General features: G+C 50.2%; 2 long non-coding RNA genes across 3 annotated transcripts; both read left to right on the top strand.

The window, feature by feature from the left end:
- Positions 1–4,236: 4,236 nt before the first annotated feature.
- LOC147649301 (uncharacterized) lies at positions 4,237–18,783 on the top strand. 2 transcript variants are annotated; one of them, XR_015279184.1, is made up of 8 exons: positions 4,237–5,267; positions 5,379–5,612; positions 5,905–7,203; positions 10,363–11,589; positions 11,701–11,934; positions 12,227–14,748; positions 14,843–15,076; positions 18,510–18,783. It is a non-coding gene; the product is annotated as an uncharacterized LOC147649301 (long non-coding RNA). The 2 variants fall into 2 exon arrangements; XR_015279185.1 differs by lacking the exons at positions 4,237–5,267; positions 5,379–5,612; positions 5,905–7,203; positions 10,363–11,589; positions 11,701–11,934 and adding exons at positions 15,369–17,890; positions 17,985–18,218 and having other exon boundaries at positions 14,576–14,748.
- A 10,662-nt stretch (positions 18,784–29,445) lies between these two features.
- On the top strand, positions 29,446–34,533 carry LOC147649300 (uncharacterized). Its single transcript, XR_015279186.1, has 5 exons — positions 29,446–30,484; positions 30,579–30,812; positions 31,104–33,638; positions 33,733–33,966; positions 34,258–34,533. It is a non-coding gene; the product is annotated as an uncharacterized LOC147649300 (long non-coding RNA).
- The last annotated feature ends 35,725 nt before the right edge of the window (positions 34,534–70,258 follow it).

Genomic DNA, 70,258 nt, shown 5'->3' with positions numbered 1-70,258 from the left:
TGTCTTTGCTCACACAATCACAGTTGTGGTGGCATTTCTACCACACCACAGGACAGCGATGTTTTCCCTCTTCTCCTGGAAATACCTACAGCACTTGTGGGTAGCAAGGCAAACATGAGCCTCTTTTAGTGGCCCTTGAAACTGGACATGTGAAATGAGGTACACAAAGCCACAGGCCAGCTGAACCTGGCATCTCTGAATGGGTCTTTACATTCTTCCCAGGAAGATGAATGGCAATCACTATTTTGGCAGGGAGGAAAGTGCATCAGCTAGCAATTTGCTGTAGAAAATGTGCTTTCTGCTCCTCTCACAGCCAAAACTCCTAGCCATTTCTTGGAAGTCCTTCTTAGATAAGGACCGTGTTCAACTGAGTGACAGTGAAGCCAAATGGCAATGCCGCAATCAATTGTCTTGTACACAATCTCCTTCATCCACGTGGAAGGTTACTCACGGGCACACAAGAGGACGGAAGAAGCCCAAATGCATCGTTGGACATAATAAAGTCAGACGTGTTGAGGGATGAAGAAATCTTGCAGAGATATGGAAAGCTGCCCTGAAAACCCAGTTCGGGGAGAGCCTGAGCTCTTTTGTGCTTCTAGGCCTGAAGATGCTCAGCAGCTTTCCCAGATGCTCAGCAGGCAGTAGGATTGTGCCTGAATCTGGCTCTGGAAATGCCAGTGCCTCAACTGAGAGCTGTGGCAATGATTTCCATTGCATGGAGAGGGGCCACAGTCCTGCAAGAGTCTTTCAGCAGAGCAAACAGCAGCCTGGAGGGTGGGCAATGCTGCATCTGGACCACTGCATGCTCATCCTTCACCACAATGCAGAGCTGCCATGGATCACTTTTTCCATTTCTGCTGTTGGATATGTTTTGGAGAAGTTGTTCTAGGTGGCTTTGGATGGTGATCCAAGTAGGAAGCAGCCATTCGCCTGCTGTGATATCCTTACAACTAGTCCTAACTTCTCATTGCCTTTGGTTTGATTGGGGGTGTTTTATCTGTTTGTTTGATTGGTTTCTTTGGGTTGGTTTCTTTGTGTTTTTCTCTCTTTTGCTTGGAGTTTCTTTTCCTTTTTTAGAAATGACTGGTGAAGTTGGCACAAGCAAACTCCAGAAAACGTAAAGCAGGCTTGACTTTCCAGAAATTGCTTTTGGCTGGCTTTAGCTGCATTCCCCAGGATCACGATCAGCAGTAGATATTTGCAGGTTTTGCTCTGCATCCTCAGCCTGCCCAGATGTTGTTCAGTGTTTCAGCAGTGGAGAAGACGATGGATATTTTGCTAAACCTCCTTTCAAACAAGAAAACTTGGGTTAGCACGACAGAAAAGAAGAGAAGAAAATCTTCGCCAGTTAGAACAGAGCCAGAGTCCCACCATTTCCCCCTCCACTTTGCTTTCTTTTCTACATTTAGAGGTAAAGCTTCCATCTTCAAAAGCTTCCATCTCTCACTTCCTGATGTAGCCATTTGCTACCCTTTAGCCTTGACTGCCACGCATCGGACTGCTGTCCGTGTGGGGCTGGGGATGCTCAGCCTGGAAAGAGAAGGGGGCTGGCGAGGCCTCCCTGCAGCTCTAGGAAAGATGGGCACAGAGAGGAGAAGCCTTTCAACTGCAGGAGTGAGCTTGAAGTTGGATCTAATGAAGCTGCTCTTTTCCACTCCGGCTGCTGGGGCACTGGCCCAGGCTGTGCACAGAGGCTGGGGATGCTCCATCCTTGGCAACATCCAAGGCCAGCTGGGAGCGGGGCTCTGAGCAACCTATTCTGGGCGAAGATTGCTCCGCTTGGAACAAGATGGTCTTTAGGGTCCCTTCCAAGCCCAAGCACCCAGGGATTCCGTCATTCATACTACGGTCTCCGTTTTCCTCTTCAGCCTGGGCCTGAACTCCTGGCGGTGATGTCACAGTGCACGCTCCAGCTAGAACTTCCAGCATCCAGCAACGGCCACAACACAACCCTTGGCTCTTTGTGCCAGCACGCTCTTCATTCACCCTGCTCCAAGCCTACCCCTGTCACCTTGTTGCCACCTGCTCCCTGATTCCCCCAGCAGTCCCCAAAGCTCCCCATCGCTTGGATTTTGCTCTCCATCCCTGCAGGATGTGTGCATTTGTTCCAAAAGAGGTATGGTACTATTCCATGGAGGTGGACACCCCGCAGCTGCCTGGCTGGGCTGGAGCTCTGTGGGACAGGGTGGGAAAGGGACCCCACGCTGAAATTTTGCTACCTCTGCAGGCTGGCACAGACGGAGAGGAGGAGACGGACGTCGATACACAGACTGATAGAGAAGAAGCCATGGAAGTAGACGGAGAGGATACTGGAGAGGAAGAGATGGATGTGGATATGTACGAGACAGAGGAAGAGATGGAGGTGGAAACGAAAGATTCTATTGAAGAGATGGATATTGATCTAAAAGACAAGGAGGAAGACATGGTCTTGGGATGAAGACCGATGCCAGCAGCAGAACAGGCAGGTGCTCCCCACAGGCAGAGTGGGTCCCCTGCTGCCAGCCTGGGGCCGGGCTGGGCACTCCCTTCTCAGGGACACGCTAGCCCATGCACTGGATTCTGCTGGCCATCCCTGGCCTGGCCTGGGCTTGCTGTGGGCCACACAAGCCCTGTTCCAGTGCCTGGGCCACAGCCCCCAGCCAGGCTCCCTTCTGGCAGCAGAGTCCCACTGGGCCAGTGTCCCAGCCCGGCAGCACATGGAACACCCTTCCGTGCCTGACTGCACTGACCGTGCTACTTGTTTTTCCTTCCAGGACTTAGGGACATCACAGACACAGATGCCACCCTGCTGTACATACGTTTTACAGTTGTTGTGTTCAGGATAGAGGTTTTAGAGTTTGTTTAAGTTGTCTGTAAATACGTTTCATAGAGTTTTGTTAGATCTGTTCTCAGGTAAATAGGTTCTATAGTTTGTTGTAGTTGTTACCAATATTCTTACAGTGTAAATATGTGGTGTAGTTCATTCTTGTTCCTTTTCTTCTACAGATAAACAGTCTTTGATTTTCACACCCCAGTTCTCTTTGCATTTTCTTCGGGCACATTTGCAAAGCTGTGGGTTGTTTCGGGAACAATGCTTGCAGGACTCTAAAAAGAGTATCAAAACCGCTCTGCCACACTCTCAGCTGCTGCTGCTGCCCCAAAAAGCGCTGGCTGTCTTTGCTCACACAATCACAGTTGTGGTGGCATTTCTACCACACCACAGGACAGCGATGTTTTCCCTCTTCTCCTGGAAATACCTACAGCACTTGTGGGTAGCAAGGCAAACATGAGCCTCTTTTAGTGGCCCTTGAAACTGGACATGTGAAATGAGGTACACAAAGCCACAGGCCAGCTGAACCTGGCATCTCTGAATGGGTCTTTACATTCTTCCCAGGAAGATGAATGGCAATCACTATTTTGGCAGGGAGGAAAGTGCATCAGCTAGCAATTTGCTGTAGAAAATGTGCTTTCTGCTCCTCTCACAGCCAAAACTCCTAGCCATTTCTTGGAAGTCCTTCTTAGATAAGGACCGTGTTCAACTGAGTGACAGTGAAGCCAAATGGCAATGCCGCAATCAATTGTCTTGTACACAATCTCCTTCATCCACGTGGAAGGTTACTCACGGGCACACAAGAGGACGGAAGAAACCCAAATGCATCGTTGGACATCATAAAGTCAGACGTGTTGAGGGATGAAGAAATCTTGCAGAGATATGGAAAGCTGCCCTGAAAACCCAGTTCGGGGAGAGCCTGAGCTCTTTTGTGCTTCTAGGCCTGAAGATGCTCAGCAGCTTTCCCAGATGCTCAGCAGGCAGTAGGATTGTGCCTGAATCTGGCTCTGGAAATGCCAGTGCCTCAAGTGAGAGCTGTGGCAATGATTTCCATTGCATGGAGAGGGGCCACAGTCCTGCAAGAGTCTTTCAGCAGAGCAAACAGCAGCCTGGAGGGTGGGCAATGCTGCATCTGGACCACTGCATGCTCATCCTTCACCACAATGCAGAGCTGCCATGGATCACTTTTTCCATTTCTCCTGTTGGATATGTTTTGGAGAAGTTGTTCTAGGTGGCTTTGGATGGTGATCCAAGTAGGAAGCAGCCATTCGCCTGCTGTGATATCCTTACAACTAGTCCTAACTTCTCATTGCCTTTGGTTTGATTGGGGGTGTTTTATCTGTTTGTTTGATTGGTTTGTTTGGGTTGGTTTCTTTGTGTTTTTCTCTCTTTTGCTTGGAGTTTCTTTTCCTTTTTTAGAAATGACTGGTGAAGTTGGCACAAGCAAACTCCAGAAAACGTAAAGCAGGCTTGACTTTCCAGAAATTGCTTTTGGCTGGCTTTAGCTGCATTCCCCAGGATCACGATCAGCAGTAGATATTTGCAGGTTTTGCTCTGCATCCTCAGCCTGCCCAGATGTTGTTCAGTGTTTCAGCAGTGGAGAAGACGATGGATATTTTGCTAAACCTCCTTTCAAACAACAAAACTTGGGTTAGCACGACAGAAAAGAAGAGAAGAAAATCTTCGCCAGTTAGAACAGAGCCAGAGTCCCACCATTTCCCCCTCCACTTTGCTTTCTTTGCTACATTTAGAGGTAAAGCTTCCATCTGCAAAAGCTTCCATCTCTCACTTCCTGATGTAGCCATTTGCTACCCTTTAGCCTTGACTGCCACGCATCGGACTGCTGTCCGTGTGGGGCTGGGGATGCTCAGCCTGGAAAGAGAAGGGGGCTGGCGAGGCCTCCCTGCAGCTCTAGGAAAGATGGGCACAGAGAGGAGAAGCCTTTCAACTGCAGGAGTGAGCTTGAAGTTGGATCTAATGAAGCTGCTCTTTTCCACTCCGGCTGCTGGGGCACTGGCCCAGGCTGTGCACAGAGGCTGGGGATGCTCCATCCTTGGCAACATCCAAGGCCAGCTGGGAGCGGGGCTCTGAGCAACCTATTCTGGGCGAAGATTGCTCCGCTTGGAACAAGATGGTCTTTAGGGTCCCTTCCAAGCCCAAGCACCCAGGGATTCCGTCATTCATACTACGGTCTCCGTTGTCCTCTTCAGCCTGGGCCTGAACTCCTGGCGGTGATGTCACAGTGCACGCTCCAGCTAGAACTTCCAGCATCCAGCAACGGCCACAACACAACCCTTGGCTCTTTGTGCCAGCACGCTCTTCATTCACCCTGCTCCAAGCCTACCCCTGTCACCTTGTTGCCACCTGCTCCCTGATTCCCCCAGCAGTCCCCAAAGCTCCCCATCGCTTGGATTTTGCTCTCCATCCCTGCAGGATGTGTGCATTTGTTCCAAAAGAGGTATGGTACTATTCCATGGAGGTGGACACCCCGCAGCTGCCTGGCTGGGCTGGAGCTCTGTGGGACAGGGTGGGAAAGGGACCCCACGCTGAAATTTTGCTACCTCTGCAGGCTGGCACAGACGGAGAGGAGGAGACGGACGTCGATACACAGACTGATAGAGAAGAAGCCATGGAAGTAGACGGAGAGGATACTGGAGAGGAAGAGATGGATGTGGATATGTACGAGACAGAGGAAGAGATGGAGGTGGAAACGAAAGATTCTATTGAAGAGATGGATATTGATCTAAAAGACAAGGAGGAAGACATGGTCTTGGGATGAAGACCGATGCCAGCAGCAGAACAGGCAGGTGCTCCCCACAGGCAGAGTGGGTCCCCTGCTGCCAGCCTGGGGCCGGGCTGGGCACTCCCTGCTCAGGGACACGCTAGCCCATGCACTGGATTCTGCTGGCCATCCCTGGCCTGGCCTGGGCTTGCTGTGGGCCACACAAGCCCTGTTCCAGTGCCTGGGCCACAGCCCCCAGCCAGGTTCCCTTCTGGCAGCAGAGTCCCACTGGGCCAGTGTCCCAGCCCGGCAGCACATGGAACACCCTTCCGTGCCTGACTGCACTGACCGTGCTACTTGTTTTTCCTTCCAGGACTTAGGGACATCACAGACACAGATGCCACCCTGCTGTACATACGTTTTACAGTTGTTGTGTTCAGGATAGAGGTTTTAGAGTTTGTTTAAGTTGTCTGTAAATACGTTTCATAGAGTTTTGTTAGATCTGTTCTCAGGTAAATAGGTTCTATAGTTTGTTGTTGTTGTTGTTGTTGTTGTTACCAATATTCTTACAGTGTAAATATGTGGTGTAGTTCATTCTTGTTCCTTTTCTTCTACAGATAAACAGTCTTTGATTTTCACACCCCAGTTCTCTTTGCATTTTCTTCGGGCACATTTGCAAAGCTGTGGGTTGTTTCGGGAACAATGCTTGCAGGACTCTAAAAAGAGTATCAAAACCGCTCTGCCACACTCTCAGCTGCTGCTGCTGCCCCAAAAAGCGCTGGCTGTCTTTGCTCACACAATCACAGTTGTGGTGGCATTTCTACCACACCACAGGACAGCGATGTTTTCCCTCTTCTCCTGGAAATACCTACAGCACTTGTGGGTAGCAAGGCAAACATGAGCCTCTTTTAGTGGCCCTTGAAACTGGACATGTGAAATGAGGTACACAAAGCCACAGGCCAGCTGAACCTGGCATCTCTGAATGGGTCTTTACATTCTTCCCAGGAAGATGAATGGCAATCACTATTTTGGCAGGGAGGAAAGTGCATCAGCTAGCAATTTGCTGTAGAAAATGTGCTTTCTGCTCCTCTCACAGCCAAAACTCCTAGCCATTTCTTGGAAGTCCTTCTTAGATAAGGACCGTGTTCAACTGAGTGACAGTGAAGCCAAATGGCAATGCCGCAATCAATTGTCTTGTACACAATCTCCTTCATCCACGTGGAAGGTTACTCACGGGCACACAAGAGGACGGAAGAAGCCCAAATGCATCGTTGGACATAATAAAGTCAGACGTGTTGAGGGATGAAGAAATCTTGCAGAGATATGGAAAGCTGCCCTGAAAACCCAGTTCGGGGAGAGCCTGAGCTCTTTTGTGCTTCTAGGCCTGAAGATGCTCAGCAGCTTTCCCAGATGCTCAGCAGGCAGTAGGATTGTGCCTGAATCTGGCTCTGGAAATGCCAGTGCCTCAACTGAGAGCTGTGGCAATGATTTCCATTGCATGGAGAGGGGCCACAGTCCTGCAAGAGTCTTTCAGCAGAGCAAACAGCAGCCTGGAGGGTGGGCAATGCTGCATCTGTACCACTGCATGCTCATCCTTCACCACAATGCAGAGCTGCCATGGATCACTTTTTCCATTTCTGCTGTTGGATATGTTTTGGAGAAGTTGTTCTAGGTGGCTTTGGATGGTGATCCAAGTAGGAAGCAGCCATTCGCCTGCTGTGATATCCTTACAACTAGTCCTAACTTCTCATTGCCTTTGGTTTGATTGGGGGTGTTTTATCTGTTTGTTTGATTGGTTTCTTTGGGTTGGTTTCTTTGTGTTTTTCTCTCTTTTGCTTGGAGTTTCTTTTCCTTTTTTAGAAATGACTGGTGAAGTTGGCACAAGCAAACTCCAGAAAACGTAAAGCAGGCTTGACTTTCCAGAAATTGCTTTTGGCTGGCTTTAGCTGCATTCCCCAGGATCACGATCAGCAGTAGATATTTGCAGGTTTTGCTCTGCATCCTCAGCCTGCCCAGATGTTGTTCAGTGTTTCAGCAGTGGAGAAGACGATGGATATTTTGCTAAACCTCCTTTCAAACAAGAAAACTTGGGTTAGCACGACAGAAAAGAAGAGAAGAAAATCTTCGCCAGTTAGAACAGAGCCAGAGTCCCACCATTTCCCCCTCCACTTTGCTTTCTTTTCTACATTTAGAGGTAAAGCTTCCATCTTCAAAAGCTTCCATCTCTCACTTCCTGATGTAGCCATTTGCTACCCTTTAGCCTTGAGTGCCACGCATCGGACTGCTGTCCGTGTGGGGCTGGGGATGCTCAGCCTGGAAAGAGAAGGGGGCTGGCGAGGCCTCCCTGCAGCTCTAGGAAAGATGGGCACAGAGAGGAGAAGCCTTTCAACTGCAGGAGTGAGCTTGAAGTTGGATCTAATGAAGCTGCTCTTTTCCACTCCGGCTGCTGGGCCACTGGCCCAGGCTGTGCACAGAGGCTGGGGATGCTCCATCCTTGGCAACATCCAAGGCCAGCTGGGAGCGGGGCTCTGAGCAACCTATTCTGGGCGAAGATTGCTCCGCTTGGAACAAGATGGTCTTTAGGGTCCCTTCCAAGCCCAAGCACCCAGGGATTCCGTCATTCATTCTACGGTCTCCGTTGTCCTCTTCAGCCTGGGCCTGAACTCCTGGCGGTGATGTCACAGTGCACGCTCCAGCTAGAACTTCCAGCATCCAGCAACGGCCACAACACAACCCTTGGCTCTTTGTGCCAGCACGCTCTTCATTCACCCTGCTCCAAGCCTACCCCTGTCACCTTGTTGCCACCTGCTCCCTGATTCCCCCAGCAGTCCCCAAAGCTCCCCATCGCTTGGATTTTGCTCTCCATCCCTGCAGGATGTGTGCATTTGTTCCAAAAGAGGTATGGTACTATTCCATGGAGGTGGACACCCCGCAGCTGCCTGGCTGGGCAGGAGCTCTGTGGGACAGGGTGGGAAAGGGACCCCACGCTGAAATTTTGCTACCTCTGCAGGCTGGCACAGACGGAGAGGAGGAGACGGACGTCGATACACAGACTGATAGAGAAGAAGCCATGGAAGTGGACGGAGAGGATACTGGAGAGGAAGAGATGGATGTGGATATGTACGAGACAGAGGAAGAGATGGAGGTGGAAACGAAAGATTCTATTGAAGAGATGGATATTGATCTAAAAGACAAGGAGGAAGACATGGTCTTGGGATGAAGACCGATGCCAGCAGCAGAACAGGCAGGTGCTCCCCACAGGCAGAGTGGGGCCCCTGCTGCCAGCCTGGGGCCGGGCTGGGCACTTCCTGCTCAGGGACACACTAGCCCATGCACTGGATTCTGCTGGCCATCCCTGGCCTGGCCTGGGCTTGCTGTGGGCCACACAAGCCCTGTTCCAGTGCCTGGGCCACAGCCCCCAGCCAGGCTCCCTTCTGGCAGCAGAGTCCCACTGGGCCAGTGTCCCAGCCCGGCAGCACATGGAACACCCTTCCGTGCCTGACTGCACTGACCGTGCTACTTGTTTTTCCTTCCAGGACTTAGGGACATCACAGACACAGATGCCACCCTGCTGTACATACGTTTTACAGTTGTTGTGTTCAGGATAGAGGTTTTAGAGTTTGTTTAAGTTGTCTGTAAATACGTTTCATAGAGTTTTGTTAGATCTGTTCTCAGGTAAATAGGTTCTATAGTTTGTTGTTGTTGTTGTTGTTGTTGTTGTTACCAATATTCTTACAGTGTAAATATGTGGTGTAGTTCATTCTTGTTCCTTTTCTTCTACAGATAAACAGTCTTTGATTTTCACACCCCAGTTCTCTTTGCATTTTCTTCGGGCACATTTGCAAAGCTGTGGGTTGTTTCGGGAACAATGCTTGCAGGACTCTAAAAAGAGTATCAAAACCGCTCTGCCACACTCTCAGCTGCTGCTGCTGCCCCAAAAAGCGCTGGCTGTCTTTGCTCACACAATCACAGTTGTGGTGGCATTTCTACCACACCACAGGACAGCAATGTTTTCCCTCTTCTCCTGGAAATACCTACAGCACTTGTGGGTAGCAAGGCAAACATGAGCCTCTTTTAGTGGCCCTTGAAACTGGACATGTGAAATGAGGTACACAAAGCCACAGGCCAGCTGAACCTGGCATCTCTGAATGGGTCTTTACATTCTTCCCAGGAAGATGAATGGCAATCACTATTTTGGCAGGGAGGAAAGTGCATCAGCTAGCAATTTGCTGTAGAAAATGTGCTTTCTGCTCCTCTCACAGCCAAAACTCCTAGCCATTTCTTGGAAGTCCTTCTTAGATAAGGACCGTGTTCAACTGAGTGACAGTGAAGCCAAATGGCAATGCCGCAATCAATTGTCTTGTACACAATCTCCTTCATCCACGTGGAAGGTTACTCACAGGCACACAAGAGGACGGAAGAAACCCAAATGCATCGTTGGACATAATAAAGTCAGACGTGTTGAGGGATGAAGAAATCTTGCAGAGATATGGAAAGCTGCCCTGAAAACCCAGTTCGGGGAGAGCCTGAGCTCTTTTGTGCTTCTAGGCCTGAAGATGCTCAGCACCTTTCCCAGATGCTCAGCAGGCAGTAGGATTGTGCCTGAATCTGGCTCTGGAAATGCCAGTGCCTCAAGTGAGAGCTGTGGCAATGATTTCCATTGCATGGAGAGGGGCCACAGTCCTGCAAGAGTCTTTCAGCAGAGCAAACAGCAGCCTGGAGGGTGGGCAATCTGTACCACTGCATGCTCATCCTTCACCACAATGCAGAGCTGCCATGGATCACTTTTTCCATTTCTCCTGTTGGATATGTTTTGGAGAAGTTGTTCTAGGTGGCTTTGGATGGTGATCCAAGTAGGAAGCAGCCATTCGCCTGCTGTGATATCCTTACAACTAGTCCTAACTTCTCATTGCCTTTGGTTTGATTGGGGGTGTTTTATCTGTTTGTTTGATTGGTTTCTTTGGGTTGGTTTCTTTGTGTTTTTCTCTGTTATGCTTGGAGTTTCTTTTCCTTTTTTAGAAATGACTGGTGAAGTTGGCACAAGCAAACTCCAGAAAACGTAAAGCAGGCTTGACTTTCCAGAAATTGCTTTTGGCTGGCTTTAGCTGCATTCCCCAGGATCACGATCAGCAGTAGATATTTGCAGGTTTTGCTCTGCATCCTCAGCCTGCCCAGATGTTGTTCAGTGTTTCAGCAGTGGAGAAGACGATGGATATTTTGCTAAACCTCCTTTCAAACAAGAAAACTTGGGTTAGCACGACAGAAAAGAAGAGAAGAAAATCTTCGCCAGTTAGAACAGAGCCAGAGTCCCACCATTTCCCCCTCCACTTTGCTTTCTTTTCTACATTTAGAGGTAAAGCTTCCATCTTCAAAAGCTTCCATCTCTCACTTCCTGATGTAGCCATTTGCTACCCTTTAGCCTTGAGTGCCACGCATCGGACTGCTGTCCGTGTGGGGCTGGGGATGCTCAGCCTGGAAAGAGAAGGGGGCTGGCGAGGCCTCCCTGCAGCTCTAGGAAAGATGGGCACAGAGAGGAGAAGCCTTTCAACTGCAGGAGTGAGCTTGAAGTTGGATCTAATGAAGCTGCTCTTTTCCACTCCGGCTGCTGGGCCACTGGCCCAGGCTGTGCACAGAGGCTGGGGATGCTCCATCCTTGGCAACATCCAAGGCCAGCTGGGAGCGGGGCTCTGAGCAACCTATTCTGGGCGAAGATTGCTCCGCTTGGAACAAGATGGTCTTTAGGGTCCCTTCCAAGCCCAAGCACCCAGGGATTCCGTCATTCATTCTACGGTCTCCGTTGTCCTCTTCAGCCTGGGCCTGAACTCCTGGCGGTGATGTCACAGTGCACGCTCCAGCTAGAACTTCCAGCATCCAGCAACGGCCACAACACAACCCTTGGCTCTTTGTGCCAGCACGCTCTTCATTCACCCTGCTCCAAGCCTACCCCTGTCACCTTGTTGCCACCTGCTCCCTGATTCCCCCAGCAGTCCCCAAAGCTCCCCATCGCTTGGATTTTGCTCTCCATCCCTGCAGGATGTGTGCATTTGTTCCAAAAGAGGTATGGTACTATTCCATGGAGGTGGACACCCCGCAGCTGCCTGGCTGGGCAGGAGCTCTGTGGGACAGGGTGGGAAAGGGACCCCACGCTGAAATTTTGCTACCTCTGCAGGCTGGCACAGACGGAGAGGAGGAGACGGACGTCGATACACAGACTGATAGAGAAGAAGCCATGGAAGTGGACGGAGAGGATACTGGAGAGGAAGAGATGGATGTGGATATGTACGAGACAGAGGAAGAGATGGAGGTGGAAACGAAAGATTCTATTGAAGAGATGGATATTGATCTAAAAGACAAGGAGGAAGACATGGTCTTGGGATGAAGACCGATGCCAGCAGCAGAACAGGCAGGTGCTCCCCACAGGCAGAGTGGGGCCCCTGCTGCCAGCCTGGGGCCGGGCTGGGCACTTCCTGCTCAGGGACACACTAGCCCATGCACTGGATTCTGCTGGCCATCCCTGGCCTGGCCTGGGCTTGCTGTGGGCCACACAAGCCCTGTTCCAGTGCCTGGGCCACAGCCCCCAGCCAGGCTCCCTTCTGGCAGCAGAGTCCCACTGGGCCAGTGTCCCAGCCCGGCAGCACATGGAACACCCTTCCGTGCCTGACTGCACTGACCGTGCTACTTGTTTTTCCTTCCAGGACTTAGGGACATCACAGACACAGATGCCACCCTGCTGTACATACGTTTTACAGTTGTTGTGTTCAGGATAGAGGTTTTAGAGTTTGTTTAAGTTGTCTGTAAATACGTTTCATAGAGTTTTGTTAGATCTGTTCTCAGGTAAATAGGTTCTATAGTTTGTTGTTGTTGTTGTTGTTGTTGTTGTTACCAATATTCTTACAGTGTAAATATGTGGTGTAGTTCATTCTTGTTCCTTTTCTTCTACAGATAAACAGTCTTTGATTTTCACACCCCAGTTCTCTTTGCATTTTCTTCGGGCACATTTGCAAAGCTGTGGGTTGTTTCGGGAACAATGCTTGCAGGACTCTAAAAAGAGTATCAAAACCGCTCTGCCACACTCTCAGCTGCTGCTGCTGCCCCAAAAAGCGCTGGCTGTCTTTGCTCACACAATCACAGTTGTGGTGGCATTTCTACCACACCACAGGACAGCAATGTTTTCCCTCTTCTCCTGGAAATACCTACAGCACTTGTGGGTAGCAAGGCAAACATGAGCCTCTTTTAGTGGCCCTTGAAACTGGACATGTGAAATGAGGTACACAAAGCCACAGGCCAGCTGAACCTGGCATCTCTGAATGGGTCTTTACATTCTTCCCAGGAAGATGAATGGCAATCACTATTTTGGCAGGGAGGAAAGTGCATCAGCTAGCAATTTGCTGTAGAAAATGTGCTTTCTGCTCCTCTCACAGCCAAAACTCCTAGCCATTTCTTGGAAGTCCTTCTTAGATAAGGACCGTGTTCAACTGAGTGACAGTGAAGCCAAATGGCAATGCCGCAATCAATTGTCTTGTACACAATCTCCTTCATCCACGTGGAAGGTTACTCACAGGCACACAAGAGGACGGAAGAAACCCAAATGCATCGTTGGACATAATAAAGTCAGACGTGTTGAGGGATGAAGAAATCTTGCAGAGATATGGAAAGCTGCCCTGAAAACCCAGTTCGGGGAGAGCCTGAGCTCTTTTGTGCTTCTAGGCCTGAAGATGCTCAGCACCTTTCCCAGATGCTCAGCAGGCAGTAGGATTGTGCCTGAATCTGGCTCTGGAAATGCCAGTGCCTCAAGTGAGAGCTGTGGCAATGATTTCCATTGCATGGAGAGGGGCCACAGTCCTGCAAGAGTCTTTCAGCAGAGCAAACAGCAGCCTGGAGGGTGGGCAATCTGTACCACTGCATGCTCATCCTTCACCACAATGCAGAGCTGCCATGGATCACTTTTTCCATTTCTCCTGTTGGATATGTTTTGGAGAAGTTGTTCTAGGTGGCTTTGGATGGTGATCCAAGTAGGAAGCAGCCATTCGCCTGCTGTGATATCCTTACAACTAGTCCTAACTTCTCATTGCCTTTGGTTTGATTGGGGGTGTTTTATCTGTTTGTTTGATTGGTTTCTTTGGGTTGGTTTCTTTGTGTTTTTCTCTGTTATGCTTGGAGTTTCTTTTCCTTTTTTAGAAATGACTGGTGAAGTTGGCACAAGCAAACTCCAGAAAACGTAAAGCAGGCTTGACTTTCCAGAAATTGCTTTTGGCTGGCTTTAGCTGCATTCCCCAGGATCACGATCAGCAGTAGATATTTGCAGGTTTTGCTCTGCATCCTCAGCCTGCCCAGATGTTGTTCAGTGTTTCAGCAGTGGAGAAGACGATGGATATTTTGCTAAACCTCCTTTCAAACAAGAAAACTTGGGTTAGCACGACAGAAAAGAAGAGAAGAAAATCTTCGCCAGTTAGAACAGAGCCAGAGTCCCACCATTTCCCCCTCCACTTTGCTTTCTTTTCTACATTTAGAGGTAAAGCTTCCATCTGCAAAAGCTTCCATCTCTCACTTCCTGATGTAGCCATTTGCTACCCTTTAGCCTTGACTGCCACGCATCGGACTGCTGTCCGTGTGGGGCTGGGGATGCTCAGCCTGGAAAGAGAAGGGGGCTGGCAAGGCCTCCCTGCAGCTCTAGGAAAGATGGGCACAGAGAGGAGAAGCCTTTCAACTGCAGGAGTGAGCTTGAAGTTGGATCTAATGAAGCTGCTCTTTTCCACTCCGGCTGCTGGGGCACTGGCCCAGGCTGTGCACAGAGGCTGGGGATGCTCCATCCTTGGCAACATCCAAGGCCAGCTGGGAGCGGGGCTCTGAGCAACCTATTCTGGGCGAAGATTGCTCCGCTTGGAACAAGATGGTCTTTAGGGTCCCTTCCAAGCCCAAGCACCCAGGGATTCCGTCATTCATTCTACGGTCTCCGTTGTCCTCTTCAGCCTGGGCCTGAACTCCTGGCGGTGATGTCACAGTGCACGCTCCAGCTAGAACTTCCAGCATCCAGCAACGGCCACAACACAACCCTTGGCTCTTTGTGCCAGCACGCTCTTCATTCACCCTGCTCCAAGCCTACCCCTGTCACCTTGTTGCCACCTGCTCCCTGATTCCCCCAGCAGTCCCCAAAGCTCCCCATCGCTTGGATTTTGCTCTCCATCCCTGCAGGATGTCTGCATTTGTTCCAAAAGAGGCATGGTACTATTCCACGGAGACGGACACCCCGCAGCTGCCTGGCTGGGCTGGAGCTCTGTGGGACAGGGTGGGAAATTTTGCTACCTCTGCAGGCTGGCACAGACCGAGAGGAGGAGACGGACGTCGATACACAGACTGATAGAGAAGAAGCCATGGAAGTGGACGGAGAGGATACTGGAGAGGAAGAGATGGATGTGGATATGTACGAGACAGAGGAAGAGATGGAGGTGGAAACGAAAGATTCTATTGAAGAGATGGATATTGATCTAAAAGACAAGGAGGAAGACATGGTCTTGGGATGAAGACCGATGCCAGCAGCAGAACAGGCAGGTGCTCCCCACAGGCAGAGTGGGGCCCCTGCTGCCAGCCTGGGGCCGGGCTGGGCACTTCCTGCTCAGGGACACACTAGCCCATGCACTGGATTCTGCTGGCCATCCCTGGCCTGGCCTGGGCTTGCTGTGGGCCACACAAGCCCTGTTCCAGTGCCTGGGCCACAGCCCCCAGCCAGGCTCCCTTCTGGCAGCAGAGTCCCACTGGGCCAGTGTCCCAGCCCGGCAGCACATGGAACACCCTTCCGTGCCTGACTGCACTGACCGTGCTACTTGTTTTTCCTTCCAGGACTTAGGGACATCACAGACACAGATGCCACCCTGCTGTACATACGTTTTACAGTTGTTGTGTTCAGGATAGAGGTTTTAGAGTTTGTTTAAGTTGTCTGTAAATACGTTTCATAGAGTTTTGTTAGATCTGTTCTCAGGTAAATAGGTTCTATAGTTTGTTGTTGTTGTTGTTGTTGTTGTTGTTACCAATATTCTTACAGTGTAAATATGTGGTGTAGTTCATTCTTGTTCCTTTTCTTCTACAGATAAACAGTCTTTGATTTTCACACCCCAGTTCTCTTTGCATTTTCTTCGGGCACATTTGCAAAGCTGTGGGTTGTTTCGGGAACAATGCTTGCAGGACTCTAAAAAGAGTATCAAAACCGCTCTGCCACACTCTCAGCTGCTGCTGCTGCCCCAAAAAGCGCTGGCTGTCTTTGCTCACACAATCACAGTTGTGGTGGCATTTCTACCACACCACAGGACAGCAATGTTTTCCCTCTTCTCCTGGAAATACCTACAGCACTTGTGGGTAGCAAGGCAAACATGAGCCTCTTTTAGTGGCCCTTGAAACTGGACATGTGAAATGAGGTACACAAAGCCACAGGCCAGCTGAACCTGGCATCTCTGAATGGGTCTTTACATTCTTCCCAGGAAGATGAATGGCAATCACTATTTTGGCAGGGAGGAAAGTGCATCAGCTAGCAATTTGCTGTAGAAAATGTGCTTTCTGCTCCTCTCACAGCCAAAACTCCTACCCATTTCTTGGAAGTCCTTCTTAGATAAGGACCGTGTTCAACTGAGTGACAGTGAAGCCAAATGGCAATGCCGCAATCAATTGTCTTGTACACAATCTCCTTCATCCACGTGGAAGGTTACTCACAGGCACACAAGAGGACGGAAGAAACCCAAATGCATCGTTGGACATAATAAAGTCAGACGTGTTGAGGGATGAAGAAATCTTGCAGAGATATGGAAAGCTGCCCTGAAAACCCAGTTCGGGGAGAGCCTGAGCTCTTTTGTGCTTCTAGGCCTGAAGATGCTCAGCACCTTTCCCAGATGCTCAGCAGGCAGTAGGATTGTGCCTGAATCTGGCTCTGGAAATGCCAGTGCCTCAAGTGAGAGCTGTGGCAATGATTTCCATTGCATGGAGAGGGGCCACAGTCCTGCAAGAGTCTTTCAGCAGAGCAAACAGCAGCCTGGAGGGTGGGCAATCTGTACCACTGCATGCTCATCCTTCACCACAATGCAGAGCTGCCATGGATCACTTTTTCCATTTCTCCTGTTGGATATGTTTTGGAGAAGTTGTTCTAGGTGGCTTTGGATGGTGATCCAAGTAGGAAGCAGCCATTCGCCTGCTGTGATATCCTTACAACTAGTCCTAACTTCTCATTGCCTTTGGTTTGATTGGGGGTGTTTTATCTGTTTGTTTGATTGGTTTCTTTGGGTTGGTTTCTTTGTGTTTTTCTCTGTTATGCTTGGAGTTTCTTTTCCTTTTTTAGAAATGACTGGTGAAGTTGGCACAAGCAAACTCCAGAAAACGTAAAGCAGGCTTGACTTTCCAGAAATTGCTTTTGGCTGGCTTTAGCTGCATTCCCCAGGATCACGATCAGCAGTAGATATTTGCAGGTTTTGCTCTGCATCCTCAGCCTGCCCAGATGTTGTTCAGTGTTTCAGCAGTGGAGAAGACGATGGATATTTTGCTAAACCTCCTTTCAAACAAGAAAACTTGGGTTAGCACGACAGAAAAGAAGAGAAGAAAATCTTCGCCAGTTAGAACAGAGCCAGAGTCCCACCATTTCCCCCTCCACTTTGCTTTCTTTTCTACATTTAGAGGTAAAGCTTCCATCTGCAAAAGCTTCCATCTCTCACTTCCTGATGTAGCCATTTGCTACCCTTTAGCCTTGACTGCCACGCATCGGACTGCTGTCCGTGTGGGGCTGGGGATGCTCAGCCTGGAAAGAGAAGGGGGCTGGCGAGGCCTCCCTGCAGCTCTAGGAAAGATGGGCACAGAGAGGAGAAGCCTTTCAACTGCAGGAGTGAGCTTGAAGTTGGATCTAATGAAGCTGCTCTTTTCCACTCCGGCTGCTGGGCCACTGGCCCAGGCTGTGCACAGAGGCTGGGGATGCTCCATCCTTGGCAACATCCAAGGCCAGCTGGGAGCGGGGCTCTGAGCAACCTATTCTGGGCGAAGATTGCTCCGCTTGGAACAAGATGGTCTTTAGGGTCCCTTCCAAGCCCAAGCACCCAGGGATTCCGTCATTCATTCTACGGTCTCCGTTGTCCTCTTCAGCCTGGGCCTGAACTCCTGGCGGTGATGTCACAGTGCACGCTCCAGCTAGAACTTCCAGCATCCAGCAACGGCCACAACACAACCCTTGGCTCTTTGTGCCAGCACGCTCTTCATTCACCCTGCTCCAAGCCTACCCCTGTCACCTTGTTGCCACCTGCTCCCTGATTCCCCCAGCAGTCCCCAAAGCTCCCCATCGCTTGGATTTTGCTCTCCATCCCTGCAGGATGTGTGCATTTGTTCCAAAAGAGGTATGGTACTATTCCATGGAGGTGGACACCCCGCAGCTGCCTGGCTGGGCAGGAGCTCTGTGGGACAGGGTGGGAAATTTTGCTACCTCTGCAGGCTGGCACAGACGGAGAGGAGGAGACGGACGTCGATACACAGACTGATAGAGAAGAAGCCATGGAAGTGGACGGAGAGGATACTGGAGAGGAAGAGATGGATGTGGATATGTACGAGACAGAGGAAGAGATGGAGGTGGAAACGAAAGATTCTATTGAAGAGATGGATATTGATCTAAAAGACAAGGAGGAAGACATGGTCTTGGGATGAAGACCGATGCCAGCAGCAGAACAGGCAGGTGCTCCCCACAGGCAGAGTGGGTTCCCTGCTGCCAGCCTGGGGCCGGGCTGGGCACTTCCTGCTCAGGGACACGCTAGCCCATGCACTGGATTCTGCTGGCCATCCCTGGCCTGGCCTGGGCTTGCTGTGGGCCACACAAGCCCTGTTCCAGTGCCTGGGCCACAGCCCCCAGCCAGGCTCCCTTCTGGCAGCAGAGTCCCACTGGGCCAGTGTCCCAGCCCGGCAGCACATGGAACACCCTTCCGTGCCTGACTGCACTGACCGTGCTACTTGTTTTTCTTGCAGGACTTAGGGACATCACAGACACAGATGCCACCCTGCTGTACATACGTTTTACAGTTGTTGTGTTCAGGATAGAGGTTTTAGAGTTTGTTTAAGTTGTCTGTAAATACGTTTCATAGAGTTTTGTTAGAGCTGTTCTCAGGTAAATAGGTTCTATAGTTTGTTGTTGTTGTTGTTGTTGTTGTTGTTGTTGTTACCAATATTCTTACAGTGTAAATATGTGGTGTAGTTCATTCTTGTTCCTTTTCTTCTACAGATAAACAGTCTTTGATTTTCACACCCCAGTTCTCTTTGCATTTTCTTCGGGCACATTTGCAAAGCTGTGGGTTGTTTCGGGAACAATGTTTGCAGGACTCTAAAAAGAGTATCACAACCGCTCTGCCACACTCTCAGCTGCTGCTGCTGCCCCAAAAAGCGCTGGCTGTCTTTGCTCACACAATCACAGTTGTGGTGGCATTTCTACCACACCACAGGACAGCGATGTTTTCCCTCTTCTCCTGGAAATACCTACAGCACTTGTGGGTAGCAAGGCAAACATGAGCCTCTTTTAGTGGCCCTTGAAACTGGACATGTGAAATGAGGTACACAAAGCCACAGGCCAGCTGAACCTGGCATCTCTGAATGGGTCTTTACATTCTTCCCAGGAAGATGAATGGCAATCACTATTTTGGCAGGGAGGAAAGTGCATCAGCTAGCAATTTGCTGTAGAAAATGTGCTTTCTGCTCCTCTCACAGCCAAAACTCCTACCCATTTCTTGGAAGTCCTTCTTAGATAAGGACCGTGTTCAACTGAGTGACAGTGAAGCCAAATGGCAATGCCGCAATCAATTGTCTTGTACACAATCTCCTTCATCCACGTGGAAGGTTACTCACGGGCACACAAGAGGACGGAAGAAACCCAAATGCATCGTTGGACATAATAAAGTCAGACGTGTTGAGGGATGAAGAAATCTTGCAGAGATATGGAAAGCTGCCCTGAAAACCCAGTTCGGGGAGAGCCTGAGCTCTTTTGTGCTTCTAGGCCTGAAGATGCTCAGCAGCTTTCCCAGATGCTCAGCAGGCAGTAGGATTGTGCCTGAATCTGGCTCTGGAAATGCCAGTGCCTCAACTGAGAGCTGTGGCAATGATTTCCATTGCATGGAGAGGGGCCACAGTCCTGCAAGAGTCTTTCAGCAGAGCAAACAGCAGCCTGGAGGGTGGGCAATGCTGCATCTGGACCACTGCATGCTCATCCTTCACCACAATGCAGAGCTGCCATGGATCACTTTTTCCATTTCTGCTGTTGGATATGTTTTGGAGAAGTTGTTCTAGGTGGCTTTGGATGGTGATCCAAGTAGGAAGCAGCCATTCGCCTGCTGTGATATCCTTACAACTAGTCCTAACTTCTCATTGCCTTTGGTTTGATTGGGGGTGTTTTATCTGTTTGTTTGATTGGTTTCTTTGGGTTGGTTTCTTTGTGTTTTTCTCTCTTTTGCTTGGAGTTTCTTTTCCTTTTTTAGAAATGACTGGTGAAGTTGGCACAAGCAAACTCCAGAAAACGTAAAGCAGGCTTGACTTTCCAGAAATTGCTTTTGGCTGGCTTTAGCTGCATTCCCCAGGATCACGATCAGCAGTAGATATTTGCAGGTTTTGCTCTGCATCCTCAGCCTGCCCAGGTGTTGTTCAGTGTTTCAGCAGTGGAGAAGACGATGGATATTTTGCTAAACCTCCTTTCAAACAAGAAAACTTGGGTTAGCACGACAGAAAAGAAGAGAAGAAAATCTTCGCCAGTTAGAACAGAGCCAGAGTCCCACCATTTCCCCCTCCACTTTGCTTTCTTTTCTACATTTAGAGGTAAAGCTTCCATCTGCAAAAGCTTCCATCTCTCACTTCCTGATGTAGCCATTTGCTACCCTTTAGCCTTGACTGCCACGCATCGGACTGCTGTCCGTGTGGGGCTGGGGATGCTCAGCCTGGAAAGAGAAGGGGGCTGGCGAGGCCTCCCTGCAGCTCTAGGAAAGATGGGCACAGAGAGGAGAAGCCTTTCAACTGCAGGAGTGAGCTTGAAGTTGGATCTAATGAAGCTGCTCTTTTCCACTCCGGCTGCTGGGGCACTGGCCCAGGCTGTGCACAGAGGCTGGGGATGCTCCATCCTTGGCAACATCCAAGGCCAGCTGGGAGCGGGGCTCTGAGCAACCTATTCTGGGCGAAGATTGCTCCGCTTGGAACAAGATGGTCTTTAGGGTCCCTTCCAAGCCCAAGCACCCAGGGATTCCGTCATTCATTCTACGGTCTCCGTTGTCCTCTTCAGCCTGGGCCTGAACTCCTGGCGGTGATGTCACAGTGCACGCTCCAGCTAGAACTTCCAGCATCCAGCAACGGCCACAACACAACCCTTGGCTCTTTGTGCCAGCACGCTCTTCATTCACCCTGCTCCAAGCCTACCCCTGTCACCTTGTTGCCACCTGCTCCCTGATTCCCCCAGCAGTCCCCAAAGCTCCCCATCGCTTGGATTTTGCTCTCCATCCCTGCAGGATGTGTGCATTTGTTCCAAAAGAGGTATGGTACTATTCCACGGAGACGGACACCCCGCAGCTGCCTGGCTGGGCTGGAGCTCTGTGGGACAGGGTGGGAAATTTTGCTACCTCTGCAGGCTGGCACAGACGGAGAGGAGGAGACGGACGTCGATACACAGACTGATAGAGAAGAAGCCATGGAAGTGGACGGAGAGGATACTGGAGAGGAAGAGATGGATGTGGATATGTACGAGACAGAGGAAGAGATGGAGGTGGAAACGAAAGATTCTATTGAAGAGATGGATATTGATCTAAAAGACAAGGAGGAAGACATGGTCTTGGGATGAAGACCGATGCCAGCAGCAGAACAGGCAGGTGCTCCCCACAGGCAGAGTGGGTTCCCTGCTGCCAGCCTGGGGCCGGGCTGGGCACTTCCTGCTCAGGGACACGCTAGCCCATGCACTGGATTCTGCTGGCCATCCCTGGCCTGGCCTGGGCTTGCTGTGGGCCACACAAGCCCTGTTCCAGTGCCTGGGCCACAGCCCCCAGCCAGGCTCCCTTCTGGCAGCAGAGTCCCACTGGGCCAGTGTCCCAGCCCGGCAGCACATGGAACACCCTTCCGTGCCTGACTGCACTGACCGTGCTACTTGTTTTTCTTGCAGGACTTAGGGACATCACAGACACAGATGCCACCCTGCTGTACATACGTTTTACAGTTGTTGTGTTCAGGATAGAGGTTTTAGAGTTTGTTTAAGTTGTCTGTAAATACGTTTCATAGAGTTTTGTTAGAGCTGTTCTCAGGTAAATAGGTTCTATAGTTTGTTGTTGTTGTTGTTGTTGTTGTTGTTGTTGTTACCAATATTCTTACAGTGTAAATATGTGGTGTAGTTCATTCTTGTTCCTTTTCTTCTACAGATAAACAGTCTTTGATTTTCACACCCCAGTTCTCTTTGCATTTTCTTCGGGCACATTTGCAAAGCTGTGGGTTGTTTCGGGAACAATGTTTGCAGGACTCTAAAAAGAGTATCACAACCGCTCTGCCACACTCTCAGCTGCTGCTGCTGCCCCAAAAAGCGCTGGCTGTCTTTGCTCACACAATCACAGTTGTGGTGGCATTTCTACCACACCACAGGACAGCGATGTTTTCCCTCTTCTCCTGGAAATACCTACAGCACTTGTGGGTAGCAAGGCAAACATGAGCCTCTTTTAGTGGCCCTTGAAACTGGACATGTGAAATGAGGTACACAAAGCCACAGGCCAGCTGAACCTGGCATCTCTGAATGGGTCTTTACATTCTTCCCAGGAAGATGAATGGCAATCACTATTTTGGCAGGGAGGAAAGTGCATCAGCTAGCAATTTGCTGTAGAAAATGTGCTTTCTGCTCCTCTCACAGCCAAAACTCCTACCCATTTCTTGGAAGTCCTTCTTAGATAAGGACCGTGTTCAACTGAGTGACAGTGAAGCCAAATGGCAATGCCGCAATCAATTGTCTTGTACACAATCTCCTTCATCCACGTGGAAGGTTACTCACGGGCACACAAGAGGACGGAAGAAACCCAAATGCATCGTTGGACATAATAAAGTCAGACGTGTTGAGGGATGAAGAAATCTTGCAGAGATATGGAAAGCTGCCCTGAAAACCCAGTTCGGGGAGAGCCTGAGCTCTTTTGTGCTTCTAGGCCTGAAGATGCTCAGCAGCTTTCCCAGATGCTCAGCAGGCAGTAGGATTGTGCCTGAATCTGGCTCTGGAAATGCCAGTGCCTCAACTGAGAGCTGTGGCAATGATTTCCATTGCATGGAGAGGGGCCACAGTCCTGCAAGAGTCTTTCAGCAGAGCAAACAGCAGCCTGGAGGGTGGGCAATCTGGACCACTGCATGCTCATCCTTCACCACAATGCAGAGCTGCCATGGATCACTTTTTCCATTTCTGCTGTTGGATATGTTTTGGAGAAGTTGTTCTAGGTGGCTTTGGATGGTGATCCAAGTAGGAAGCAGCCATTCGCCTGCTGTGATATCCTTACAACTAGTCCTAACTTCTCATTGCCTTTGGTTTGATTGGGGGTGTTTTATCTGTTTGTTTGATTGGTTTCTTTGGGTTGGTTTCTTTGTGTTTTTCTCTGTTATGCTTGGAGTTTCTTTTCCTTTTTTAGAAATGACTGGTGAAGTTGGCACAAGCAAACTCCAGAAAACGTAAAGCAGGCTTGACTTTCCAGAAATTGCTTTTGGCTGGCTTTAGCTGCATTTCCCAGGATCACGATCAGCAGTAGATATTTGCAGGTTTTGCTCTGCATCATCAGCCTGCCCAGATGTTGTTCAGTGTTTCAGCAGTGGAGAAGACGATGGATATTTTGCTAAACCTCCTTTCAAACAACAAAACTTGGGTTAGCACGACAGAAAAGAAGAGAAGAAAATCTTCGCCAGTTAGAACAGAGCCAGAGTCCCACCATTTCCCCCTCCACTTTGCTTTCTTTTCTACATTTAGAGGTAAAGCTTCCATCTGCAAAAGCTTCCATCTCTCACTTCCTGATGTAGCCATTTGCTACCCTTTAGCCTTGACTGCCACGCATCGGACTGCTGTCCGTGTGGGGCTGGGGATGCTCAGCCTGGAAAGAGAAGGGGGCTGGCAAGGCCTCCCTGCAGCTCTAGGAAAGATGGGCACAGAGAGGAGAAGCCTTTCAACTGCAGGAGTGAGCTTGAAGTTGGATCTAATGAAGCTGCTCTTTTCCACTCCGGCTGCTGGGGCACTGTCCCAGGCTGTGCACAGAGGCTGGGGATGCTCCATCCTTGGCAACATCCAAGGCCAGCTGGGAGCGGGGCTCTGAGCAACCTATTCTGGGCGAAGATTGCTCCGCTTGGAACAAGATGGTCTTTAGGGTCCCTTCCAAGCCCAAGCACCCAGGGATTCCATCATTCATTCTACGGTCTCCGTTGTCCTCTTCAGCCTGGGCCTGAACTCCTGGCGGTGATGTCACAGTGCACGCTCCAGCTAGAACTTCCAGCATCCAGCAACGGCCACAACACAACCCTTGGCTCTTTGTGCCAGCACGCTCTTCATTCACCCTGCTCCAAGCCTACCCCTGTCACCTTGTTGCCACCTGCTCCCTGATTCCCCCAGCAGTCCCCAAAGCTCCCCATCGCTTGGATTTTGCTCTCCATCCCTGCAGGATGTGTGCATTTGTTCCAAAAGAGGTATGGTACTATTCCACGGAGACGGACACCCCGCAGCTGCCTGGCTGGGCTGGAGCTCTGTGGGACAGGGTGGGAAATTTTGCTACCTCTGCAGGCTGGCACAGACGGAGAGGAGGAGACGGACGTCGATACACAGACTGATAGAGAAGAAGCCATGGAAGTGGACGGAGAGGATACTGGAGAGGAAGAGATGGATGTGGATATGTACGAGACAGAGGAAGAGATGGAGGTGGAAACGAAAGATTCTATTGAAGAGATGGATATTGATCTAAAAGACAAGGAGGAAGACATGGTCTTGGGATGAAGACCGATGCCAGCAGCAGAACAGGCAGGTGCTCCCCACAGGCAGAGTGGGTCCCCTGCTGCCAGCCTGGGGCCGGGCTGGGCACTTCCTGCTCAGGGACACGCTAGCCCATGCACTGGATTCTGCTGGCCATCCCTGGCCTGGCCTGGGCTTGCTGTGGGCCACACAAGCCCTGTTCCAGTGCCTGGGCCACAGCCCCCAGCCAGGCTCCCTTCTGGCAGCAGAGTCCCACTGGGCCAGTGTCCCAGCCCGGCAGCACATGGAACACCCTTCCGTGCCTGACTGCACTGACCGTGCTACTTGTTTTTCTTGCAGGACTTAGGGACATCACAGACACAGATGCCACCCTGCTGTACATACGTTTTACAGTTGTTGTGTTCAGGATAGAGGTTTTAGAGTTTGTTTAAGTTGTCTGTAAATACGTTTCATAGAGTTTTGTTAGAGCTGTTCTCAGGTAAATAGGTTCTATAGTTTGTTGTTGTTGTTGTTGTTGTTGTTGTTGTTGTTACCAATATTCTTACAGTGTAAATATGTGGTGTAGTTCATTCTTGTTCCTTTTCTTCTACAGATAAACAGTCTTTGATTTTCACACCCCAGTTCTCTTTGCATTTTCTTCGGGCACATTTGCAAAGCTGTGGGTTGTTTCGGGAACAATGCTTGCAGGACTCTAAAAAGAGTATCACAACCGCTCTGCCACACTCTCAGCTGCTGCTGCTGCCCCAAAAAGCACTGGCTGTCTTTGCTCACACAATCACAGTTGTGGTGGCATTTCTACCACACCACAGGACAGCAATGTTTTCCCTCTTCTCCTGGAAATACCTACAGCACTTGTGGGTAGCAAGGCAAACATGAGCCTCTTTTAGTGGCCCTTGAAACTGGACATGTGAAATGAGGTACACAAAGCCACAGGCCAGCTGAACCTGGCATCTCTGAATGGGTCTTTACATTCTTCCCAGGAAGATGAATGGCAATCACTATTTTGGCAGGGAGGAAAGTGCATCAGCTAGCAATTTGCTGTAGAAAATGTGCTTTCTGCTCCTCTCACAGCCAAAACTCCTACCCATTTCTTGGAAGTCCTTCTTAGATAAGGACCGTGTTCAACTGAGTGACAGTGAAGCCAAATGGCAATGCCGCAATCAATTGTCTTGTACACAATCTCCTTCATCCACGTGGAAGGTTACTCACGGGCACACAAGAGGACGGAAGAAACCCAAATGCATCGTTGGACATAATAAAGTCAGACGTGTTGAGGGATGAAGAAATCTTGCAGAGATATGGAAAGCTGCCCTGAAAACCCAGTTCGGGGAGAGCCTGAGCTCTTTTGTGCTTCTAGGCCTGAAGATGCTCAGCAGCTTTCCCAGATGCTCAGCAGGCAGTAGGATTGTGCCTGAATCTGGCTCTGGAAATGCCAGTGCCTCAACTGAGAGCTGTGGCAATGATTTCCATTGCATGGAGAGGGGCCACAGTCCTGCAAGAGTCTTTCAGCAGAGCAAACAGCAGCCTGGAGGGTGGGCAATCTGGACCACTGCATGCTCATCCTTCACCACAATGCAGAGCTGCCATGGATCACTTTTTCCATTTCTCCTGTTGGATATGTTTTGGAGAAGTTGTTCTAGGTGGCTTTGGATGGTGATCCAAGTAGGAAGCAGCCATTCGCCTGCTGTGATATCCTTACAACTAGTCCTAACTTCTCATTGCCTTTGGTTTGATTGGGGGTGTTTTATCTGTTTGTTTGATTGGTTTCTTTGGGTTGGTTTCTTTGTGTTTTTCTCTGTTATGCTTGGAGTTTCTTTTCCTTTTTTAGAAATGACTGGTGAAGTTGGCACAAGCAAACTCCAGAAAACGTAAAGCAGGCTTGACTTTCCAGAAATTGCTTTTGGCTGGCTTTAGCTGCATTCCCCAGGATCACGATCAGCAGTAGATATTTGCAGGTTTTGCTCTGCATCATCAGCCTGCCCAGATGTTGTTCAGTGTTTCAGCAGTGGAGAAGACGATGGATATTTTGCTAAACCTCCTTTCAAACAACAAAACTTGGGTTAGCACGACAGAAAAGAAGAGAAGAAAATCTTCGCCAGTTAGAACAGAGCCAGAGTCCCACCATTTCCCCCTCCACTTTGCTTTCTTTTCTACATTTAGAGGTAAAGCTTCCATCTGCAAAAGCTTCCATCTCTCACTTCCTGATGTAGCCATTTGCTACCCTTTAGCCTTGACTGCCACGCATCGGACTGCTGTCCGTGTGGGGCTGGGGATGCTCAGCCTGGAAAGAGAAGGGGGCTGGCGAGGCCTCCCTGCAGCTCTAGGAAAGATGGGCACAGAGAGGAGAAGCCTTTCAACTGCAGGAGTGAGCTTGAAGTTGGATCTAATGAAGCTGCTCTTTTCCACTCCGGCTGCTGGGGCACTGGCCCAGGCTGTGCACAGAGGCTGGGGATGCTCCATCCTTGGCAACATCCAAGGCCAGCTGGGAGCGGGGCTCTGAGCAACCTATTCTGGGCGAAGATTGCTCCGCTTGGAACAAGATGGTCTTTAGGGTCCCTTCCAAGCCCAAGCACCCAGGGATTCCATCATTCATTCTACGGTCTCCGTTGTCCTCTTCAGCCTGGGCCTGAACTCCTGGCGGTGATGTCACAGTGCACGCTCCAGCTAGAACTTCCAGCATCCAGCAACGGCCACAACACAACCCTTGGCTCTTTGTGCCAGCACGCTCTTCATTCACCCTGCTCCAAGCCTACCCCTGTCACCTTGTTGCCACCTGCTCCCTGATTCCCCCAGCAGTCCCCAAAGCTCCCCATCGCTTGGATTTTGCTCTCCATCCCTGCAGGATGTGTGCATTTGTTCCAAAAGAGGTATGGTACTATTCCACGGAGACGGACACCCCGCAGCTGCCTGGCTGGGCTGGAGCTCTGTGGGACAGGGTGGGAAATTTTGCTACCTCTGCAGGCTGGCACAGACGGAGAGGAGGAGACGGACATCGATACACAGACTGATAGAGAAGAAGCCATGGAAGTGGACGGAGAGGATACTGGAGAGGAAGAGATGGATGTGGATATGTACGAGACAGAGGAAGAGATGGAGGTGGAAACGAAAGATTCTATTGAAGAGATGGATATTGATCTAAAAGACAAGGAGGAAGACATGGTCTTGGGATGAAGACCGATGCCAGCAGCAGAACAGGCAGGTGCTCCCCACAGGCAGAGTGGGTCCCCTGCTGCCAGCCTGGGGCCGGGCTGGGCACTTCCTGCTCAGGGACACGCTAGCCCATGCACTGGATTCTGCTGGCCATCCCTGGCCTGGCCTGGGCTTGCTGTGGGCCACACAAGCCCTGTTCCAGTGCCTGGGCCACAGCCCCCAGCCAGGCTCCCTTCTGGCAGCAGAGTCCCACTGGGCCAGTGTCCCAGCCCGGCAGCACATGGAACACCCTTCCGTGCCTGACTGCACTGACCGTGCTACTTGTTTTTCTTGCAGGACTTAGGGACATCACAGACACAGATGCCACCCTGCTGTACATACGTTTTACAGTTGTTGTGTTCAGGATAGAGGTTTTAGAGTTTGTTTAAGTTGTCTGTAAATACGTTTCATAGAGTTTTGTTAGATCTGTTCTCAGGTAAATAGGTTCTATAGTTTGTTGTTGTTGTTGTTGTTGTTGTTGTTGTTGTTACCAATATTCTTACAGTGTAAATATGTGGTGTAGTTCATTCTTGTTCCTTTTCTTCTACAGATAAACAGTCTTTGATTTTCACACCCCAGTTCTCTTTGCATTTTCTTCGGGCACATTTGCAAAGCTGTGGGTTGTTTCGGGAACAATGCTTGCAGGACTCTAAAAAGAGTATCACAACCGCTCTGCCACACTCTCAGCTGCTGCTGCTGCCCCAAAAAGCGCTGGCTGTCTTTGCTCACAGAATCACAGTTGTGGTGGCATTTCTACCACACCACTGGACAGCGATGTTTTCCCTCTTCTCCTGGAAATACCTACAGCACTTGTGGGTAGCAAGGCAAACATGAGCCTCTTTTAGTGGCCCTTGAAACTGGACATGTGAAATGAGGTACACAAAGCCTCAGGCCAGCTGAACCTGGCATCTCTGAATGGGTCTTTACATTCTTCCCAGGAAGATGAATGGCAATCACTATTTTGGCAGGGAGGAAAGTGCATCAGCTAGCAATTTGCTGTAGAAAATGTGCTTTCTGCTCCTCTCACAGCCAAAACTCCTAGCCATTTCTTGGAAGTCCTTCTTAGATAAGGACCGTGTTCAACTGAGTGACAGTGAAGCCAAATGGCAATGCCGCAATCAATTGTCCTGTACACAATCTCCTTCATCCACGTGGAAGGTTACTCACGGGCACACAAGAGGACGGAAGAAACCCAAATGCATCGTTGGACATAATGAAGTCAGACGTGTTGAGGGATGAAGAAATCTTGCAGAGATATGGAAAGCTGCCCTGAAAACCCAGTTCGGGGAGAGCCTGAGCTCTTTTGTGCTTCTAGGCCTGAAGATGCTCAGCACCTTTCCCAGATGCTCAGCAGGCAGTAGGATTGTGCCTGAATCTGGCTCTGGAAATGCCAGTGCCTCAAGTGAGAGCTGTGGCAATGATTTCCATTGCATGGAGAGGGGCCACAGTCCTGCAAGAGTCTTTCAGCAGAGCAAACAGCAGCCTGGAGGGTGGGCAATCTGTACCACTGCATGCTCATCCTTCACCACAATGCAGAGCTGCCATGGATCACTTTTTCCATTTCTGCTGTTGGATATGTTTTGGAGAAGTTGTTCTAGGTGGCTTTGGATGGTGATCCAAGTAGGAAGCAGCCATTCGCCTGCTGTGATATCCTTACAACTAGTCCTAACTTCTCATTGCCTTTGGTTTGATTGGGGGTGTTTTATCTGTTTGTTTGATTGGTTTCTTTGGGTTGGTTCTTTGTGTTTTTCTCTCTTTTGCTCGGAGTTTCTTTTCCTTTTTTAGAAATGACTGGTGAAGTTGGCACAAGCAAACTCCAGAAAACGTAAAGCAGGCTTGACTTTCCAGAAATTGCTTTTGGCTGGCTTTAGCTGCATTCCCCAGGATCACGATCAGCAGTAGATATTTGCAGGTTTTGCTCTGCATCCTCAGCCTGCCCAGATGTTGTTCAGTGTTTCAGCAATGGAGAAGACGATGGATATTTTGCTAAACCTCCTTTCAAACAACAAAACTTGGGTTAGCACGACAGAAAAGAAGAGAAGAAAATCTTCGCCAGTTAGAACAGAGCCAGAGTCCCACCATTTCCCCCTCCACTTTGCTTTCTTTTCTACATTTAGAGGTAAAGCTTCCATCTGCAAAAGCTTCCATCTCTCACTTCCTGATGTAGCCATTTGCTACCCTTTAGCCTTGACTGCCACGCATCGGACTGCTGTCCGTGTGGGGCTGGGGATGCTCAGCCTGGAAAGAGAAGGGGGCTGGCGAGGCCTCCCTGCAGCTCTAGGAAAGATGGGCACAGAGAGGAGAAGCCTTTCAACTGCAGGAGTGAGCTTGAAGTTGGATCTAATGAAGCTGCTCTTTTCCACTCCGGCTGCTGGGGCACTGGCCCAGGCTGTGCACAGAGGCTGGGGATGCTCCATCCTTGGCAACATCCAAGGCCAGCTGGGAGCGGGGCTCTGAGCAACCTATTCTGGGCGAAGATTGCTCCGCTTGGAACAAGATGGTCTTTAGGGTCCCTTCCAAGCCCAAGCACCCAGGGATTCCGTCATTCATACTACGGTCTCCGTTGTCCTCTTCAGCCTGGGCCTGAACTCCTGGCGGTGATGTCACAGTGCACGCTCCAGCTAGAACTTCCAGCATCCAGCAACGGCCACAACACAACCCTTGGCTCTTTGTGCCAGCACGCTCTTCATTCACCCTGCTCCAAGCCTACCCCTGTCACCTTGTTGCCACCTGCTCCCTGATTCCCCCAGCAGTCCCCAAAGCTCCCCATCGCTTGGATTTTGCTCTCCATCCCTGCAGGATGTGTGCATTTGTTCCAAAAGAGGTATGGTACTATTCCATGGAGGTGGACACCCCACAGCTGCCTGGCTGGGCTGGAGCTCTGTGGGACAGGGTGGGAAATTTTGCTACCTCTGCAGGCTGGCACAGACGGAGAGGAGGAGACGGACGTCGATACACAGACTGATAGAGAAGAAGCCATGGAAGTGGACGGAGAGGATACTGGAGAGGAAGAGATGGATGTGGATATGTACGAGACAGAGGAAGAGATGGAGGTGGAAACGAAAGATTCTATTGAAGAGATGGATATTGATCTAAAAGACAAGGAGGAAGACATGGTCTTGGGATGAAGACCGATGCCAGCAGCAGAACAGGCAGGTGCTCCCCACAGGCAGAGTGGGTCCCCTGCTGCCAGCCTGGGGCCGGGCTGGGCACTTCCTGCTCAGGGACACGCTAGCCCATGCACTGGATTCTGCTGGCCATCCCTGGCCTGGCCTGGGCTTGCTGTGGGCCTCACAAGCCCTGTTCCAGTGCCTGGGCCACAGCCCCCAGCCAGGCTCCCTTCTGGCAGCAGAGTCCCACTGGGCCAGTGTCCCAGCCCGGCAGCACATGGAACACCCTTCCGTGCCTGACTGCACTGACCGTGCTACTTGTTTTTCTTGCAGGACTTAGGGACATCACAGACACAGATGCCACCCTGCTGTACATATGTTTTACAGTTGTTGTGTTCAGGATAGAGGTTTTAGAGTTTGTTTAAGTTGTCTGTAAATACGTTTCATAGAGTTTTGTTAGAGCTGTTCTCAGGTAAATAGGTTCTATAGTTTGTTGTTGTTGTTGTTGTTGTTGTTGTTGTTGTTACCAATATTTTTACAGTGTAAATATGTGGTGTAGTTCATTCTTGTTCCTTTTCTTCTACAGATAAACAGTCTTTGATTTTCACACCCCAGTTCTCTTTGCATTTTCTTCGGGCACATTTGCAAAGCTGTGGGTTGTTTCGGGAACAATGCTTGCAGGACTCTAAAAAGAGTATCAAAACCGCTCTGCCACACTCTCAGCTGCTGCTGCTGCCCCAAAAAGCACTGGCTGTCTTTGCTCACACAATCACAGTTGTGGTGGCATTTCTACCACACCACAGGACAGCGATGTTTTCCCTCTTCTCCTGGAAATACCTACAGCACTTGTGGGTAGCAAGGCAAACATGAGCCTCTTTTAGTGGCCCTTGAAACTGGACATGTGAAATGAGGTACACAAAGCCACAGGCCAGCTGAACCTGGCATCTCTGAATGGGTCTTTACATTCTTCCCAGGAAGATGTATGGCAATCACTATTTTGGCAGGGAGGAAAGTGCATCAGCTAGCAATTTGCTGTAGAAAATGTGCTTTCTGCTCCTCTCACAGCCAAAACTCCTAGCCATTTCTTGGAAGTCCTTCTTAGATAAGGACCGTGTTCAACTGAGTGACAGTGAAGCCAAATGGCAATGCCGCAATCAATTGTCTTGTACACAATCTCCTTCATCCACGTGGAAGGTTACTCACGGGCACACAAGAGGACGGAAGAAACCCAAATGCATCGTTGGACATAATAAAGTCAGACGTGTTGAGGGATGAAGAAATCTTGCAGAGATATGGAAAGCTGCCCTGAAAACCCAGTTCGGGGAGAGCCTGAGCTCTTTTGTGCTTCTAGGCCTGAAGATGCTCAGCAGCTTTCCCAGATGCTCAGCAGGCAGTAGGATTGTGCCTGAATCTGGCTCTGGAAATGCCAGTGCCTCAACTGAGAGCTGTGGCAATGATTTCCATTGCATGGAGAGGGGCCACAGTCCTGCAAGAGTCTTTCAGCAGAGCAAACAGCAGCCTGGAGGGTGGGCAATGCTGCATCTGGACCACTGCATGCTCATCCTTCACCACAATGCAGAGCTGCCATGGATCACTTTTTCCATTTCTGCTGTTGGATATGTTTTGGAGAAGTTGTTCTAGGTGGCTTTGGATGGTGATCCAAGTAGGAAGCAGCCATTCGCCTGCTGTGATATCCTTACAACTAGTCCTAACTTCTCATTGCCTTTGGTTTGATTGGGGGTGTTTTATCTGTTTGTTTGATTGGTTTCTTTGGGTTGGTTTCTTTGTGTTTTTCTCTGTTATGCTTGGAGTTTCTTTTCCTTTTTTAGAAATGACTGGTGAAGTTGGCACAAGCAAACTCCAGAAAACGTAAAGCAGGCTTGACTTTCCAGAAATTGCTTTTGGCTGGCTTTAGCTGCATTCCCCAGGATCACGATCAGCAGTAGATATTTGCAGGTTTTGCTCTGCATCATCAGCCTGCCCAGATGTTGTTCAGTGTTTCAGCAGTGGAGAAGACGATGGATATTTTGCTAAACCTCCTTTCAAACAACAAAACTTGGGTTAGCACGACAGAAAAGAAGAGAAGAAAATCTTCGCCAGTTAGAACAGAGCCAGAGTCCCACCATTTCCCCCTCCACTTTGCTTTCTTTTCTACATTTAGAGGTAAAGCTTCCATCTGCAAAAGCTTCCATCTCTCACTTCCTGATGTAGCCATTTGCTACCCTTTAGCCTTGACTGCCACGCATCGGACTGCTGTCCGTGTGGGGCTGGGGATGCTCAGCCTGGAAAGAGAAGGGGGCTGGCGAGGCCTCCCTGCAGCTCTAGGAAAGATGGGCACAGAGAGGAGAAGCCTTTCAACTGCAGGAGTGAGCTTGAAGTTGGATCTAATGAAGCTGCTCTTTTCCACTCCGGCTGCTGGGGCACTGGCCCAGGCTGTGCACAGAGGCTGGGGATGCTCCATCCTTGGCAACATCCAAGGCCAGCTGGGAGCGGGGCTCTGAGCAACCTATTCTGGGCGAAGATTGCTCCGCTTGGAACAAGATGGTCTTTAGGGTCCCTTCCAAGCCCAAGCACCCAGGGATTCCGTCATTCATACTACGGTCTCCGTTGTCCTCTTCAGCCTGGGCCTGAACTCCTGGCGGTGATGTCACAGTGCACGCTCCAGCTAGAACTTCCAGCATCCAGCAACGGCCACAACACAACCCTTGGCTCTTTGTGCCAGCACGCTCTTCATTCACCCTGCTCCAAGCCTACCCCTGTCACCTTGTTGCCACCTGCTCCCTGATTCCCCCAGCAGTCCCCAAAGCTCCCCATCGCTTGGATTTTGCTCTCCATCCCTGCAGGATGTGTGCATTTGTTCCAAAAGAGGTATGGTACTATTCCATGGAGGTGGACACCCCGCAGCTGCCTGGCTGGGCTGGAGCTCTGTGGGACAGGGTGGGAAATTTTGCTACCTCTGCAGGCTGGCACAGACGGAGAGGAGGAGACGGACGTCGATACACAGACTGATAGAGAAGAAGCCATGGAAGTGGACGGAGAGGATACTGGAGAGGAAGAGATGGATGTGGATATGTACGAGACAGAGGAAGAGATGGAGGTGGAAACGAAAGATTCTATTGAAGAGATGGATATTGATCTAAAAGACAAGGAGGAAGACATGGTCTTGGGATGAAGACCGATGCCAGCAGCAGAACAGGCAGGTGCTCCCCACAGGCAGAGTGGGGCCCCTGCTGCCAGCCGGGGGCCGGGCTGGGCACTTCCTGCTCAGGGACACGCTAGCCCATGCACTGGATTCTGCTGGCCATCCCTGGCCTGGCCTGGGCTTGCTGTGGGCCACACAAGCCCTGTTCCAGTGCCTGGGCCACAGCCCCCAGCCAGGCTCCCTTCTGGCAGCAGAGTCCCACTGGGCCAGTGTCCCAGCCCGGCAGCACATGGAACACCCTTCCGTGCCTGACTGCACTGACCGTGCTACTTGTTTTTCTTGCAGGACTTAGGGACATCACAGACACAGATGCCACCCTGCTGTACATACGTTTTACAGTTGTTGTGTTCAGGATAGAGGTTTTAGAGTTTGTTTAAGTTGTCTGTAAATACGTTTCATAGAGTTTTGTTAGAGCTGTTCTCAGGTAAATAGGTTCTATAGTTTGTTGTTGTTGTTGTTGTTGTTGTTGTTGTTGTTACCAATATTCTTACAGTGTAAATATGTGGTGTAGTTCATTCTTGTTCCTTTTCTTCTACAGATAAACAGTCTTTGATTTTCACACCCCAGTTCTCTTTGCATTTTCTTCGGGCACATTTGCAAAGCTGTGGGTTGTTTCGGGAACAATGTTTTCAGGACTCTAAAAAGAGTATCACAACCGCTCTGCCACACTCTCAGCTGCTGCTGCTGCCCCAAAAAGCACTGGCTAGCTTTGCTCACACAATCACAGTTGTGGTGGCATTTCTACCACACCACAGGACAGCGATGATTTCCCTCTTCTCCTGGAAATACCTACAGCACTTGTGGGTAGCAAGGCAAACATGAGCCTCTTTTAGTGGCCCTTGAAATTGGACATGTGAAATGAGGCACACAAAGCCACAGGCCAGCTGAACCTGGCATCTCTGAATGGGTCTTTACATTCTTCCCAGGAAGATGAATGGCAATCACTATTTTGGCAGGGAGGAAAGTGCATCAGCTAGCAATTTGCTGTAGAAAATGTGCTTTCTGCTCCTCTCACAGCCAAAACTCCTAGCCATTTCTTGGAAGTCCTTCTTAGATAAGGACCGTGTTCAACTGAGTGACAGTGAAGCCAAATGGCAATGCCGCAATCAATTGTCCTGTACACAATCTCCTTCATCCACGTGGAAGGTTACTCACGGGCACACAAGAGGACGGAAGAAACCCAAATGCATCGTTGGACATCATAAAGTCAGACGTGTTGAGGGATGAAGAAATCTTGCAGAGATATGGAAAGCTGCCCTGAAAACCCAGTTCGGGGAGAGCCTGAGCTCTTTTGTGCTTCTAGGCCTGAAGATGCTCAGCACCTTTCCCAGATGCTCAGCAGGCAGTAGGATTGTGCCTGAATCTGGCTCTGGAAATGCCAGTGCCTCAACTGAGAGCTGTGGCAATGATTTCCATTGCATGGAGAGGGGCCACAGTCCTGCAAGAGTCTTTCAGCAGAGCAAACAGCAGCCTGGAGGGTGGGCAGTGCTGCATCTGGACCACTGCATGCTCATCCTTCACCACAATGCAGAGCTGCCATGGATCACTTTTTCCATTTCTCCTGTTGGATATGTTTTGGAGAAGTTGTTCTAGGTGGCTTTGGATGGTGATCCAAGTAGGAAGCAGCCATTCGCCTGCTGTGATATCCTTACAACTAGTCCTAACTTCTCATTGCCTTTGGTTTGATTGGGGGTGTTTTATCTGTTTGTTTGATTGGTTTCTTTGGGTTGGTTTCTTTGTGTTTTTCTCTCTTTTGCTTGGAGTTTCTTTTCCTTTTTTAGAAATGACTGGTGAAGTTGGCACAAGCAAACTCCAGAAAACGTAAAGCAGGCTTGACTTTCCAGAAATTGCTTTTGGCTGGCTTTAGCTGCATTCCCCAGGATCACGATCAGCAGTAGATATTTGCAGGTTTTGCTCTGCATCCTCAGCCTGCCCAGGTGTTGTTCAGTGTTTCAGCAGTGGAGAAGACGATGGATATTTTGCTAAACCTCCTTTCAAACAACAAAACTTGGGTTAGCACGACAGAAAAGAAGAAAAGAAAATCTTCGCCAGTTAGAACAGAGCCAGAGTCCCACCATTTCCCCCTCCACTTTTCTTTCTTTTCTACATTTAGAGGTAAAGCTTCCATCTGCAAAAGCTTCCATCTCTCACTTCCTGATGTAGCCATTTGCTACCCTTTAGCCTTGACTGCCACGCATCGGACTGCTGTCCGTGTGGGGCTGGGGATGCTCAGCCTGGAAAGAGAAGGGGGCTGGCGAGGCCTCCCTGCAGCTCTAGGAAAGATGGGCACAGAGAGGAGAAGCCTTTCAACTGCAGGAGTGAGCTTGAAGTTGGATCTAATGAAGCTGCTCTTTTCCACTCCGGCTGCTGGGGCACTGGCCCAGGCTGTGCACAGAGGCTGGGGATGCTCCATCCTTGGCAACATCCAAGGCCAGCTGGGAGCGGGGCTCTGAGCAACCTCTTCTGGGCGAAGATTGCTCCGCTTGGAACAAGATGGTCTTTAGGGTCCCTTCCAAGCCCAAGCACCCAGGGATTCCATCATTCATTCTACGGTCTCCGTTGTCCACTTCAGCCTGGGCCTGAACTCCTGGCGGTGATGTCACAGTGCACGCTCCAGCTAGAACTTCCAGCATCCAGCAACGGCCACAACACAACCCTTGGCTCCTTGTGCCAGCACGCTCTTCATTCACCCTGCTCCAAGCCTACCCCTGTCACCTTGTTGCCACCTGCTCCCTGATTCCCCCAGCAGTCCCCAAAGCTCCCCATCGCTTGGATTTTGCTCTCCATCCCTGCAGGATGTGTGCATTTGTTCCAAAAGAGCTATGGTACTATTCCACGGAGGCGGACACCCCGCAGCTGCCTGGCTGGGCTGGAGCTCTGTGGGACAGGGTGGGAAATTTTGCTACCTCTGCAGGCTGGCACAGACGGAGAGGAGGAGACGGACGTCGATACACAGACTGATAGAGAAGAAGCCATGGAAGTGGACGGAGAGGATACTGGAGAGGAAGAGATGGATGTGGATATGTACGAGACAGAGGAAGAGATGGAGGTGGAAACGAAAGATTCTATTGAAGAGATGGATATTGATCTAAAAGACAAGGAGGAAGACATGGTCTTGGGATGAAGACCGATGCCAGCAGCAGAACAGGCAGGTGCTCCCCACAGGCAGAGTGGGGCCCCTGCTGCCAGCCGGGGGCCGGGCTGGGCACTTCCTGCTCAGGGACACGCTAGCCCATGCACTGGATTCTGCTGGCCATCCCTGGCCTGGCCTGGGCTTGCTGTGGGCCACACAAGCCCTGTTCCAGTGCCTGGGCCACAGCCCCCAGCCAGGTTCCCTTCTGGCAGCAGAGTCCCACTGGGCCAGTGTCCCAGCCCGGCAGCACATGGAACACCCTTCCGTGCCTGACTGCACTGACCGTGCTACTTGTTTTTCTTGCAGGACTTAGGGACATCACAGACACAGATGCCACCCTGCTGTACATACGTTTTACAGTTGTTGTGTTCAGGATAGAGGTTTTAGAGTTTGTTTAAGTTGTCTGTAAATACGTTTCATAGAGTTTTGTTAGAGCTGTTCTCAGGTAAATAGGTTCTATAGTTTGTTGTTGTTGTTGTTGTTGTTGTTGTTGTTGTTACCAATATTCTTACAGTGTAAATATGTGGTGTAGTTCATTCTTGTTCCTTTTCTTCTACAGATAAACAGTCTTTGATTTTCACACCCCAGTTCTCTTTGCATTTTCTTCGGGCACATTTGCAAAGCTGTGGGTTGTTTTGGGAACAATGTTTTCAGGACTCTAAAAAGAGTATCACAACCGCTCTGCCACACTCTCAGCTGCTGCTGCTGCCCCAAAAAGCACTGGCTAGCTTTGCTCACACAATCACAGTTGTGGTGGCATTTCTACCACACCACAGGACAGCGATGATTTCCCTCTTCTCCTGGAAATACCTACAGCACTTGTGGGTAGCAAGGCAAACATGAGCCTCTTTTAGTGGCCCTTGAAATTGGACATGTGAAATGAGGCACACAAAGCCACAGGCCAGCTGAACCTGGCATCTCTGAATGGGTCTTTACATTCTTCCCAGGAAGATGAATGGCAATCACTATTTTGGCAGGGAGGAAAGTGCATCAGCTAGCAATTTGCTGTAGAAAATGTGCTTTCTGCTCCTCTCACAGCCAAAACTCCTAGCCATTTCTTGGAAGTCCTTCTTAGATAAGGACCGTGTTCAACTGAGTGACAGTGAAGCCAAATGGCAATGCCGCAATCAATTGTCCTGTACACAATCTCCTTCATCCACGTGGAAGGTTACTCACGGGCACACAAGAGGACGGAAGAAACCCAAATGCATCGTTGGACATAATAAAGTCAGACGTGTTGAGGGATGAAGAAATCTTGCAGAGATATGGAAAGCTGCCCTGAAAACCCAGTTCGGGGAGAGCCTGAGCTCTTTTGTGCTTCTAGGCCTGAAGATGCTCAGCAGCTTTCCCAGATGCTCAGCAGGCAGTAGGATTGTGCCTGAATCTGGCTCTGGAAATGCCAGTGCCTCAACTGAGAGCTGTGGCAATGATTTCCATTGCATGGAGAGGGGCCACAGTCCTGCAAGAGTCTTTCAGCAGAGCAAACAGCAGCCTGGAGGGTGGGCAGTGCTGCATCTGGACCACTGCATGCTCATCCTTCACCACAATGCAGAGCTGCCATGGATCACTTTTTCCATTTCTCCTGTTGGATATGTTTTGGAGAAGTTGTTCTAGGTGGCTTTGGATGGTGATCCAAGTAGGAAGCAGCCATTCGCCTGCTGTGATATCCTTACAACTAGTCCTAACTTCTCATTGCCTTTGGTTTGATTGGGGGTGTTTTATCTGTTTGTTTGATTGGTTTCTTTGGGTTGGTTTCTTTGTGTTTTTCTCTCTTTTGCTTGGAGTTTCTTTTCCTTTTTTAGAAATGACTGGTGAAGTTGGCACAAGCAAACTCCAGAAAACGTAAAGCAGGCTTGACTTTCCAGAAATTGCTTTTGGCTGGCTTTAGCTGCATTCCCCAGGATCACGATCAGCAGTAGATATTTGCAGGTTTTGCTCTGCATCCTCAGCCTGCCCAGGTGTTGTTCAGTGTTTCAGCAGTGGAGAAGACGATGGATATTTTGCTAAACCTCCTTTCAAACAACAAAACTTGGGTTAGCACGACAGAAAAGAAGAAAAGAAAATCTTCGCCAGTTAGAACAGAGCCAGAGTCCCACCATTTCCCCCTCCACTTTTCTTTCTTTTCTACATTTAGAGGTAAAGCTTCCATCTGCAAAAGCTTCCATCTCTCACTTCCTGATGTAGCCATTTGCTACCCTTTAGCCTTGACTGCCACGCATCGGACTGCTGTCCGTGTGGGGCTGGGGATGCTCAGCCTGGAAAGAGAAGGGGGCTGGCGAGGCCTCCCTGCAGCTCTAGGAAAGATGGGCACAGAGAGGAGAAGCCTTTCAACTGCAGGAGTGAGCTTGAAGTTGGATCTAATGAAGCTGCTCTTTTCCACTCCGGCTGCTGGGGCACTGGCCCAGGCTGTGCACAGAGGCTGGGGATGCTCCATCCTTGGCAACATCCAAGGCCAGCTGGGAGCGGGGCTCTGAGCAACCTCTTCTGGGCGAAGATTGCTCCGCTTGGAACAAGATGGTCTTTAGGGTCCCTTCCAAGCCCAAGCACCCAGGGATTCCATCATTCATTCTACGGTCTCCGTTGTCCACTTCAGCCTGGGCCTGAACTCCTGGCGGTGATGTCACAGTGCACGCTCCAGCTAGAACTTCCAGCATCCAGCAACGGCCACAACACAACCCTTGGCTCCTTGTGCCAGCACGCTCTTCATTCACCCTGCTCCAAGCCTACCCCTGTCACCTTGTTGCCACCTGCTCCCTGATTCCCCCAGCAGTCCCCAAAGCTCCCCATCGCTTGGATTTTGCTCTCCATCCCTGCAGGATGTCTGCATTTGTTCCAAAAGAGCTATGGTACTATTCCACGGAGGCGGACACCCCGCAGCTGCCTGGCTGGGCTGGAGCTCTGTGGGACAGGGTGGGAAATTTTGCTACCTCTGCAGGCTGGCACAGACCGAGAGGAGGAGACGGACGTCGATACACAGACTGATAGAGAAGAAGCCATGGAAGTGGACGGAGAGGATACTGGAGAGGAAGAGATGGATGTGGATATGTACGAGACAGAGGAAGAGATGGAGGTGGAAACGAAAGATTCTATTGAAGAGATGGATATTGATCTAAAAGACAAGGAGGAAGACATGGTCTTGGGATGAAGACCGATGCCAGCAGCAGAACAGGCAGGTGCTCCCCACAGGCAGAGTGGGGCCCCTGCTGCCAGCCTGGGGCCGGGCTGGGCACTTCCTGCTCAGGGACACGCTAGCCCATGCACTGGATTCTGCTGGCCATCCCTGGCCTGGCCTGGGCTTGCTGTGGGCCACACAAGCCCTGTTCCAGTGCCTGGGCCACAGCCCCCAGCCAGGTTCCCTTCTGGCAGCAGAGTCCCACTGGGCCAGTGTCCCAGCCCGGCAGCACATGGAACACCCTTCCGTGCCTGACTGCACTGACCGTGCTACTTGTTTTTCCTTCCAGGACTTAGGGACATCACAGACACAGATGCCACCCTGCTGTACATACGTTTTACAGTTGTTGTGTTCAGGATAGAGGTTTTAGAGTTTGTTTAAGTTGTCTGTAAATACGTTTCATAGAGTTTTGTTAGAGCTGTTCTCAGGTAAATAGGTTCTATAGTTTGTTGTTGTTGTTGTTGTTGTTGTTGTTGTTGTTACCAATATTCTTACAGTGTAAATATGTGGTGTAGTTCATTCTTGTTCCTTTTCTTCTACAGATAAACAGTCTTTGATTTTCACACCCCAGTTCTCTTTGCATTTTCTTCGGGCACATTTGCAAAGCTGTGGGTTGTTTCGGGAACAATGTTTGCAGGACTCTAAAAAGAGTATCACAACCGCTCTGCCACACTCTCAGCTGCTGCTGCTGCCCCAAAAAGCACTGGCTGGCTTTGCTCACACAATCACAGTTGTGGTGGCATTTCTACCACACCACAGGACAGCGATGATTTCCCTCTTCTCCTGGAAATACCTACAGCACTTGTGGGTAGCAAGGCAAACATGAGCCTCTTTTAGTGGCCCTTGAAATTGGACATGTGAAATGAGGCACACAAAGCCACAGGCCAGCTGAACCTGGCATCTCTGAATGGGTCTTTACATTCTTCCCAGGAAGATGAATGGCAATCACTATTTTGGCAGGGAGGAAAGTGCATCAGCTAGCAATTTGCTGTAGAAAATGTGCTTTCTGCTCCTCTCACAGCCAAAACTCCTAGCCATTTCTTGGAAGTCCTTCTTAGATAAGGACCGTGTTCAACTGAGTGACAGTGAAGCCAAATGGCAATGCCGCAATCAATTGTCCTGTACACAATCTCCTTCATCCACGTGGAAGGTTACTCACGGGCACACAAGAGGACGGAAGAAACCCAAATGCATCGTTGGACATCATAAAGTCAGACGTGTTGAGGGATGAAGAAATCTTGCAGAGATATGGAAAGCTGCCCTGAAAACCCAGTTCGGGGAGAGCCTGAGCTCTTTTGTGCTTCTAGGCCTGAAGATGCTCAGCAGCTTTCCCAGATGCTCAGCAGGCAGTAGGATTGTGCCTGAATCTGGCTCTGGAAATGCCAGTGCCTCAACTGAGAGCTGTGGCAATGATTTCCATTGCATGGAGAGGGGCCACAGTCCTGCAAGAGTCTTTCAGCAGAGCAAACAGCAGCCTGGAGGGTGGGCAGTGCTGCATCTGGACCACTGCATGCTCATCCTTCACCACAATGCAGAGCTGCCATGGATCACTTTTTCCATTTCTCCTGTTGGATATGTTTTGGAGAAGTTGTTCTAGGTGGCTTTGGATGGTGATCCAAGTAGGAAGCAGCCATTCGCCTGCTGTGATATCCTTACAACTAGTCCTAACTTCTCATTGCCTTTGGTTTGATTGGGGGTGTTTTATCTGTTTGTTTGATTGGTTTCTTTGGGTTGGTTTCTTTGTGTTTTTCTCTCTTTTGCTTGGAGTTTCTTTTCCTTTTTTAGAAATGACTGGTGAAGTTGGCACAAGCAAACTCCAGAAAACGTAAAGCAGGCTTGACTTTCCAGAAATTGCTTTTGGCTGGCTTTAGCTGCATTCCCCAGGATCACGATCAGCAGTAGATATTTGCAGGTTTTGCTCTGCATCCTCAGCCTGCCCAGGTGTTGTTCAGTGTTTCAGCAGTGGAGAAGACGATGGATATTTTGCTAAACCTCCTTTCAAACAACAAAACTTGGGTTAGCACGACAGAAAAGAAGAAAAGAAAATCTTCGCCAGTTAGAACAGAGCCAGAGTCCCACCATTTCCCCCTCCACTTTTCTTTCTTTTCTACATTTAGAGGTAAAGCTTCCATCTGCAAAAGCTTCCATCTCTCACTTCCTGATGTAGCCATTTGCTACCCTTTAGCCTTGACTGCCACGCATCGGACTGCTGTCCGTGTGGGGCTGGGGATGCTCAGCCTGGAAAGAGAAGGGGGCTGGCGAGGCCTCCCTGCAGCTCTAGGAAAGATGGGCACAGAGAGGAGAAGCCTTTCAAAGGCAGGAGTGAGCTTGAAGTTGGATCTAATGAAGCTGCTCTTTTCCACTCCGGCTGCTGGGGCACTGGCCCAGGCTGTGCACAGAGGCTGGGGATGCTCCATCCTTGGCAACATCCAAGGCCAGCTGGGAGCGGGGCTCTGAGCAACCTCTTCTGGGCGAAGATTGCTCCGCTTGGAACAAGATGGTCTTTAGGGTCCCTTCCAAGCCCAAGCACCCAGGGATTCCATCATTCATTCTACGGTCTCCGTTGTCCACTTCAGCCTGGGCCTGAACTCCTGGCGGTGATGTCACAGTGCACGCTCCAGCTAGAACTTCCAGCATCCAGCAACGGCCACAACACAACCCTTGGCTCCTTGTGCCAGCACGCTCTTCATTCACCCTGCTCCAAGCCTACCCCTGTCACCTTGTTGCCACCTGCTCCCTGATTCCCCCAGCAGTCCCCAAAGCTCCCCATCGCTTGGATTTTGCTCTCCATCCCTGCAGGATGTCTGCATTTGTTCCAAAAGAGGTATGGTACTATTCCACGGAGGCGGACACCCCGCAGCTGCCTGGCTGGGCTGGAGCTCTGTGGGACAGGGTGGGAAATTTTGCTACCTCTGCAGGCTGGCACAGACGGAGAGGAGGAGACGGACGTCGATACACAGACTGATAGAGAAGAAGCCATGGAAGTGGACGGAGAGGATACTGGAGAGGAAGAGATGGATGTGGATATGTACGAGACAGAGGAAGAGATGGAGGTGGAAACGAAAGATTCTATTGAAGAGATGGATATTGATCTAAAAGACAAGGAGGAAGACATGGTCTTGGGATGAAGACCGATGCCAGCAGCAGAACAGGCAGGTGCTCCCCACAGGCAGAGTGGGGCCCCTGCTGCCAGCCGGGGGCCGGGCTGGGCACTTCCTGCTCAGGGACACGCTAGCCCATGCACTGGATTCTGCTGGCCATCCCTGGCCTGGCCTGGGCTTGCTGTGGGCCACACAAGCCCTGTTCCAGTGCCTGGGCCACAGCCCCCAGCCAGGTTCCCTTCTGGCAGCAGAGTCCCACTGGGCCAGTGTCCCAGCCCGGCAGCACATGGAACACCCTTCCGTGCCTGACTGCACTGACCGTGCTACTTGTTTTTCTTGCAGGACTTAGGGACATCACAGACACAGATGCCACCCTGCTGTACATACGTTTTACAGTTGTTGTGTTCAGGATAGAGGTTTTAGAGTTTGTTTAAGTTGTCTGTAAATACGTTTCATAGAGTTTTGTTAGAGCTGTTCTCAGGTAAATAGGTTCTATAGTTTGTTGTTGTTGTTGTTGTTGTTGTTGTTGTTGTTGTTACCAATATTCTTACAGTGTAAATATGTGGTGTAGTTCATTCTTGTTCCTTTTCTTCTACAGATAAACAGTCTTTGATTTTCACACCCCAGTTCTCTTTGCATTTTCTTCGGGCACATTTGCAAAGCTGTGGGTTGTTTCGGGAACAATGTTTGCAGGACTCTAAAAAGAGTATCACAACCGCTCTGCCACACTCTCAGCTGCTGCTGCTGCCCCAAAAAGCACTGGCTGGCTTTGCTCACACAATCACAGTTGTGGTGGCATTTCTACCACACCACAGGACAGCGATGATTTCCCTCTTCTCCTGGAAATACCTACAGCACTTGTGGGTAGCAAGGCAAACATGAGCCTCTTTTAGTGGCCCTTGAAATTGGACATGTGAAATGAGGCACACAAAGCCACAGGCCAGCTGAACCTGGCATCTCTGAATGGGTCTTTACATTCTTCCCAGGAAGATGAATGGCAATCACTATTTTGGCAGGGAGGAAAGTGCATCAGCTAGCAATTTGCTGTAGAAAATGTGCTTTCTGCTCCTCTCACAGCCAAAACTCCTAGCCATTTCTTGGAAGTCCTTCTTAGATAAGGACCGTGTTCAACTGAGTGACAGTGAAGCCAAATGGCAATGCCGCAATCAATTGTCCTGTACACAATCTCCTTCATCCACGTGGAAGGTTACTCACGGGCACACAAGAGGACGGAAGAAACCCAAATGCATCGTTGGACATCATAAAGTCAGACGTGTTGAGGGATGAAGAAATCTTGCAGAGATATGGAAAGCTGCCCTGAAAACCCAGTTCGGGGAGAGCCTGAGCTCTTTTGTGCTTCTAGGCCTGAAGATGCTCAGCACCTTTCCCAGATGCTCAGCAGGCAGTAGGATTGTGCCTGAATCTGGCTCTGGAAATGCCAGTGCCTCAACTGAGAGCTGTGGCAATGATTTCCATTGCATGGAGAGGGGCCACAGTCCTGCAAGAGTCTTTCAGCAGAGCAAACAGCAGCCTGGAGGGTGGGCAGTGCTGCATCTGGACCACTGCATGCTCATCCTTCACCACAATGCAGAGCTGCCATGGATCACTTTTTCCATTTCTCCTGTTGGATATGTTTTGGAGAAGTTGTTCTAGGTGGCTTTGGATGGTGATCCAAGTAGGAAGCAGCCATTCGCCTGCTGTGATATCCTTACAACTAGTCCTAACTTCTCATTGCCTTTGGTTTGATTGGGGGTGTTTTATCTGTTTGTTTGATTGGTTTCTTTGGGTTGGTTTCTTTGTGTTTTTCTCTCTTTTGCTTGGAGTTTCTTTTCCTTTTTTAGAAATGACTGGTGAAGTTGGCACAAGCAAACTCCAGAAAACGTAAAGCAGGCTTGACTTTCCAGAAATTGCTTTTGGCTGGCTTTAGCTGCATTCCCCAGGATCACGATCAGCAGTAGATATTTGCAGGTTTTGCTCTGCATCCTCAGCCTGCCCAGGTGTTGTTCAGTGTTTCAGCAGTGGAGAAGACGATGGATATTTTGCTAAACCTCCTTTCAAACAACAAAACTTGGGTTAGCACGACAGAAAAGAAGAAAAGAAAATCTTCGCCAGTTAGAACAGAGCCAGAGTCCCACCATTTCCCCCTCCACTTTTCTTTCTTTTCTACATTTAGAGGTAAAGCTTCCATCTGCAAAAGCTTCCATCTCTCACTTCCTGATGTAGCCATTTGCTACCCTTTAGCCTTGACTGCCACGCATCGGACTGCTGTCCGTGTGGGGCTGGGGATGCTCAGCCTGGAAAGAGAAGGGGGCTGGCGAGGCCTCCCTGCAGCTCTAGGAAAGATGGGCACAGAGAGGAGAAGCCTTTCAACTGCAGGAGTGAGCTTGAAGTTGGATCTAATGAAGCTGCTCTTTTCCACTCCGGCTGCTGGGGCACTGGCCCAGGCTGTGCACAGAGGCTGGGGATGCTCCATCCTTGGCAACATCCAAGGCCAGCTGGGAGCGGGGCTCTGAGCAACCTCTTCTGGGCGAAGATTGCTCCGCTTGGAACAAGATGGTCTTTAGGGTCCCTTCCAAGCCCAAGCACCCAGGGATTCCATCATTCATTCTACGGTCTCCGTTGTCCACTTCAGCCTGGGCCTGAACTCCTGGCGGTGATGTCACAGTGCACGCTCCAGCTAGAACTTCCAGCATCCAGCAACGGCCACAACACAACCCTTGGCTCCTTGTGCCAGCACGCTCTTCATTCACCCTGCTCCAAGCCTACCCCTGTCACCTTGTTGCCACCTGCTCCCTGATTCCCCCAGCAGTCCCCAAAGCTCCCCATCGCTTGGATTTTGCTCTCCATCCCTGCAGGATGTCTGCATTTGTTCCAAAAGAGCTATGGTACTATTCCACGGAGGCGGACACCCCGCAGCTGCCTGGCTGGGCTGGAGCTCTGTGGGACAGGGTGGGAAATTTTGCTACCTCTGCAGGCTGGCACAGACCGAGAGGAGGAGACGGACGTCGATACACAGACTGATAGAGAAGAAGCCATGGAAGTGGACGGAGAGGATACTGGAGAGGAAGAGATGGATGTGGATATGTACGAGACAGAGGAAGAGATGGAGGTGGAAACGAAAGATTCTATTGAAGAGATGGATATTGATCTAAAAGACAAGGAGGAAGACATGGTCTTGGGATGAAGACCGATGCCAGCAGCAGAACAGGCAGGTGCTCCCCACAGGCAGAGTGGGGCCCCTGCTGCCAGCCGGGGGCCGGGCTGGGCACTTCCTGCTCAGGGACACGCTAGCCCATGCACTGGATTCTGCTGGCCATCCCTGGCCTGGCCTGGGCTTGCTGTGGGCCACACAAGCCCTGTTCCAGTGCCTGGGCCACAGCCCCCAGCCAGGTTCCCTTCTGGCAGCAGAGTCCCACTGGGCCAGTGTCCCAGCCCGGCAGCACATGGAACACCCTTCCGTGCCTGACTGCACTGACCGTGCTACTTGTTTTTCTTGCAGGACTTAGGGACATCACAGACACAGATGCCACCCTGCTGTACATACGTTTTACAGTTGTTGTGTTCAGGATAGAGGTTTTAGAGTTTGTTTAAGTTGTCTGTAAATACGTTTCATAGAGTTTTGTTAGAGCTGTTCTCAGGTAAATAGGTTCTATAGTTTGTTGTTGTTGTTGTTGTTGTTGTTGTTGTTGTTGTTACCAATATTCTTACAGTGTAAATATGTGGTGTAGTTCATTCTTGTTCCTTTTCTTCTACAGATAAACAGTCTTTGATTTTCACACCCCAGTTCTCTTTGCATTTTCTTCGGGCACATTTGCAAAGCTGTGGGTTGTTTCGGGAACAATGTTTGCAGGACTCTAAAAAGAGTATCACAACCGCTCTGCCACACTCTCAGCTGCTGCTGCTGCCCCAAAAAGCACTGGCTGGCTTTGCTCACACAATCACAGTTGTGGTGGCATTTCTACCACACCACAGGACAGCGATGATTTCCCTCTTCTCCTGGAAATACCTACAGCACTTGTGGGTAGCAAGGCAAACATGAGCCTCTTTTAGTGGCCCTTGAAATTGGACATGTGAAATGAGGCACACAAAGCCACAGGCCAGCTGAACCTGGCATCTCTGAATGGGTCTTTACATTCTTCCCAGGAAGATGAATGGCAATCACTATTTTGGCAGGGAGGAAAGTGCATCAGCTAGCAATTTGCTGTAGAAAATGTGCTTTCTGCTCCTCTCACAGCCAAAACTCCTAGCCATTTCTTGGAAGTCCTTCTTAGATAAGGACCGTGTTCAACTGAGTGACAGTGAAGCCAAATGGCAATGCCGCAATCAATTGTCCTGTACACAATCTCCTTCATCCACGTGGAAGGTTACTCACGGGCACACAAGAGGACGGAAGAAACCCAAATGCATCGTTGGACATCATAAAGTCAGACGTGTTGAGGGATGAAGAAATCTTGCAGAGATATGGAAAGCTGCCCTGAAAACCCAGTTCGGGGAGAGCCTGAGCTCTTTTGTGCTTCTAGGCCTGAAGATGCTCAGCACCTTTCCCAGATGCTCAGCAGGCAGTAGGATTGTGCCTGAATCTGGCTCTGGAAATGCCAGTGCCTCAACTGAGAGCTGTGGCAATGATTTCCATTGCATGGAGAGGGGCCACAGTCCTGCAAGAGTCTTTCAGCAGAGCAAACAGCAGCCTGGAGGGTGGGCAGTGCTGCATCTGGACCACTGCATGCTCATCCTTCACCACAATGCAGAGCTGCCATGGATCACTTTTTCCATTTCTCCTGTTGGATATGTTTTGGAGAAGTTGTTCTAGGTGGCTTTGGATGGTGATCCAAGTAGGAAGCAGCCATTCGCCTGCTGTGATATCCTTACAACTAGTCCTAACTTCTCATTGCCTTTGGTTTGATTGGGGGTGTTTTATCTGTTTGTTTGATTGGTTTCTTTGGGTTGGTTTCTTTGTGTTTTTCTCTGTTTTGCTTGGAGTTTCTTTTCCTTTTTTAGAAATGACTGGTGAAGTTGGCACAAGCAAACTCCAGAAAACGTAAAGCAGGCTTGACTTTCCAGAAATTGCTTTTGGCTGGCTTTAGCTGCATTCCCCAGGATCACGATCAGCAGTAGATATTTGCAGGTTTTGCTCTGCATCCTCAGCCTGCCCAGGTGTTGTTCAGTGTTTCAGCAGTGGAGAAGACGATGGATATTTTGCTAAACCTCCTTTCAAACAACAAAACTTGGGTTAGCACGACAGAAAAGAAGAAAAGAAAATCTTCGCCAGTTAGAACAGAGCCAGAGTCCCACCATTTCCCCCTCCACTTTTCTTTCTTTTCTACATTTAGAGGTAAAGCTTCCATCTGCAAAAGCTTCCATCTCTCACTTCCTGATGTAGCCATTTGCTACCCTTTAGCCTTGACTGCCACGCATCGGACTGCTGTCCGTGTGGGGCTGGGGATGCTCAGCCTGGAAAGAGAAGGGGGCTGGCGAGGCCTCCCTGCAGCTCTAGGAAAGATGGGCACAGAGAGGAGAAGCCTTTCAACTGCAGGAGTGAGCTTGAAGTTGGATCTAATGAAGCTGCTCTTTTCCACTCCGGCTGCTGGGGCACTGGCCCAGGCTGTGCACAGAGGCTGGGGATGCTCCATCCTTGGCAACATCCAAGGCCAGCTGGGAGCGGGGCTCTGAGCAACCTCTTCTGGGCGAAGATTGCTCCGCTTGGAACAAGATGGTCTTTAGGGTCCCTTCCAAGCCCAAGCACCCAGGGATTCCATCATTCATTCTACGGTCTCCGTTGTCCACTTCAGCCTGGGCCTGAACTCCTGGCGGTGATGTCACAGTGCACGCTCCAGCTAGAACTTCCAGCATCCAGCAACGGCCACAACACAACCCTTGGCTCCTTGTGCCAGCACGCTCTTCATTCACCCTGCTCCAAGCCTACCCCTGTCACCTTGTTGCCACCTGCTCCCTGATTCCCCCAGCAGTCCCCAAAGCTCCCCATCGCTTGGATTTTGCTCTCCATCCCTGCAGGATGTCTGCATTTGTTCCAAAAGAGCTATGGTACTATTCCACGGAGGCGGACACCCCGCAGCTGCCTGGCTGGGCTGGAGCTCTGTGGGACAGGGTGGGAAATTTTGCTACCTCTGCAGGCTGGCACAGACCGAGAGGAGGAGACGGACGTCGATACACAGACTGATAGAGAAGAAGCCATGGAAGTGGACGGAGAGGATACTGGAGAGGAAGAGATGGATGTGGATATGTACGAGACAGAGGAAGAGATGGAGGTGGAAACGAAAGATTCTATTGAAGAGATGGATATTGATCTAAAAGACAAGGAGGAAGACATGGTCTTGGGATGAAGACCGATGCCAGCAGCAGAACAGGCAGGTGCTCCCCACAGGCAGAGTGGGGCCCCTGCTGCCAGCCTGGGGCCGGGCTGGGCACTTCCTGCTCAGGGACACGCTAGCCCATGCACTGGATTCTGCTGGCCATCCCTGGCCTGGCCTGGGCTTGCTGTGGGCCACACAAGCCCTGTTCCAGTGCCTGGGCCACAGCCCCCAGCCAGGTTCCCTTCTGGCAGCAGAGTCCCACTGGGCCAGTGTCCCAGCCCGGCAGCACATGGAACACCCTTCCGTGCCTGACTGCACTGACCGTGCTACTTGTTTTTCCTTCCAGGACTTAGGGACATCACAGACACAGATGCCACCCTGCTGTACATACGTTTTACAGTTGTTGTGTTCAGGATAGAGGTTTTAGAGTTTGTTTAAGTTGTCTGTAAATACGTTTCATAGAGTTTTGTTAGAGCTGTTCTCAGGTAAATAGGTTCTATAGTTTGTTGTTGTTGTTGTTGTTGTTGTTGTTGTTGTTGTTACCAATATTCTTACAGTGTAAATATGTGGTGTAGTTCATTCTTGTTCCTTTTCTTCTACAGATAAACAGTCTTTGATTTTCACACCCCAGTTCTCTTTGCATTTTCTTCGGGCACATTTGCAAAGCTGTGGGTTGTTTCGGGAACAATGTTTGCAGGACTCTAAAAAGAGTATCACAACCGCTCTGCCACACTCTCAGCTGCTGCTGCTGCCCCAAAAAGCACTGGCTGGCTTTGCTCACACAATCACAGTTGTGGTGGCATTTCTACCACACCACAGGACAGCGATGATTTCCCTCTTCTCCTGGAAATACCTACAGCACTTGTGGGTAGCAAGGCAAACATGAGCCTCTTTTAGTGGCCCTTGAAATTGGACATGTGAAATGAGGCACACAAAGCCACAGGCCAGCTGAACCTGGCATCTCTGAATGGGTCTTTACATTCTTCCCAGGAAGATGAATGGCAATCACTATTTTGGCAGGGAGGAAAGTGCATCAGCTAGCAATTTGCTGTAGAAAATGTGCTTTCTGCTCCTCTCACAGCCAAAACTCCTAGCCATTTCTTGGAAGTCCTTCTTAGATAAGGACCGTGTTCAACTGAGTGACAGTGAAGCCAAATGGCAATGCCGCAATCAATTGTCCTGTACACAATCTCCTTCATCCACGTGGAAGGTTACTCACGGGCACACAAGAGGACGGAAGAAACCCAAATGCATCGTTGGACATAATGAAGTCAGACGTGTTGAGGGATGAAGAAATCTTGCAGAGATATGGAAAGCTGCCCTGAAAACCCAGTTCGGGGAGAGCCTGAGCTCTTTTGTGCTTCTAGGCCTGAAGATGCTCAGCACCTTTCCCAGATGCTCAGCAGGCAGTAGGATTGTGCCTGAATCTGGCTCTGGAAATGCCAGTGCCTCAACTGAGAGCTGTGGCAATGATTTCCATTGCATGGAGAGGGGCCACAGTCCTGCAAGAGTCTTTCAGCAGAGCAAACAGCAGCCTGGAGGGTGGGCAGTGCTGCATCTGGACCACTGCATGCTCATCCTTCACCACAATGCAGAGCTGCCATGGATCACTTTTTCCATTTCTCCTGTTGGATATGTTTTGGAGAAGTTGTTCTAGGTGGCTTTGGATGGTGATCCAAGTAGGAAGCAGCCATTCGCCTGCTGTGATATCCTTACAACTAGTCCTAACTTCTCATTGCCTTTGGTTTGATTGGGGGTGTTTTATCTGTTTGTTTGATTGGTTTCTTTGGGTTGGTTTCTTTGTGTTTTTCTCTCTTTTGCTTGGAGTTTCTTTTCCTTTTTTAGAAATGACTGGTGAAGTTGGCACAAGCAAACTCCAGAAAACGTAAAGCAGGCTTGACTTTCCAGAAATTGCTTTTGGCTGGCTTTAGCTGCATTCCCCAGGATCACGATCAGCAGTAGATATTTGCAGGTTTTGCTCTGCATCCTCAGCCTGCCCAGGTGTTGTTCAGTGTTTCAGCAGTGGAGAAGACGATGGATATTTTGCTAAACCTCCTTTCAAACAACAAAACTTGGGTTAGCACGACAGAAAAGAAGAAAAGAAAATCTTCGCCAGTTAGAACAGAGCCAGAGTCCCACCATTTCCCCCTCCACTTTTCTTTCTTTTCTACATTTAGAGGTAAAGCTTCCATCTGCAAAAGCTTCCATCTCTCACTTCCTGATGTAGCCATTTGCTACCCTTTAGCCTTGACTGCCACGCATCGGACTGCTGTCCGTGTGGGGCTGGGGATGCTCAGCCTGGAAAGAGAAGGGGGCTGGCGAGGCCTCCCTGCAGCTCTAGGAAAGATGGGCACAGAGAGGAGAAGCCTTTCAACTGCAGGAGTGAGCTTGAAGTTGGATCTAATGAAGCTGCTCTTTTCCACTCCGGCTGCTGGGGCACTGGCCCAGGCTGTGCACAGAGGCTGGGGATGCTCCATCCTTGGCAACATCCAAGGCCAGCTGGGAGCGGGGCTCTGAGCAACCTCTTCTGGGCGAAGATTGCTCCGCTTGGAACAAGATGGTCTTTAGGGTCCCTTCCAAGCCCAAGCACCCAGGGATTCCATCATTCATTCTACGGTCTCCGTTGTCCACTTCAGCCTGGGCCTGAACTCCTGGCGGTGATGTCACAGTGCACGCTCCAGCTAGAACTTCCAGCATCCAGCAACGGCCACAACACAACCCTTGGCTCCTTGTGCCAGCACGCTCTTCATTCACCCTGCTCCAAGCCTACCCCTGTCACCTTGTTGCCACCTGCTCCCTGATTCCCCCAGCAGTCCCCAAAGCTCCCCATCGCTTGGATTTTGCTCTCCATCCCTGCAGGATGTCTGCATTTGTTCCAAAAGAGCTATGGTACTATTCCACGGAGGCGGACACCCCGCAGCTGCCTGGCTGGGCTGGAGCTCTGTGGGACAGGGTGGGAAATTTTGCTACCTCTGCAGGCTGGCACAGACCGAGAGGAGGAGACGGACGTCGATACACAGACTGATAGAGAAGAAGCCATGGAAGTGGACGGAGAGGATACTGGAGAGGAAGAGATGGATGTGGATATGTACGAGACAGAGGAAGAGATGGAGGTGGAAACGAAAGATTCTATTGAAGAGATGGATATTGATCTAAAAGACAAGGAGGAAGACATGGTCTTGGGATGAAGACCGATGCCAGCAGCAGAACAGGCAGGTGCTCCCCACAGGCAGAGTGGGGCCCCTGCTGCCAGCCTGGGGCCGGGCTGGGCACTTCCTGCTCAGGGACACGCTAGCCCATGCACTGGATTCTGCTGGCCATCCCTGGCCTGGCCTGGGCTTGCTGTGGGCCACACAAGCCCTGTTCCAGTGCCTGGGCCACAGCCCCCAGCCAGGCTCCCTTCTGGCAGCAGAGTCCCACTGGGCCAGTGTCCCAGCCCGGCAGCACATGGAACACCCTTCCGTGCCTGACTGCACTGACCGTGCTACTTGTTTTTCCTTCCAGGACTTAGGGACATCACAGACACAGATGCCACCCTGCTGTACATACGTTTTACAGTTGTTGTGTTCAGGATAGAGGTTTTAGAGTTTGTTTAAGTTGTCTGTAAATACGTTTCATAGAGTTTTGTTAGAGCTGTTCTCAGGTAAATAGGTTCTATAGTTTGTTGTTGTTGTTGTTGTTGTTGTTGTTGTTGTTGTTACCAATATTCTTACAGTGTAAATATGTGGTGTAGTTCATTCTTGTTCCTTTTCTTCTACAGATAAACAGTCTTTGATTTTCACACCCCAGTTCTCTTTGCATTTTCTTCGGGCACATTTGCAAAGCTGTGGGTTGTTTCGGGAACAATGTTTGCAGGACTCTAAAAAGAGTATCACAACCGCTCTGCCACACTCTCAGCTGCTGCTGCTGCCCCAAAAAGCACTGGCTGGCTTTGCTCACACAATCACAGTTGTGGTGGCATTTCTACCACACCACAGGACAGCGATGATTTCCCTCTTCTCCTGGAAATACCTACAGCACTTGTGGGTAGCAAGGCAAACATGAGCCTCTTTTAGTGGCCCTTGAAATTGGACATGTGAAATGAGGCACACAAAGCCACAGGCCAGCTGAACCTGGCATCTCTGAATGGGTCTTTACATTCTTCCCAGGAAGATGAATGGCAATCACTATTTTGGCAGGGAGGAAAGTGCATCAGCTAGCAATTTGCTGTAGAAAATGTGCTTTCTGCTCCTCTCACAGCCAAAACTCCTAGCCATTTCTTGGAAGTCCTTCTTAGATAAGGACCGTGTTCAACTGAGTGACAGTGAAGCCAAATGGCAATGCCGCAATCAATTGTCCTGTACACAATCTCCTTCATCCACGTGGAAGGTTACTCACGGGCACACAAGAGGACGGAAGAAACCCAAATGCATCGTTGGACATCATAAAGTCAGACGTGTTGAGGGATGAAGAAATCTTGCAGAGATATGGAAAGCTGCCCTGAAAACCCAGTTCGGGGAGAGCCTGAGCTCTTTTGTGCTTCTAGGCCTGAAGATGCTCAGCACCTTTCCCAGATGCTCAGCAGGCAGTAGGATTGTGCCTGAATCTGGCTCTGGAAATGCCAGTGCCTCAACTGAGAGCTGTGGCAATGATTTCCATTGCATGGAGAGGGGCCACAGTCCTGCAAGAGTCTTTCAGCAGAGCAAACAGCAGCCTGGAGGGTGGGCAGTGCTGCATCTGGACCACTGCATGCTCATCCTTCACCACAATGCAGAGCTGCCATGGATCACTTTTTCCATTTCTCCTGTTGGATATGTTTTGGAGAAGTTGTTCTAGGTGGCTTTGGATGGTGATCCAAGTAGGAAGCAGCCATTCGCCTGCTGTGATATCCTTACAACTAGTCCTAACTTCTCATTGCCTTTGGTTTGATTGGGGGTGTTTTATCTGTTTGTTTGATTGGTTTCTTTGGGTTGGTTTCTTTGTGTTTTTCTCTGTTTTGCTTGGAGTTTCTTTTCCTTTTTTAGAAATGACTGGTGAAGTTGGCACAAGCAAACTCCAGAAAACGTAAAGCAGGCTTGACTTTCCAGAAATTGCTTTTGGCTGGCTTTAGCTGCATTCCCCAGGATCACGATCAGCAGTAGATATTTGCAGGTTTTGCTCTGCATCCTCAGCCTGCCCAGGTGTTGTTCAGTGTTTCAGCAGTGGAGAAGACGATGGATATTTTGCTAAACCTCCTTTCAAACAACAAAACTTGGGTTAGCACGACAGAAAAGAAGAAAAGAAAATCTTCGCCAGTTAGAACAGAGCCAGAGTCCCACCATTTCCCCCTCCACTTTTCTTTCTTTTCTACATTTAGAGGTAAAGCTTCCATCTGCAAAAGCTTCCATCTCTCACTTCCTGATGTAGCCATTTGCTACCCTTTAGCCTTGACTGCCACGCATCGGACTGCTGTCCGTGTGGGGCTGGGGATGCTCAGCCTGGAAAGAGAAGGGGGCTGGCGAGGCCTCCCTGCAGCTCTAGGAAAGATGGGCACAGAGAGGAGAAGCCTTTCAACTGCAGGAGTGAGCTTGAAGTTGGATCTAATGAAGCTGCTCTTTTCCACTCCGGCTGCTGGGGCACTGGCCCAGGCTGTGCACAGAGGCTGGGGATGCTCCATCCTTGGCAACATCCAAGGCCAGCTGGGAGCGGGGCTCTGAGCAACCTCTTCTGGGCGAAGATTGCTCCGCTTGGAACAAGATGGTCTTTAGGGTCCCTTCCAAGCCCAAGCACCCAGGGATTCCATCATTCATTCTACGGTCTCCGTTGTCCACTTCAGCCTGGGCCTGAACTCCTGGCGGTGATGTCACAGTGCACGCTCCAGCTAGAACTTCCAGCATCCAGCAACGGCCACAACACAACCCTTGGCTCCTTGTGCCAGCACGCTCTTCATTCACCCTGCTCCAAGCCTACCCCTGTCACCTTGTTGCCACCTGCTCCCTGATTCCCCCAGCAGTCCCCAAAGCTCCCCATCGCTTGGATTTTGCTCTCCATCCCTGCAGGATGTCTGCATTTGTTCCAAAAGAGCTATGGTACTATTCCACGGAGGCGGACACCCCGCAGCTGCCTGGCTGGGCTGGAGCTCTGTGGGACAGGGTGGGAAATTTTGCTACCTCTGCAGGCTGGCACAGACCGAGAGGAGGAGACGGACGTCGATACACAGACTGATAGAGAAGAAGCCATGGAAGTGGACGGAGAGGATACTGGAGAGGAAGAGATGGATGTGGATATGTACGAGACAGAGGAAGAGATGGAGGTGGAAACGAAAGATTCTATTGAAGAGATGGATATTGATCTAAAAGACAAGGAGGAAGACATGGTCTTGGGATGAAGACCGATGCCAGCAGCAGAACAGGCAGGTGCTCCCCACAGGCAGAGTGGGGCCCCTGCTGCCAGCCTGGGGCCGGGCTGGGCACTTCCTGCTCAGGGACACGCTAGCCCATGCACTGGATTCTGCTGGCCATCCCTGGCCTGGCCTGGGCTTGCTGTGGGCCACACAAGCCCTGTTCCAGTGCCTGGGCCACAGCCCCCAGCCAGGTTCCCTTCTGGCAGCAGAGTCCCACTGGGCCAGTGTCCCAGCCCGGCAGCACATGGAACACCCTTCCGTGCCTGACTGCACTGACCGTGCTACTTGTTTTTCTTGCAGGACTTAGGGACATCACAGACACAGATGCCACCCTGCTGTACATACGTTTTACAGTTGTTGTGTTCAGGATAGAGGTTTTAGAGTTTGTTTAAGTTGTCTGTAAATACGTTTCATAGAGTTTTGTTAGAGCTGTTCTCAGGTAAATAGGTTCTATAGTTTGTTGTTGTTGTTGTTGTTGTTGTTGTTGTTGTTGTTACCAATATTCTTACAGTGTAAATATGTGGTGTAGTTCATTCTTGTTCCTTTTCTTCTACAGATAAACAGTCTTTGATTTTCACACCCCAGTTCTCTTTGCATTTTCTTCGGGCACATTTGCAAAGCTGTGGGTTGTTTCGGGAACAATGTTTGCAGGACTCTAAAAAGAGTATCACAACCGCTCTGCCACACTCTCAGCTGCTGCTGCTGCCCCAAAAAGCACTGGCTGGCTTTGCTCACACAATCACAGTTGTGGTGGCATTTCTACCACACCACAGGACAGCGATGATTTCCCTCTTCTCCTGGAAATACCTACAGCACTTGTGGGTAGCAAGGCAAACATGAGCCTCTTTTAGTGGCCCTTGAAATTGGACATGTGAAATGAGGCACACAAAGCCACAGGCCAGCTGAACCTGGCATCTCTGAATGGGTCTTTACATTCTTCCCAGGAAGATGAATGGCAATCACTATTTTGGCAGGGAGGAAAGTGCATCAGCTAGCAATTTGCTGTAGAAAATGTGCTTTCTGCTCCTCTCACAGCCAAAACTCCTAGCCATTTCTTGGAAGTCCTTCTTAGATAAGGACCGTGTTCAACTGAGTGACAGTGAAGCCAAATGGCAATGCCGCAATCAATTGTCCTGTACACAATCTCCTTCATCCACGTGGAAGGTTACTCACGGGCACACAAGAGGACGGAAGAAACCCAAATGCATCGTTGGACATCATAAAGTCAGACGTGTTGAGGGATGAAGAAATCTTGCAGAGATATGGAAAGCTGCCCTGAAAACCCAGTTCGGGGAGAGCCTGAGCTCTTTTGTGCTTCTAGGCCTGAAGATGCTCAGCACCTTTCCCAGATGCTCAGCAGGCAGTAGGATTGTGCCTGAATCTGGCTCTGGAAATGCCAGTGCCTCAACTGAGAGCTGTGGCAATGATTTCCATTGCATGGAGAGGGGCCACAGTCCTGCAAGAGTCTTTCAGCAGAGCAAACAGCAGCCTGGAGGGTGGGCAGTGCTGCATCTGGACCACTGCATGCTCATCCTTCACCACAATGCAGAGCTGCCATGGATCACTTTTTCCATTTCTCCTGTTGGATATGTTTTGGAGAAGTTGTTCTAGGTGGCTTTGGATGGTGATCCAAGTAGGAAGCAGCCATTCGCCTGCTGTGATATCCTTACAACTAGTCCTAACTTCTCATTGCCTTTGGTTTGATTGGGGGTGTTTTATCTGTTTGTTTGATTGGTTTCTTTGGGTTGGTTTCTTTGTGTTTTTCTCTCTTTTGCTTGGAGTTTCTTTTCCTTTTTTAGAAATGACTGGTGAAGTTGGCACAACCAAACTCCAGAAAACGTAAAGCAGGCTTGACTTTCCAGAAATTGCTTTTGGCTGGCTTTAGCTGCATTCCCCAGGATCACGATCAGCAGTAGATATTTGCAGGTTTTGCTCTGCATCCTCAGCCTGCCCAGGTGTTGTTCAGTGTTTCAGCAGTGGAGAAGACGATGGATATTTTGCTAAACCTCCTTTCAAACAACAAAACTTGGGTTAGCACGACAGAAAAGAAGAGAAGAAAATCTTCGCCAGTTAGAACAGAGCCAGAGTCCCACCTTTTCCCCCTCCACTTCTCTTTCTTTTCTACATTTAGAGGTAAAGCTTCCATCTCCAAAAGCTTCCATCTCTCACTTCCTGATGTAGCCATTTGCTACCCTTTAGCCTTGACTGCCACGCATCGGACTGCTGTCCGTGTGGGGCTGGGGATGCTCAGCCTGGAAAGAGAAGGGGGCTGGCGAGGCCTCCCTGCAGCTCTAGGAAAGATGGGCACAGAGAGGAGAAGCCTTTCAACTGCAGGAGTGAGCTTGAAGTTGGATCTAATGAAGCTGCTCTTTTCCACTCCGGCTGCTGGGGCACTGGCCCAGGCTGTGCACAGAGGCTGGGGATGCTCCATCCTTGGCAACATCCAAGGCCAGCTGGGAGCGGGGCTCTGAGCAACCTATTCTGGGCGAAGATCGCTCCGCTTGGAACAAGATGGTCTTTAGGGTCCCTTCCAAGCCCAAGCACCCAGGGATTCCATCATTCATTCTACGGTCTCCGTTGTCCACTTCAGCCTGGGCCTGAACTCCTGGTGGTGATGTCACAGTGCACGCTCCAGCTAGAACTTCCAGCATCCAGCAACGGCCACAACACAACCCTTGGCTCCTTGTGCCAGCACGCTCTTCATTCACCCTGCTCCAAGCCTACCCCTGTCACATTGTTGCCACCTGCTCCCTGATTCCCCCAGCAGTCCCCAAAGCTCCCCATCGCTTGGATTTTGCTCTCCATCCCTGCAGGATGTCTGCATTTGTTCCAAAAGAGCTATGGCACTATTCCACGGAGGCGGACACCCCGCAGCTGCCTGGCTGGGCTGGAGCTCTGTGGCACAGTGTGGGAAATTTTGCTACCTCTGCAGGCTGGCACAGACGGAGAGGAGGAGACGGACGTCGATACACAGACTGATAGAGAAGAAGCCATGGAAGTGGACGGAGAGGATACTGGAGAGGAAGAGATGGATGTGGATATGTACGAGACAGAGGAAGAGATGGAGGTGGAAACGAAAGATTCTATTGAAGAGATGGATATTGATCTAAAAGACAAGGAGGAAGACATGGTCTTGGGATGAAGACCGATGCCAGCAGCAGAACAGGCAGGTGCTCCCCACAGGCAGAGTGGGGCCCCTGCTGCCAGCCTGGGGCCGGGCTGGGCACTTCCTGCTCAGGGACACGCTAGCCCATGCACTGGATTCTGCTGGCCATCCCTGGCCTGGCCTGGGCTTGCTGTGGGCCACACAAGCCCTGTTCCAGTGCCTGGGCCACAGCCCCCAGCCAGGTTCCCTTCTGGCAGCAGAGTCCCACTGGGCCAGTGTCCCAGCCCGGCAGCACATGGAACACCCTTCCGTGCCTGACTGCACTGACCGTGCTACTTGTTTTTCTTGCAGGACTTAGGGACATCACAGACACAGATGCCACCCTGCTGTACATACGTTTTACAGTTGTTGTGTTCAGGATAGAGGTTTTAGAGTTTGTTTAAGTTGTCTGTAAATACGTTTCATAGAGTTTTGTTAGAGCTGTTCTCAGGTAAATAGGTTCTATAGTTTGTTGTTGTTGTTGTTGTTGTTGTTGTTGTTGTTGTTACCAATATTCTTACAGTGTAAATATGTGGTGTAGTTCATTCTTGTTCCTTTTCTTCTACAGATAAACAGTCTTTGATTTTCACACCCCAGTTCTCTTTGCATTTTCTTCGGGCACATTTGCAAAGCTGTGGGTTGTTTCGGGAACAATGTTTGCAGGACTCTAAAAAGAGTATCACAACCGCTCTGCCACACTCTCAGCTGCTGCTGCTGCCCCAAAAAGCACTGGCTGGCTTTGCTCACACAATCACAGTTGTGGTGGCATTTCTACCACACCACAGGACAGCGATGATTTCCCTCTTCTCCTGGAAATACCTACAGCACTTGTGGGTAGCAAGGCAAACATGAGCCTCTTTTAGTGGCCCTTGAAATTGGACATGTGAAATGAGGCACACAAAGCCACAGGCCAGCTGAACCTGGCATCTCTGAATGGGTCTTTACATTCTTCCCAGGAAGATGAATGGCAATCACTATTTTGGCAGGGAGGAAAGTGCATCAGCTAGCAATTTGCTGTAGAAAATGTGCTTTCTGCTCCTCTCACAGCCAAAACTCCTAGCCATTTCTTGGAAGTCCTTCTTAGATAAGGACCGTGTTCAACTGAGTGACAGTGAAGCCAAATGGCAATGCCGCAATCAATTGTCCTGTACACAATCTCCTTCATCCACGTGGAAGGTTACTCACGGGCACACAAGAGGACGGAAGAAACCCAAATGCATCGTTGGACATCATAAAGTCAGACGTGTTGAGGGATGAAGAAATCTTGCAGAGATATGGAAAGCTGCCCTGAAAACCCAGTTCGGGGAGAGCCTGAGCTCTTTTGTGCTTCTAGGCCTGAAGATGCTCAGCACCTTTCCCAGATGCTCAGCAGGCAGTAGGATTGTGCCTGAATCTGGCTCTGGAAATGCCAGTGCCTCAACTGAGAGCTGTGGCAATGATTTCCATTGCATGGAGAGGGGCCACAGTCCTGCAAGAGTCTTTCAGCAGAGCAAACAGCAGCCTGGAGGGTGGGCAGTGCTGCATCTGGACCACTGCATGCTCATCCTTCACCACAATGCAGAGCTGCCATGGATCACTTTTTCCATTTCTCCTGTTGGATATGTTTTGGAGAAGTTGTTCTAGGTGGCTTTGGATGGTGATCCAAGTAGGAAGCAGCCATTCGCCTGCTGTGATATCCTTACAACTAGTCCTAACTTCTCATTGCCTTTGGTTTGATTGGGGGTGTTTTATCTGTTTGTTTGATTGGTTTCTTTGGGTTGGTTTCTTTGTGTTTTTCTCTCTTTTGCTTGGAGTTTCTTTTCCTTTTTTAGAAATGACTGGTGAAGTTGGCACAAGCAAACTCCAGAAAACGTAAAGCAGGCTTGACTTTCCAGAAATTGCTTTTGGCTGGCTTTAGCTGCATTCCCCAGGATCACGATCAGCAGTAGATATTTGCAGGTTTTGCTCTGCATCCTCAGCCTGCCCAGGTGTTGTTCAGTGTTTCAGCAGTGGAGAAGACGATGGATATTTTGCTAAACCTCCTTTCAAACAACAAAACTTGGGTTAGCACGACAGAAAAGAAGAGAAGAAAATCTTCGCCAGTTAGAACAGAGCCAGAGTCCCACCTTTTCCCCCTCCACTTCTCTTTCTTTTCTACATTTAGAGGTAAAGCTTCCATCTCCAAAAGCTTCCATCTCTCACTTCCTGATGTAGCCATTTGCTACCCTTTAGCCTTGACTGCCACGCATCGGACTGCTGTCCGTGTGGGGCTGGGGATGCTCAGCCTGGAAAGAGAAGGGGGCTGGCGAGGCCTCCCTGCAGCTCTAGGAAAGATGGGCACAGAGAGGAGAAGCCTTTCAACTGCAGGAGTGAGCTTGAAGTTGGATCTAATGAAGCTGCTCTTTTCCACTCCGGCTGCTGGGGCACTGGCCCAGGCTGTGCACAGAGGCTGGGGATGCTCCATCCTTGGCAACATCCAAGGCCAGCTGGGAGCGGGGCTCTGAGCAACCTATTCTGGGCGAAGATCGCTCCGCTTGGAACAAGATGGTCTTTAGGGTCCCTTCCAAGCCCAAGCACCCAGGGATTCCATCATTCATTCTACGGTCTCCGTTGTCCACTTCAGCCTGGGCCTGAACTCCTGGTGGTGATGTCACAGTGCACGCTCCAGCTAGAACTTCCAGCATCCAGCAACGGCCACAACACAACCCTTGGCTCCTTGTGCCAGCACGCTCTTCATTCACCCTGCTCCAAGCCTACCCCTGTCACATTGTTGCCACCTGCTCCCTGATTCCCCCAGCAGTCCCCAAAGCTCCCCATCGCTTGGATTTTGCTCTCCATCCCTGCAGGATGTCTGCATTTGTTCCAAAAGAGCTATGGCACTATTCCACGGAGGCGGACACCCCGCAGCTGCCTGGCTGGGCTGGAGCTCTGTGGCACAGTGTGGGAAATTTTGCTACCTCTGCAGGCTGGCACAGACGGAGAGGAGGAGACGGACGTCGATACACAGACTGATAGAGAAGAAGCCATGGAAGTGGACGGAGAGGATACTGGAGAGGAAGAGATGGATGTGGATATGTACGAGACAGAGGAAGAGATGGAGGTGGAAACGAAAGATTCTATTGAAGAGATGGATATTGATCTAAAAGACAAGGAGGAAGACATGGTCTTGGGATGAAGACCGATGCCAGCAGCAGAACAGGCAGGTGCTCCCCACAGGCAGAGTGGGGCCCCTGCTGCCAGCCTGGGGCCGGGCTGGGCACTTCCTGCTCAGGGACACGCTAGCCCATGCACTGGATTCTGCTGGCCATCCCTGGCCTGGCCTGGGCTTGCTGTGGGCCACACAAGCCCTGTTCCAGTGCCTGGGCCACAGCCCCCAGCCAGGCTCCCTTCTGGCAGCAGAGTCCCACTGGGCCAGTGTCCCAGCCCGGCAGCACATGGAACACCCTTCCGTGCCTGACTGCACTGACCGTGCTACTTGTTTTTCCTTCCAGGACTTAGGGACATCACAGACACAGATGCCACCCTGCTGTACATACGTTTTACAGTTGTTGTGTTCAGGATAGAGGTTTTAGAGTTTGTTTAAGTTGTCTGTAAATACGTTTCATAGAGTTTTGTTAGAGCTGTTCTCAGGTAAATAGGTTCTATAGTTTGTTGTTGTTGTTGTTGTTGTTGTTGTTGTTGTTACCAATATTCTTACAGTGTAAATATGTGGTGTAGTTCATTCTTGTTCCTTTTCTTCTACAGATAAACAGTCTTTGATTTTCACACCCCAGTTCTCTTTGCATTTTCTTCGGGCACATTTGCAAAGCTGTGGGTTGTTTCGGGAACAATGTTTGCAGGACTCTAAAAAGAGTATCACAACCGCTCTGCCACACTCTCAGCTGCTGCTGCTGCCCCAAAAAGCACTGGCTGGCTTTGCTCACACAATCACAGTTGTGGTGGCATTTCTACCACACCACAGGACAGCGATGATTTCCCTCTTCTCCTGGAAATACCTACAGCACTTGTGGGTAGCAAGGCAAACATGAGCCTCTTTTAGTGGCCCTTGAAATTGGACATGTGAAATGAGGCACACAAAGCCACAGGCCAGCTGAACCTGGCATCTCTGAATGGGTCTTTACATTCTTCCCAGGAAGATGAATGGCAATCACTATTTTGGCAGGGAGGAAAGTGCATCAGCTAGCAATTTGCTGTAGAAAATGTGCTTTCTGCTCCTCTCACAGCCAAAACTCCTAGCCATTTCTTGGAAGTCCTTCTTAGATAAGGACCGTGTTCAACTGAGTGACAGTGAAGCCAAATGGCAATGCCGCAATCAATTGTCCTGTACACAATCTCCTTCATCCACGTGGAAGGTTACTCACGGGCACACAAGAGGACGGAAGAAACCCAAATGCATCGTTGGACATAATGAAGTCAGACGTGTTGAGGGATGAAGAAATCTTGCAGAGATATGGAAAGCTGCCCTGAAAACCCAGTTCGGGGAGAGCCTGAGCTCTTTTGTGCTTCTAGGCCTGAAGATGCTCAGCACCTTTCCCAGATGCTCAGCAGGCAGTAGGATTGTGCCTGAATCTGGCTCTGGAAATGCCAGTGCCTCAACTGAGAGCTGTGGCAATGATTTCCATTGCATGGAGAGGGGCCACAGTCCTGCAAGAGTCTTTCAGCAGAGCAAACAGCAGCCTGGAGGGTGGGCAGTGCTGCATCTGGACCACTGCATGCTCATCCTTCACCACAATGCAGAGCTGCCATGGATCACTTTTTCCATTTCTCCTGTTGGATATGTTTTGGAGAAGTTGTTCTAGGTGGCTTTGGATGGTGATCCAAGTAGGAAGCAGCCATTCGCCTGCTGTGATATCCTTACAACTAGTCCTAACTTCTCATTGCCTTTGGTTTGATTGGGGGTGTTTTATCTGTTTGTTTGATTGGTTTCTTTGGGTTGGTTTCTTTGTGTTTTTCTCTCTTTTGCTTGGAGTTTCTTTTCCTTTTTTAGAAATGACTGGTGAAGTTGGCACAAGCAAACTCCAGAAAACGTAAAGCAGGCTTGACTTTCCAGAAATTGCTTTTGGCTGGCTTTAGCTGCATTCCCCAGGATCACGATCAGCAGTAGATATTTGCAGGTTTTGCTCTGCATCCTCAGCCTGCCCAGGTGTTGTTCAGTGTTTCAGCAGTGGAGAAGACGATGGATATTTTGCTAAACCTCCTTTCAAACAACAAAACTTGGGTTAGCACGACAGAAAAGAAGAAAAGAAAATCTTCGCCAGTTAGAACAGAGCCAGAGTCCCACCTTTTCCCCCTCCACTTCTCTTTCTTTTCTACATTTAGAGGTAAAGCTTCCATCTGCAAAAGCTTCCATCTCTCACTTCCTGATGTAGCCATTTGCTACCCTTTAGCCTTGACTGCCACGCATCGGACTGCTGTCCGTGTGGGGCTGGGGATGCTCAGCCTGGAAAGAGAAGGGGGCTGGCGAGGCCTCCCTGCAGCTCTAGGAAAGATGGGCACAGAGAGGAGAAGCCTTTCAACTGCAGGAGTGAGCTTGAAGTTGGATCTAATGAAGCTGCTCTTTTCCACTCCGGCTGCTGGGGCACTGGCCCAGGCTGTGCACAGAGGCTGGGGATGCTCCATCCTTGGCAACATCCAAGGCCAGCTGGGAGCGGGGCTCTGAGCAACCTATTCTGGGCGAAGATCGCTCCGCTTGGAACGAGATGGTCTTTAGGGTCCCTTCCAAGCCCAAGCACCCAGGGATTCCATCATTCATTCTACGGTCTCCGTTGTCCACTTCAGCCTGGGCCTGAACTCCTGGTGGTGATGTCACAGTGCACGCTCCAGCTAGAACTTCCAGCATCCAGCAACGGCCACAACACAACCCTTGGCTCCTTGTGCCAGCACGCTCTTCATTCACCCTGCTCCAAGCCTACCCCTGTCACATTGTTGCCACCTGCTCCCTGATTCCCCCAGCAGTCCCCAAAGCTCCCCATCGCTTGGATTTTGCTCTCCATCCCTGCAGGATGTCTGCATTTGTTCCAAAAGAGCTATGGCACTATTCCACGGAGGCGGACACCCCGCAGCTGCCTGGCTGGGCTGGAGCTCTGTGGCACAGTGTGGGAAATTTTGCTACCTCTGCAGGCTGGCACAGACGGAGAGGAGGAGACGGACGTCGATACACAGACTGATAGAGAAGAAGCCATGGAAGTGGACGGAGAGGATACTGGAGAGGAAGAGATGGATGTGGATATGTACGAGACAGAGGAAGAGATGGAGGTGGAAACGAAAGATTCTATTGAAGAGATGGATATTGATCTAAAAGACAAGGAGGAAGACATGGTCTTGGGATGAAGACCGATGCCAGCAGCAGAACAGGCAGGTGCTCCCCACAGGCAGAGTGGGGCCCCTGCTGCCAGCCTGGGGCCGGGCTGGGCACTTCCTGCTCAGGGACACGCTAGCCCATGCACTGGATTCTGCTGGCCATCCCTGGCCTGGCCTGGGCTTGCTGTGGGCCACACAAGCCCTGTTCCAGTGCCTGGGCCACAGCCCCCAGCCAGGCTCCCTTCTGGCAGCAGAGTCCCACTGGGCCAGTGTCCCAGCCCGGCAGCACATGGAACACCCTTCCGTGCCTGACTGCACTGACCGTGCTACTTGTTTTTCCTTCCAGGACTTAGGGACATCACAGACACAGATGCCACCCTGCTGTACATACGTTTTACAGTTGTTGTGTTCAGGATAGAGGTTTTAGAGTTTGTTTAAGTTGTCTGTAAATACGTTTCATAGAGTTTTGTTAGAGCTGTTCTCAGGTAAATAGGTTCTATAGTTTGTTGTTGTTGTTGTTGTTGTTGTTGTTGTTGTTACCAATATTCTTACAGTGTAAATATGTGGTGTAGTTCATTCTTGTTCCTTTTCTTCTACAGATAAACAGTCTTTGATTTTCACACCCCAGTTCTCTTTGCATTTTCTTCGGGCACATTTGCAAAGCTGTGGGTTGTTTCGGGAACAATGTTTGCAGGACTCTAAAAAGAGTATCACAACCGCTCTGCCACACTCTCAGCTGCTGCTGCTGCCCCAAAAAGCACTGGCTGGCTTTGCTCACACAATCACAGTTGTGGTGGCATTTCTACCACACCACAGGACAGCGATGATTTCCCTCTTCTCCTGGAAATACCTACAGCACTTGTGGGTAGCAAGGCAAACATGAGCCTCTTTTAGTGGCCCTTGAAATTGGACATGTGAAATGAGGCACACAAAGCCACAGGCCAGCTGAACCTGGCATCTCTGAATGGGTCTTTACATTCTTCCCAGGAAGATGAATGGCAATCACTATTTTGGCAGGGAGGAAAGTGCATCAGCTAGCAATTTGCTGTAGAAAATGTGCTTTCTGCTCCTCTCACAGCCAAAACTCCTAGCCATTTCTTGGAAGTCCTTCTTAGATAAGGACCGTGTTCAACTGAGTGACAGTGAAGCCAAATGGCAATGCCGCAATCAATTGTCCTGTACACAATCTCCTTCATCCACGTGGAAGGTTACTCACGGGCACACAAGAGGACGGAAGAAACCCAAATGCATCGTTGGACATAATGAAGTCAGACGTGTTGAGGGATGAAGAAATCTTGCAGAGATATGGAAAGCTGCCCTGAAAACCCAGTTCGGGGAGAGCCTGAGCTCTTTTGTGCTTCTAGGCCTGAAGATGCTCAGCACCTTTCCCAGATGCTCAGCAGGCAGTAGGATTGTGCCTGAATCTGGCTCTGGAAATGCCAGTGCCTCAACTGAGAGCTGTGGCAATGATTTCCATTGCATGGAGAGGGGCCACAGTCCTGCAAGAGTCTTTCAGCAGAGCAAACAGCAGCCTGGAGGGTGGGCAGTGCTGCATCTGGACCACTGCATGCTCATCCTTCACCACAATGCAGAGCTGCCATGGATCACTTTTTCCATTTCTCCTGTTGGATATGTTTTGGAGAAGTTGTTCTAGGTGGCTTTGGATGGTGATCCAAGTAGGAAGCAGCCATTCGCCTGCTGTGATATCCTTACAACTAGTCCTAACTTCTCATTGCCTTTGGTTTGATTGGGGGTGTTTTATCTGTTTGTTTGATTGGTTTCTTTGGGTTGGTTTCTTTGTGTTTTTCTCTCTTTTGCTTGGAGTTTCTTTTCCTTTTTTAGAAATGACTGGTGAAGTTGGCACAACCAAACTCCAGAAAACGTAAAGCAGGCTTGACTTTCCAGAAATTGCTTTTGGCTGGCTTTAGCTGCATTCCCCAGGATCACGATCAGCAGTAGATATTTGCAGGTTTTGCTCTGCATCCTCAGCCTGCCCAGGTGTTGTTCAGTGTTTCAGCAGTAGAGAAGACGATGGATATTTTGCTAAACCTCCTTTCAAACAACAAAACTTGGGTTAGCACGACAGAAAAGAAGAAAAGAAAATCTTCGCCAGTTAGAACAGAGCCAGAGTCCCACCATTTCCCCCTCCACTTCGCTTTCTTTTCTACATTTAGAGGTAAAGCTTCCATCTCCAAAAGCTTCCATCTCTCACTTCCTGATGTAGCCATTTGCTACCCTTTAGCCTTGACTGCCACGCATCGGACTGCTGTCCGTGTGGGGCTGGGGATGCTCAGCCTGGAAAGAGAAGGGGGCTGGCGAGGCCTCCCTGCAGCTCTAGGAAAGATGGGCACAGACAGGAGAAGCCTTTCAACTGCAGGAGTGAGCTTGAAGTTGGATCTAATGAAGCTGCTCTTTTCCACTCCGGCTGCTGGGCCACTGGCCCAGGCTGTGCACAGAGGCTGGGGATGCTCCATCCTTGGCAACATCCAAGGCCAGCTGGGAGCGGGGCTCTGAGCAACCTATTCTGGGCGAAGATCGCTCCGCTTGGAACAAGATGGTCTTTAGGGTCCCTTCCAAGCCCAAGCACCCAGGGATTCCATCATTCATTCTACGGTCTCCGTTGTCCACTTCAGCCTGGGCCTGAACTCCTGGCGGTGATGTCACAGTGCACGCTCCAGCTAGAACTTCCAGCATCCAGCAACGGCCACAACACAACCCTTGGCTCCTTGTGCCAGCACGCTCTTCATTCACCCTGCTCCAAGCCTACCCCTGTCACATTGTTGCCACCTGCTCCCTGATTCCCCCAGCAGTCCCCAAAGCTCCCCATCGCTTGGATTTTGCTCTCCATCCCTGCAGGATGTCTGCATTTGTTCCAAAAGAGCTATGGCACTATTCCACGGAGGCGGACACCCCGCAGCTGCCTGGCTGGGCTGGAGCTCTGTGGCACAGTGTGGGAAATTTTGCTACCTCTGCAGGCTGGCACAGACCGAGAGGAGGGGACGGACGTCGATACACAGACTGATAGAGAAGAAGCCATGGAAGTGGACGGAGAGGATACTGGAGAGGAAGAGATGGATGTGGATATGTACGAGACAGAGGAAGAGATGGAGGTGGAAACGAAAGATTCTATTGAAGAGATGGATATTGATCTAAAAGACAAGGAGGAAGACATGGTCTTGGGATGAAGACCGATGCCAGCAGCAGAACAGGCAGGTGCTCCCCACAGGCAGAGTGGGGCCCCTGCTGCCAGCCTGGGGCCGGGCTGGGCACTTCCTGCTCAGGGACACGCTAGCCCATGCACTGGATTCTGCTGGCCATCCCTGGCCTGGCCTGGGCTTGCTGTGGGCCACACAAGCCCTGTTCCAGTGCCTGGGCCACAGCCCCCAGCCAGGCTCCCTTCTGGCAGCAGAGTCCCACTGGGCCAGTGTCCCAGCCCGGCAGCACATGGAACACCCTTCCGTGCCTGACTGCACTGACCGTGCTACTTGTTTTTCTTGCAGGACTTAGGGACATCACAGACACAGATGCCACCCTGCTGTACATACGTTTTACAGTTGTTGTGTTCAGGATAGAGGTTTTAGAGTTTGTTTAAGTTGTCTGTAAATACGTTTCATAGAGTTTTGTTAGAGCTGTTCTCAGGTAAATAGGTTCTATAGTTTGTTGTTGTTGTTGTTGTTGTTGTTGTTGTTGTTACCAATATTCTTACAGTGTAAATATGTGGTGTAGTTCATTCTTGTTCCTTTTCTTCTACAGATAAACAGTCTTTGATTTTCACACCCCAGTTCTCTTTGCATTTTCTTCGGGCACATTTGCAAAGCTGTGGGTTGTTTCGGGAACAATGTTTGCAGGACTCTAAAAAGAGTATCACAACCGCTCTGCCACACTCTCAGCTGCTGCTGCTGCCCCAAAAAGCACTGGCTGGCTTTGCTCACACAATCACAGTTGTGGTGGCATTTCTACCACACCACAGGACAGCGATGATTTCCCTCTTCTCCTGGAAATACCTACAGCACTTGTGGGTAGCAAGGCAAACATGAGCCTCTTTTAGTGGCCCTTGAAATTGGACATGTGAAATGAGGCACACAAAGCCACAGGCCAGCTGAACCTGGCATCTCTGAATGGGTCTTTACATTCTTCCCAGGAAGATGAATGGCAATCACTATTTTGGCAGGGAGGAAAGTGCATCAGCTAGCAATTTGCTGTAGAAAATGTGCTTTCTGCTCCTCTCACAGCCAAAACTCCTAGCCATTTCTTGGAAGTCCTTCTTAGATAAGGACCGTGTTCAACTGAGTGACAGTGAAGCCAAATGGCAATGCCGCAATCAATTGTCCTGTACACAATCTCCTTCATCCACGTGGAAGGTTACTCACGGGCACACAAGAGGACGGAAGAAACCCAAATGCATCGTTGGACATAATAAAGTCAGACGTGTTGAGGGATGAAGAAATCTTGCAGAGATATGGAAAGCTGCCCTGAAAACCCAGTTCGGGGAGAGCCTGAGCTCTTTTGTGCTTCTAGGCCTGAAGATGCTCAGCAGCTTTCCCAGATGCTCAGCAGGCAGTAGGATTGTGCCTGAATCTGGCTCTGGAAATGCCAGTGCCTCAACTGAGAGCTGTGGCAATGATTTCCATTGCATGGAGAGGGGCCACAGTCCTGCAAGAGTCTTTCAGCAGAGCAAACAGCAGCCTGGAGGGTGGGCAGTGCTGCATCTGGACCACTGCATGCTCATCCTTCACCACAATGCAGAGCTGCCATGGATCACTTTTTCCATTTCTCCTGTTGGA

The sequence above is a fragment of the Cyanistes caeruleus genome, chromosome 25 (genome assembly GCF_971803275.1).
Source record: "Cyanistes caeruleus chromosome 25, bCyaCae1.hap1.1, whole genome shotgun sequence".
Classification (NCBI taxonomy): Eukaryota; Metazoa; Chordata; class Aves; order Passeriformes; family Paridae; genus Cyanistes; species Cyanistes caeruleus.
This window is presented reverse-complemented; position numbering and strand designations above follow the sequence as displayed.